Raw genomic sequence first — 70,547 nt, 5'->3', positions numbered from 1 at the left:
TCACTTACACCAATGGACAGATCATCCAGACAGAAAATTAATAAGGAAACACAAGCTTTAAGTGACAGTGTAGACCAGAGAGATTTAATTGATATTTATAGGACATTCCATCCCCAAACAGCAGATTACACTTTCTTCTCAAGTGCACATGGAACATTCTCCAGGATAGATCACATTTTGGGTCACAAATCAAGCCTCGGTAAATTTAAGAAAATTGAAATCATATCAAGCATCCTGTCTGACCACAATGCTATGAGATTAGAAATCAATCACAGGGAAAAAATCGTAAAAAACACAAACACATGGAGGCTAAACAGTACGTTACTAAATAACCAAGAGATCACTGAAAAAATCAAAGAGGAAATAAAAAAATACCTAGAGATAAATTACAATGAAAACACGACGACCCAAAACCTGTGGGATGCAGCAAAAGCAGTTCTAAGAGGGAAGTTTATAGCAATACAATCCTACCTCAAGAAACAAGAAAAATCTCAAATAAACAATCTAACCTTACACCTAAAGGAAATAGAGAAAGAAAAACAAACTAAACCTAAAGTTAGTAGAAGAAAAGAAATCATACAGATCAGAGCAGAAATAAATGAAATAGAAACAAAGAAAACAATAACAAAGATCAATAAAACTAAAAGCTGGTTCTTTGAGAAGATAAACAAAATTGATAAACCTTTAGCTAGACTCATCAAGAAAAAGAGGGAGAGGACTCAAATCAATAAAATTAGAAATGAAAAAGGAGACATTACAACGGACACCGCAGAAATACAAAGCATCCTAAGAGACTACTACAAGCAACTCCATGCCAATAAAATGGACAACCTGGAAGAAATGGACAAATGCCTAGAAAGGTATAACCTTCCAAGACTGAACCAGGAAGAAATAGAAAATATGAACAGACCGATCACAAGTAATGAAATTGAAACTATGATTAAAAATCTTCTAACAAACAAAAGTCCAGGACCAGATGGATTCACAGGTGAATTCTATCAAACATTTAGAGAAGAGCTAACACGCATCCTTCTCAAACTCTTCCAAAAAATTGCAGAGGAAGGAACACTCCCAAACTCATTCTATGAAGCCACCACCATCACCCTGATACCAAAACCAGACAAAGATACTACAAAAAAAAGAAAATTACAAATCACTGATGAATATAGATGCAAAAATCCTCAACAAAATACTAGCAAACAAAATCCAACAGCACATTAAAAGGATCATACACCATGATCGAATGGGATTTATCCAAGGGATGCAAGGATTCTTCAATATACACAAACCAATCCATGTGATACACCATATTAACAAACTGAAGATAAAAAACCATATGATCATCTCAATAGATACAGAAAAAGCTTTTGACAAAATTCAACACCAATTTATGATAAAAACTCTCCAGAATGTGGGCATAGAGGGAACCTATCTCAACATAATAAAGGTCATATACGACAAACCCACAGCAAACATCATTCTCAGTGGTGAAAAACTGAAAGCATTTCCTCTAAGATCAGGAACAAGACAAGGATGTCCACTCTTGCCAGTATTATTCAAAAGAGTTTTGGAAGTCCTAGCCATGGCAATCAGAGAAGAAAAAGAAATAAAAGGAATGCAAATTGGAAAAGAAGCAGTAAAACTGTCACTGTTTGCAGATGACATGATACTATACATAGAGAATCTTAAAGATGCCACCAGAAAACTACTAGAGCTAAACAATGAATTTGGTAAAGATGCAGGATACAAAATTAATGCAGAGAAATCTCTTGCATTCTTATACACTAACAATGAAAGATCAGAAAGAGAAATTAAGGAAACAATCCCATTCACCACTGCAACAAAAAGAATAAAATACCTAGGAATAAGCCTACCTAAGGAGGTAAAAGACCTGTACTCAGAAAACTCTAAGACACTGATGAAAGAAATCAAAGATGACACAAACAGATGGAGAGATATACCATGTTCTTGGATTGGAAGAATCAATATTGTGAAAATGACTATACTACCCAAAGCAATCTACAGATTCAATGCAATCCCTATCAAATTACCAGTGGCATTTTTTACAGAACTAGAACCAAAAATCTTAAAATTTGTATGGAGACACAAAAGACTCCGAATAGACAAAGCAGTCTTGAGGGAAAAAAATGGAGCTGGAGGAATCAGACTCCCTGACTTCAGACTATACTACAAAGCTACAGTAATCAAGACAATATGGTACTGGCACAAAAACAGAAATATAGATCAATGGAACAGGATAGAAAGCCCAGAGATAAACCCCCATACCTATGGTCAACTAATCTATGACAAAGGAGGCAAGGATATACAATGGAGAAAAGATCTTCTCTTCAATAAGTGGTGCTGGGAAAACTGGACAGCTACATGTAAAAGAATGAAATTAGAACACTCCCTAACACCATACACAAAAATAAACTCAAAATCGATTCGAGACCTAAATGTAAGACCGGACACTATAAAACTCTTAGAGGAAAACATAAGAAGAGCACTCTTTGACATAAATCACAGCAAGATTTTTTCTGATCCACCTCCTAGAGTAAAGGAAATAAAAACAAAAATAAACAAATGGGATCTAATGAAACTTAAAAGCTTTTGCAAAGCAAAGGAAACTACAAACAAGAAGAAAAGACAACCCAACCCTCAGAATGGGAGAAAATATTTACAAATGAATCAACAGACAAAGGATTACTCTCCAAAATATATGAACAGCTCAAGCAGTTCAATATTAAAAAATTTGTTTAACAAACAACCCAATAAAAAATGGGCAGAAGACCTAAATAGACATCTCTCCAAAGGAGACATACAGATGGCCAAGAAGCACATGAAAAGCTGCTCAGCATCAGTAATTATTAGAGAAATGCAAATCAAAACTACAATGAGGTATCACCTCACACCAGTTAGAATGGGCATCATCAGAAAATCTACAAACAACAAATGCTGGAGAGGGTGTGGAGAAAAGGGAACCCTCTTGCACTGTTGGTGGGAATGTAAATAGATACAGCCACTATGGAGAACAGTATGGAGGTTCCTGTAAAAACTAAAAATAGGGGCTTCCCTGGTGGCGCAGTGGTTGAGAGTCCGCCTGCCGATGCAGGGGACACGGGTTCGTGCCCCGGTCCGGGAGGATCCCACATTCCGTGGAGTGGCTGGGCCCGTGAGCCATGGCCGCTGGGCCTGCGCGTCCGGAGCCTGTGCTCTGCGGCGGGGGAGGCCGCAGCAGTGAGAGGCCCACGTACCACAAAATAAATAAATAAATATTAAAAAAAAAACTAAAAATAGTATTACCACATGACCCAGCAATCCCACTACTGGGCATATACCCAGAGAAAACCATAATTCAAATTCAATGTTTATTGCAGCACTATTTACAATAGCCAGGTCATGGAAGCAACCTAAATGCCCATTGACACATGAACAGGTAAAGAAGACGTGGTACATATATACAATGGGATATTACTCAGCCAAAAAGAAAGGAACGAAATTGGGTCATTTGTAGAGATGTGGATGGATTTGGAGACTGTCATACAGAGTGAAGTAAGTCAGAAAGAGAAAAACAAATATCGTATATTAACGCATATATGTGGAACCTAGAAAAATGGTATAGATGAACCGGTTGGCAGGGCAGAAATAGAGAAACAGATGTAAAGAACAAATGTATGGACGCCAAGGGAGGAAAGCGGCGGGGGTGGTGGTGGTGGTGTGATGAATTGGGAGATTGGGATTGATATATATACACTAATATGTATAAAATAGATAACTAATAAGAACCTGCTGTATAAAAAATAAATAAAATAAAATTCAAAAAAATTTTATTGCTAAAAAATGCTGTCATCTGAGCCTTCAGCAAGTTGTAGTAGTAACATCAAAGATCACTGATCACAGATCACTATAACAAATATAATAATAATAGAAAAATATGAAATATTGTGAGAATTAGTAAAGTGTGACACAGAGACACAAAGTGAATAAATGCTGTTGGAAAAAATGGTGCTGGCAGACTTGCTTGACGTGGGGTTGCCACAAATTTTCAATTTGTAAAAAACTGCAATAAAGCAAAGCACGATAAAACAAGGTATGCCTGTACTTCTAAAAGCGAGTCCCTCAAAATTTGCCATTGTATTAGGTGTAGGACAGAAAATGGTATAATATTGGGAATGAAATCATTAACATCTAAAATAAATTTTATATTCATATTTCTTTTTAAGTCTTTTAAGCTTACACCATTTTGAAGAAATCATTAACTATGCATTGCTAGCATGGTTCATGCAAGAAAGTCATCTTGGAATCCAACCAGCAAACCCAGAGGCCTGGCCTTACATCAAAAGATTGACCTATACACATACTTCTAGCTATTTTAAGTTGAAATGTTTAAAGTAAATATGTACTGTTTTTTAATGATTTCTTGCTTTAACTGAGTTTTTGAGATAAACTACTTTCCACTAGTCCCAATCAATCCCACTGAATGAGAGGGCTTCCAGTGTTCAACCATTTTTCAAATGAGAAAACTGAGGTTCAGGAGGTAAGGTGACTTCACAAATCTCCAAAGCAAGTGGCAGAGCTAGAATCCACCTCCAGACTCCCAAACTCTCCACTGTTACTCCATGTGGTGGCTCTCCTTCCTCTTGGGAGCTCTGACACTGCTGAGCCAGACACAGGCCACCATCTCGTATCTGATGGAGAAGCCAGTGTGGCTTTCAGAGGCTTACTACAAACAAACAATGAGTTGCAAATGTTCCCATGGAAGTTGATCATTTGGCAAATGCTTTCGTTTACGGAGGTATTTAACTGCATGAAAGATGGAGCCAAGCCGCACAGCCCTGGCTGCATGTCAGTCCTGCCCAGAGCCCTTAGCAGAGACTCCCCCTCAGTGCCGCTGGTGTCCCGTGCCTGCAGGGCTGTGGCTGCCAGACCTTGGGAGATGCTCTTGAGTCTCCGGCTCCCTCTCACTGACACAGAGCTTTCTTTAGAGTTTACAAACAGATTTCTGACATGTTACTTTTTTTTTTGTGTGCGGCTTGCAGGATATCAGTTCAGTTCCCAGACCAGGGATTGAACCCAGGGCCACAGCAGTGAAAGCCCAGAATCCTAACCACTAGGCCACCACGGAACTCTGCCTGACGTGTTATCTTGGTTGAGCCTCTCAACCATCTTTAAGGTCAGTGGGACAGATTTTACCTCCTTTTACAGAAAATTGAGCTGAGAGAGGTTAAGTAATTTCCCTAAGTCCCATGGCTACTGTGTGTCAGGGATAGAGCTGAGATATAAACCCAGGTGTGTGCTTTCAGCTCCGTGTTCCTTTTGCCACACCACATGACCTTCTCCTGCTGCCCTGCCAAATCCCGTCACCCCAAAGCCTGGTGTCTCCTTAGTGGAACAGCTTGGTGTCCCAGTGAGAAAACACCTTTGAAGGAGAGCAGCCTCAGTTTGAGTCAGGGCTCTGACTCTTATCAGCCTGAGCTGCAGTCTTCTCATCTTTTGCATGGGAAAGCATAATCATACCAACTCACACCGGAGTGGTGAGGATTGTGCGTGCATTTGGTGAAAGCCACGATCACGGTGTCTGGCTCACAGTAGGGCTTCATTCCCCCTCATTGTCTGTACCTGAGTGTTGATGTCTGTGCTCTGCACCGGTGCCTTTCATTCCATCCTCGCAATGGGCTATGTGTAGGGCCTTCCAGCCTGGCTGGGAATTTCCCAAGAGCAGGGACCATGTCCCTTTTATGAAAAATACTTGGAAGTGGCTCCTGCCCTTGACCAGAAGACCTGAATTTTAGTCTTTTGTCACTTTCTTCCTCTGATCTTCAATTTTCCCATTTGTAAACTGAAGGAGTTTGACTAGATGATCTCTAAGGTCCTTCTGAATGATGATATTCTATGGTTTTCCTCACCAAGACTGGACCCTGAAGACGGAGGAACTGTGGCCACTTTTGCCCTGGATACTTCCTACTCCTAGCCCAGTGCCTGGGAGAGGGCTCTGCACATTCACAAATGTTTAGGTGCACAGCATTGTGTGCTGAGTATGATGCTACCGTCTCTGGGGAGACACAAGGAAGAGAAAGCAGTCCTATCCCCCAGGACTCCTACCCACCAAGAGTCCACCTCTGGTCTCATTGAGGAGACAGCAACAGCACACATGAAAACACCAAGGGTACTTAGTTCAGGCCCTGGGCATCTCTCCCTTGGAGGAATGCAAACAACCCCCTAACAGACTTCCTCACTTCTAGTATCTCCCCTTGCTCATTCATACCCATGCAGCTGCCAGATACACAAAGGCCAGATCTGATCAGATCTCTTACTGGCTTTGAAGCCTTCAATGCTCCTTCTCTCTTTCTGGTGAAAATCTGAACTCATTAGCATGGCACCAAACCCTTTGCTGTCCAATCCCAGCCTGCCCCGAGGGCTCCAGTCATCATCACTGCTCATTGGCACCCAGACGCTGATCATTTGGAACTTCCTGCTCTCATTCCCATCCCAGCCCCAGTCTTCCAGCATGCTTGAAAGCCTCTGCAACCCCCATGATTTGCTTGACCTGTTTAGGTACAATCCCATCACATTTCATTGACTTATTTCATCTCAACATTTCAGCCTGAAGTGCCCTTATCACCAGGAATTCCAGAATCTTCCTTTCCTCTCTCATTCCCTGCTATTCCACTGCACACAATTGCCTAGCAACCTGGGCGCTACTCAGTCCAAAGAGATTAGAGTGTGAGAAAAGTCAATGTATGAGAAAGATCAGAGTCATGCAAGATAAACCAGGATGGGTTGCCTGGAAACAGAGAACTTTCATCAGGATTTAGAATGTACGAGAACTTCGGCAGGTAGATGTGCTGGCAATGGGGAAGGGAGGACCCCTGAAGTATGGGATCAGTAGCTAAGGGGTGGAAAAAAGCAGCGCCTCAGGCTCAGAATGCAATGACGTCACTTGATAAATTCCAGTCTGGTAAGACTTTCAGAAACTGGGTGAGCTCATTCAATGCTGATATCGTTCCAAATTGGTATAGTCCTTGAGAGCCATAAAATATGTTCATGTCTTTGACAAGTAATCCTGCCCATGAAAATTTATGCTTTAAGGAAATAATTCACTGGAACACCAAATGCTCTTTGAACAATAGTGTTCATAGAGACATTCTATATAGTAGAGAACATGTGGAAGAAATCAACAGTTCAACAACAGGAGCTGGTTAAACAAAATATGAAATGTCTAGATAATGAAGTGTTAGGAAGATATTAAAACTGATAATTAAAGTTTGTACTATTCAATTCTGGATTAACAAGTCAGCAAATATGGATGGAGGGTGCTGTATCAGTTTGTTAGGGCTGCTGTAACAAAGTACCACGGAGTGGGTTGCTTAAAGACCAGAAATTTATCTTCCCACAGTTCTGGAGGCTGGAAGTCTGAGATCAAGGTGCAGCAGGTTGGTTTCTTCTGAGGCCTCTCTCCTTGGCTTGTAGATGTGTCTTCTCCCTTTGTCTGCGCAGGGTCTTCCCTGTGTGTGTGTCTGCGTCCTAATTTCCTCTTATAAGGACACCAGTCCTATTGGATTAGGCCCTCCCGCCGCGGAGCACAGGCTGTGGACGCGCAGGCCCAGCGGCCATGGCTCACGGGCCCAGCCGCTCCGCAGCACGCGGGATCCCCCCAGACCGGGGCATGAACCCGCGTCCCCTGCATCGGCAGGCGGACTCTCAACCACTGCGCCACTAGGGAAGCCCATGACTTCTCTTTAACTTAATTAATTATCTCTTTAAATATCCTATCTCCATATACAGTCACATTCTGAGGTATAGTGAATTAAGACTTCAACATATGAATACTGGGGGGACATGATGGCCTTTTCTGCATCTGAGACTGCACCATGGGTTTGGGGGACTGATATGAAAAAGACACAGTCACTGGTTACCAAACATCTATAGACAAGAAAAAGTCTGGCTTTGATGGAAGGATAGAACTCTGACAAGGTAAGAGGGTGGGGTGGGCAGGGAACAATTAGGGCAAAGGCCGGGAAGCAGAGCACAGATCGCACTTGACCTCTGTGAAGTTATTCTTGGGTGTTGTACACACAGGACTCAAAGGCTATAAGCACAAAGTGATTTTATTTTGTCTCCTACTTCCCTTTAAAATTTATTCAGCTGGGAAATTTCCTCCTCTGCTCCTGCACAAAAACTTACACAGTCTTATGACTTTCTGGTCACTCTTAGGTAATAAGACTTTTGGGTCACGTTAAGTTGTTATACTCTGTCCCAGTTTAGAAATTAATAATTTAAATAATCAAATTGATTAAATCAAAGCTTCCAACTTAAGCTACAGCCCCTCGTCTGGCTGGGCCACTTGCTGCAGATGGGCTATCTGGGGCAGGGAGCTGGGTGATGTTAACCTTTTCCCCCTATTCATCCTCCTTCTCTCTGCCTCTGTTTCTGGCCCCTTCTGGATTGGGGTTGAGGGAGGGAGAAGAAGATAGACTATTCCTATACGCATATTATCTCCATGACTAGAACAGGATCCTCTTGGCTGGGGAGGATTTTTGCCAGGTGTGGACTGGTCAGCCAACAGCAGGGAGAATAGGACCCAAGACCTCTCGGCTGCCAAAGGGGTGATGCAGCCCAGTTTGTGGTTTCTCAAATCTTAACTTCAATCAACTCCGATCATTAATGATCTTATGACTGCAGCTGGCTCTTTTGAGAACGTCTCAGGCCAAGAAGCAAAGTCAACTCCAACGGAAACTCAATGCAAATTGAGCTTCTGGGACCATATTTAACTTTACATTCTCCATGGAAGTGGTAGGAGAGATCAGAGGCAGTGAACCTCACGGAAGAGAAGCAAGGTCAGAGCTTGTCTGGGGTCTCACAGTGGAGAGGCACTGTGTCCTGGATCTGCAGACCTCTGGCCCTAGAGGTGTTGCATTACTTTCTTGAAAGAGGCAGTGTGATGTTCCAAACATAGGCTTTGGGGCCACACAGCTGATTCTATCTCTATATTAATGAGCTCTGTGGCCTTGAATAAGTCACTTAGCTTCTCAGTTTTATCTAGTTTTCAGAGTTGTCATGAGGAGGACAACATATAAAATATACAAAAGCATCTACCCGGTACCTGATATATGAAAGGTCGTAAATTAATTTTATTTGTTTCCCCTCCCCTCATCAATGCTGAAATGCAGCATTTTCCTGAGTCAATGAAAGACTACAGTCATGAGATGTGGTTGGGCTGATTCCCCAGGATGTGGGACCTTGTTGAGAGTTTCCAGGACCTGAGGGTAACCCAGGTAACAACATGGGGAAGGATATAGTTAGTTAGAGCTGTCCAGGCAGCAAGGATACTGGGACAATCTGTTTCCCTTCCTGAATCTCGAGCTACTCCTAGTGCCCTGATCTCATCCAGCCCCAGGCCCAGAAGGCTCACTCTCTAGGCAAATGGATTCCTAATAGCCATTGGCCGAGGCTTCAGGGTTGTGGTCCTCATGGCCTCACTGGGAGAGGTCCACTTCCTGCCTTTCTCCATTGGCCACCAGCCAAGTGGCCAGTTTCCCATCAGGCTGTGGCTGTTCCTCCTGTGGGCCCAGTTCAGTAGGGACACAGTCTCTACTCTTCCTGTGTCCATGAGCAAGGGCTTGTCTGGGGTATCACTCCTGGTTTCTCTCATTCCACCCGAGGAACAAGGGATCAACTTACTCGATTAATGATTTTGAGGAAGGAACTGAATATAAGTAGGGAGTCCTCCAGGATTCTGTCCTGAGATCTGCACTCTGAACTGTTCTGTCTACTCTGTGTGAGCTTAGAGAGCATGATCTGCATCTTCAGAACAGGCTTATTGCTGGGTGGGGAGTGGGATGTGGTGGGGGGATGGAGAGTGGGTAAAGGTATAATTTTCAAAAACGTCAAAAAACATTACTTCTATACAGATATGGAAGAATATATGCCAAAACTCTGTTTAACTCGTTAATAAGAAAATGTTAAAGCTGGGTCTTAAAAGCATTTGATGAAGAAATTTATATAGTTAGAAAAGGAATGCTGAAATGAGTTTATTAAATTAGATGCAAAATATCCTCCCATGCAATAAAATGATAGCCTTTGCAGTCATCTTCTCTATCAAACAGATATCGCTTGGGTCTCTGTCAGACAAAAATCTACATATTAACATGTAATATTAATGAATGTTAACAAATCTGGGTCCTAATACATAGTCAATAAAAGTCAAGCAAAGACTAATTTCTCCTGGAGGATTAAATAAATCTTGGCGGGACTGTTAGACAGTGATCCAGTATAATATTGAGACAAGTAGTCATGTTTTTTCATTATTTCCAAGATTTTGATAATTCTGGGTAATTCTTTTTTTTTTTTTTAATTTGTTTATTTTTGGCTGTGTTGGGTCTTCATTGCTGCGCACGGGCTTTCTCTAGTTGCAGCCAGCCGGGGCTACTCTTCATTACAGTGCGTGGGCTTCTCATTGCAGTGGTTTCTCTTGTTGCAGAGCATGGGCTCTAGGTGCATGGACTTCAGTAGTTGTGACTCGTGGGCTCTAGAGCTCAAGCTCAGTAGTTGTGGCACATGGGCTTAGTTGCTCCGGGGCATGTGGGATCTTCCCAGACCAGGGCTTGAACCCGTGTCCCCTGCATTGGCAGGTGGATTCTTAACCACTGCACCACCAAGGAAGTCCTGGGTAATTCTTAATAAGGGATAAATTCAGTACTGGAGAGGGGATATTAGCAAGCACAGCACATCTGAATATTTTGTTAAAATATTTTTTTTTACTATCTCCATCTTTGTGATTACTGGGTCTATCTCTCCTTTGCTTTTTTTGTTTTTGTTTTTGAATATTTATTTATTTAGTCTGTGCCGGGTCTTAGTTGCGGCACTTGGGATATTTGTTGTGGCGTGCAGGATCTTTACTTGTGGCATGTGGGATCTAGTTCCCTGACCAGGAATCGAGCCACCAGGGAAGTCCCCTCTCCTTTGGTTTTGTTTTTGTTTTGTTTTTCCACTTGGGTAGAGAAAAGAGGGGTGTTATTTATTGAGCCTCCCAAACTCCAGTGGGCATCCTCTCCCTTTGGTGAATCCCATCTCTGCCGTAGGAGCTGCTCCAGGCTAACTCTGGTTGGCTGATGGCCCAGCTCTCTTTGTTGCTTCCAACTCTCAGGCTAGGAGGCACCATCAATTCAACTCTCATACTGTGAAAGCACAGGAGGAAACAGACTTATTCATTTTTCTGCTATAATTTGCCAAGATGTCAGTTTAATAAACAAAATAAATATCTCTTGTCAGTGTTTTCTCCCATTATGAATATGTATGAGCTCTTAGAACTTTGGGAAGAGGCAGGCTTCTGAGGATAACTCCTGGATTTACAGCCCCCTAGATGAGAATTGCAGAGGGCCTGTGTGCCCTAATCTTTAACACCCCCACCCTTCCACCCTTATACTAGGCCTCTGAATATGTTTAGGAGGAAATGAGATTCGGTGAATAGCCATATCAATAAATACTCAGTGAATGCCTATTATCTGACAATCACAAAGATAGGACCAAGATGTATAGACTAAAATGACCAAAATGTATAGTCTCAGTCCTTCACAAGTCCATGGTCTTCTAGGAGAAAAATGTATAGACAAATTGCAAATGCAATGTGGTAAACATGGCAATGGAAGCGTGTGTGTGGTGTAGGCTTTTGCTAGGGTAGATAAAAAATATAGAATGTGCAAGAAGATACACCTAGGTTCCAATTTCCGCTCCACCATTTAGTTGAATGTCTTGGACAACTTATTTATAAAATGAGGTCAGTGCCCTCCTTACTGGTTTTGTGAGTTTTGGAAATAATAGGTTTAAATCGCTAAATGTAGTAAGTAGCACCTAGTTGGCACTCAATAAATTATAACTATTAATAAGGGGCATTTTAAAAATTCTTTCTTTCTGTCTTTCTTTCTTTCTTTCTTTCCTTCTTTCTTTTTTCCTTCCTACCTTCCTTCCTTGCTTTTTCTTGCTTCCTTTCTTTCTTCCTTCCTTCCTTTCTTTCTTTGTTTCTTTCTTTCTTTCTTCTTAGCTACAAAAAATAACTCATGATAGAATTGCCCTTTGTAATGTATAAGGCACTTTCATTTTTTTAAAAAGATCAATCTCAATTACTCTTTTAAAAGATTTTTCTTAATTTAATTTTTTAAGTTTTATTTTTACTTTAGGTTGTGTTCAGTCTTCATTGCTGCGCATGGGCTTTCTCTAGTTGTGGCAAGCGGGGGCTACCCTTTGTTGAGGTACACTAGCTTCTCTCATTCAGTGGCTTCTCTTGTTCCATATGTGATGGAGGGGCTCAGTGGCAGAAGACCACTGGGAGCTTTCAGAGAAGTTCTGAGAAAGGTCGAATAGTTGGACATTGGCTGGATCTGCTGCTGGACTAAGAGAGGAGGAAAGCTGGGGAAGATGGCCTAGAGGTTGTCCAGCTCGAAGGCTCCCTGAGGCATGTGCAGAAACCCTCTCAGGCAGCAAGATTGGGAAAGTGCCGCATTGTGGGGAGTGGCCTGAGTCCTGGCCCCGGCACTGCCACTAATCTATGCTACTCATTCATACAACTTCTGGTGCCGCAATGTCTTCACTTGTAAAATGGGGACAAATAATTCCAGCCCTAACCATTTCATAGTATTCTGAACAAGGAACAAGAACCAACTGCAGTTAACAGATATAAAAGAACACTGAAAATTGTAACAAATTCTGAAGGACTAGGAGAGAATTTTGTGTGTTTTTGTTTTTAATTAATTAATTAATTTTTAGAACACTAACCCACTAGTGTGGCAATATGTCATTTATTGTGGACTTGGAGCTCTCTGATCCTGGGTGCTCCAGGTGTATGTCCCCATCTAGACTGCATGGTGGCAGAGAAGCCTAAAAATCATACTTTTCCATTTTTCTCCCACCCCGTCCCCCCCCTCATTCCCCCATCTCCCACCTCCAGCGGCTCAGCAGGGCAGCTGTGCCACAGCATCTGCTGAGAGGCTGACTGGTTGATAGCTTGGAAGCATGTATGTGGTCATATCCAGTTTTTCTACAGATTCATAGTCACTGCCTCTTTTTTGGGGGGCCTGGGGCGGGGGTTGGGTACAGGTGAGCAGCCAGTTTCCATGACAGCGAAAGTTAGAACACAATGGTACATGCTTCATTTGCAACAACATGGATTTAGCCTAGACTTTAGATAGATTCGGTTAGCTGGAAGGCCCAAGGAAAGAAAAGGGAGAGACTGTGTGAGGTTTTGAGAATTATCTTCTATGATATTTTTTTTGATCTTTTTTTTCTGAAGCATTTTACAGTAGATTACAGATATTATGATTTTTCATCCTTAGTTACTTCAGTTTGCATCTCTAAACATTTAGGGCAATTTTGATGATGAAGGTGGGGGGTGTGTGTGCAAGTACAGGCAGCTCATTTTGAGAGGATTTGGACACCGCTCTACCCAGAGTCAGGAGAATGGACCATATATATTCTCCTCACATCCCTCCTGGATTTCGGTGGCTGCCACCTCAAGCTCAGCCTGGGTTTCCCCAAGCTCTCAGGGACGGGAGGCACCTGGAGCTGGAGACGGGAGCAGACAGGGAAAGCTGACTCAAGGGAAAGTCCCCTGTTTCTCTGTCTCCCATCACAGCTTTTCCCTGAGGCACTAAGTATCCATCTCCAGTGACTCCATAATAATCTCTCACTGAGAAACCTGAACAAAATCGAGTGCCGAGTGTGGTACCCAAATTGCAAACCAATGAATTCTGAATTAAATATTGATTTCCCCCATTTTCTTTCAGGCAAGATTCTTTAGAGTAATTGCCTTGCTGGTTTTGTTTTTTTACCTTTAAATTATCATTCTGATCTTTAAACACTCTAGTGCTGAAAGACTAATAATCCTGTAAGGCAGAGCCCCATCCTCCCCACTCCCATCCCACCCTCCTCCCTCCCCCTCTGGTAACTTTCCTCTCCAAAATGGAATGTCAGGAAGTGGGAGATGTGGCTCATTACGAAGGACTGTGCACATCAGCCCACAAGGCTGTGCTGGGCAAAGGGCAGCCGCCCCAACCCCCAGGGGCCCCTGGCATGGACGTCTAGTCCCAGAAGAAAGAGCAAGGCATCATCCCTGTAATGTTTAAGATGTAGTATATAAACTCTAAAATCCTTTAGGATAACTGCCAGTATATATCAAAAACATAAATATGTTTAAACTATTTTTTCCCTGGTAATTCTCTATTTTGACAATCAAACCCAAGGCAATAATCCTAAATACACACGCACAAAAGCTTGTTGCAAGAGCAAGGCCAAATAAGAGATGCAAACTAAGCCTCAAGGGGGCTTAACTTCAGTGAGATCCCCCTAGACTGCTCTCTTCACACTCCTTCAGGAAGTCTTTCTTGATCTGCCCCTCCTAAATCTCAGGGTTCTCATCCTTAGATGTGGACCTGCCAGAGCTGGAGGAAAATACTTAGGAAGTTCTGAGCCTTAAAAAGATTATGGTGCTTTCTCAACTGCCCCGACATCCTGATATAGCAGAAAATGAAACATGAAGTAAGGCAAGAAACTCCAAAGAGTTCTGACTTTCCCATAATGCTGACTAGAATGTCAAGCATAAAGTCACTCGAACTGTTTTTCCTGTGTCTGCTTTACTGGGTGTCCCGTAAGCGTTGGAGCACTGGGTACGGTGAGAGGGCCAGCTTGTTTCTGAGCAGAGGCTGGAATCCCTGCACCCTTGCCCGGTGGCCTGCGATCCTGGGGGCTTCCGCAGCCTCCCTGGAGAAGCTGTCAGTCCCAGGCTCTAGGCAACAGGGAGAGCTCCCCCACCTCCAGATCCACTTTCTCTCCCCGTGTGTGTCAGCAGCTTCCTGGGCCTCCAGCACTTCCGGTCAGCCACTGGCTCTGGCTGCAGAAAAAGAAAACAGCCAGGTCTCTATTCCTAGAGGACCAGTCTGGAGGCGAGGCTGTTCCAGGATGAGCATGTTAGCAGAGGAATTTAATTACTGCCCTCTCACCAGGCCGAAGGTTCTGTATTTCCACAGTGCTTTCCTCTTGAGCACTCCAATGTTGGTTACAAGCAGGTCTGAGTGTCAAGGTGCAGGTGTGGAGAATGGGAAGATGGTGCCAGCCCAGGGGATTTCAAAGTTCCCCCAGGAGGAGAATCCAGCCTATGTGTTTCCTCCTGCCCTGTTTCATTCACCTTTGCTGGAAATTCCTCAGACTTCAGAATGGGCCAAATCTGGGTTTGCATGGCAGAGAATGCATTCATTCACTAAACTCTTATTGAGTACCAGGACTCAGGTAAAGGAATATGGAGATAAAATAACACAGCCTGTGATCTTAGACACCTGGCTAGGGAGGCAGACACATATGCAATTACAATATAGCGTGGTAAGTGCTGTGATAGGTTTATCCACTGACGCTTATAAGAGGGACACAAAACCCCATGTGGGGTCAGGTGGGGTGGAGGTACTGGGGGTCAGGGCTGATTCTGAGCTGATTCTTATCAATGGGTTAGACAAACAGAAAAGGTTGGAGGATGTGGATGGGTGTTCCAAGGTTCCAAGAAGAGGAAATGGCATGGAGTGAAAAAAGGGAGATTTTCGGGAGCTATGCCTTGTCTGGAATGGGGTGCCTGGCGCTGAGAGATGACGGGACATGCAGGTAGGCCTGGGGGGTGGGTCACACTGTAGGACCAGGCATCCAGGTTCTGTGATCTTAGGAAATCTATTAAATGGGACCAAGTGGGACCAGCTTTATGGGGATTTGGGAAGGTAATGAATAAATGAGCACTATTTAAAGCACTATACAGATTGCCAACAAACACATGAAAGGATGCTCAACATCGCTAATCATTAGAGAAATGCAAATCAAATCTACAATGAGGTATCACCTCACACCAGTCAGAATGGCCATCATCAAAAAATCTATAAACAACAAATGCTGGAGAGGGTGTGGAGAAAAGGGAGCCCTCTTGCACTGTTGGTGGGAATGTAAATTGATAGAGCCACTATGGAGAACAGTATGGAGGTTCCTTAAAAAACTAAAAATAGAATTACCATACGACCCTGCAATCCCACTCCTGGGCATATACCCTGAGAAAACCATAATTCAAAAAGAGTCATGTACCACAATATTCATTGCAGCACTATTTACAATAGCCAGGACATGGAAGCAACCTAAGTTTTCCATCGACAGATGAATGGATAAAGAAGATGTGGCACATATATACAATGGAGTATTACTCAGCCATAAAAAGAAACGAAATTGAGTTATTTGTAGTGAGGTGGATGGACCTAGAGTCTGTCATACAGAGTGAAGTCAGTCAGAAAGAGAAAAACCGCATGCTAACACACATATATGGAATCTAAAGAAAAAAAAAGAAGAAAAAGTGGTTCTGAAGAACCTAGGGGCAGGAAAGGAATAAAGACGCAGACGTAGAGAATGGAGTTAAGGACACGGAGAGTGGGAAGGGGAAGCTGGGACAAAGTGAGAGAGTGGCATGGACATATATACACTCCCAAATCTAAAATAGATAGCTAGTGGGAAGCAGCTGCATAGCACAAGGAGATCAGCTCAGTGCTTTGTGACCACCTAGAGGGCTGGGATAGGGAGGGAGGGAGGGAGACGCAAGAGGAAGGAGATATGGGGATATATGTATACGTATAGCTGATTCACTTTGTTATAAAGCAGAAACTAACACACCATTGTAAAGCAATTATACTGCAATAAAGTTGTTAAAAAAAAACTATATAAAGTGCTTAACACAGTGTCTAGTATGTGGTTAGCCATCTATACATTTTAGTTGCCATTATTACTGATGAGTTGTATGACCTTGCAGAAGTTATTTTAACAGCTAACTCTCATCTTTAGTTTTCACTTCTGTAAAATGGAATTTAAAAATTCTATTCAGTTGTGAGCAGATGGAGAGACTGTCTTCTTGACTTGGACCCCCAGGTGCTACAGCAGTGCCCGGTATACAGATGCTGGTTTCTCTTCCTGATGCTGGTTTCTCTTCCTTCCCTTGCTTTTCCTTCTGCCAGCCCCACTTAGGGCCTAAACACTTGAAAACGGTGGCAGCTCTTCGTTTTCCTTTCAGTTCAGTGTACATTTTGCTTTATACTCACCTTCCAAAAATAGATCTCATTCTCAGTTCATCCATCTTTCCACTAAACTCCAGTTGCCATGACATATTTTTAGTCTAACAATGACGTATAGGTCTTTGCCTAACAAATTAGCAATGCATTTTAAAAAAATCCAGTGGAGGTAGGAATACAGAGAAATGGGCACATTTTTATGTTGCTGGTGTAATGTTTAAGATGGAATATATTAACTCTAAAATCCTTTAGGATAAGCTGACAATATATATCAAAAACAAAAATATGTTTAAGCTATTTTTTTCTCAGTAATTCTTGATTTTGACAATCAAACCCAAAGTAATAATCCTAAATATACACACACAAAAGCTAGTTGCACAAATATTCAATATACTTGTTGCTGCATTATTGTAAGGGAAAGACTGGAATCAATCTGTATGATCAATCCTAAGGGAATGCTTAACTAAATTATGACACAGCCATCTACCCAAACTTGTGCAATTATGAGGGCCCTAGAGCAGTAAAATTCACGGAGGCTGAAATTAGAATGGCGGTTACTAGGAGCTGTGAGGGCGAGGGAATAGGGAGTTATTGTTGAATAGGTATGGAGTTTTAGTTTGGGAAGTTGAAAAGAATCTGGAGATGAATGGTGTTGATGATTGTACGACAATGTGAATGTCCACAATGCTATTGAACTATACACTTAAAATGGTTAAAACAGTCAATTTTATGTTATGTATACCTTACACAATAAAAAAAATGTGCATTGAAGAAAACTAAAAAGACATTAAAAATTCTCTTTCCTAAAACCCAATTCATTTAAGTAGAGCTTGTTTGGAGTTTGGAATATGAAATAGTGAATGAGAACAAGGAGAAAACTTGTTCATTCATTTGTTCTTTCGTATCATGAAACACACACCTATGCACCAGGCACCGTGCTCCGAACAGGGCGCACAGTGGGACAAACATGACAGACCTGGATGCTGACCTATTTTCTCCTCAATAATGACCATAACTAGGGGAATTGCAGTTCTAGGGGAGCCAGTTAAACTATCGGAGATAATATAAACTGTGATATCTCATGTGCCCTGATTTTGCATGTTGGGGCTGGAGAGGTGGCTAGGTCCCAGGTGGACGAGGTGGGCATGGACATTTCCAACAAACCCCTCTGTATTGTCCCATGTCCAAGAAAACTCTGCCTCTGGAAGACGGCAGCTTCCAGCTCACTTAGCTTTAGGTTTTGAGCGCAGGTGAGATACATGAATGTAACTCTAGAGGGTTTCTGGATTGGTGTCGTGGTCCCACAGCCATGAGGAGGGCATGGTCAGTGTTCATGACTTAGCCAGAGTTGGGGAGAAGGGATGATGCGGTGCTCCCCCACAGGCCTCGCTCCCGTTCACCAATGCTGCTAGAAAATATTTTAGAACATGCCCAGACTCTGGGATGGGGTTACATACAATAAAAGCACGGGGCAAGTAGTGTTAATATCACAATTGGGAGGGACTGGGGGCAGCTTAATGCTCCAGACAGTCAATGAGTTTGGTGTCTACTACGTGTCAGGCACAGGGGTTACAGAGGCCACATAGAAAAAGGGTTCAGGGCACAGAGAGTAGAGCTGGGCCACCTAGTTCAAGTCCTGGATCTGCCACTTCAGGCTTAGTCACCCTGGGCAAATTATGTAACCAACTCTGTGACTCAGTTTCCTCATCTGCAAAGTAAGGACAATAAGAACATCTACTCTGTGGGATGTTATGAGGATTAAGTGAGTTTACATTTGCAAAATGCTTAAACTAATGTGTGGTGCATGGTAAGCACTGTGCAAGTTTCTATTAAATGAGATTCAATAAATTATCAGTCCCGTGGAGCTCATGGAGCAAGAAATTCTTGAAGCCTGAACAGACTCACACCTATTAGCAGTCCTGGCCTCTAAGTGAGGAGCTCTCCATGTCTTCTCTTTCCCTCCCCTCCCCGCTGAGGTTCACTTTGCCTCCTCCCATCCAGGCAGGGAGCTTTTCTCCAGATCAGTGAATGAAGTGGGTGCTGGGGGCTGCGGCGCCCCCAGAGGCTGGGAACAGGGTGAAGCCAGGCTGCCTGCTTGGGCTGGCATCCCTTGCCCCTCCTGACTGGCTCCTGGCAGGGGCAGGCCAACAGCAGGAGGATGCAGAGGGGGGTGGAGTCAGATTACTGTAATCGCTGTATTACCAGCCCCACTCACTCCCCCACTCTTTCCCTTAATGGTGATTGTTATACTTATTAGAGGCGCAGCTGCCAATGGTTATTGATTCTCCCTGCTGCAGCATTTTAATCAGGGATTTGCAGCTATTGTTAGTAGTACGAGCCTCTGTGGATCCCAGGACAGAGGCAGAGCTGGGCATTGGGACCTTTTCAGTCAGGCAGGCAGGGTCCCCAGGGTTCCAGAGTCATACAGAGCACTTAACCCAGAAACATCCTGACTCAGTCTGGTGAGAGGGAAGTGGGGGATGGAACGAGGGATGGGGCCACCCTGGGCTTCCAGTCATAGATGCTTGTAGGCAGTTCTTTCCAGCTGGGGCCCGGCTGTGCCTGGCTCTGCTGGATATACCACCAGCCCCCTCCCCTAATCCTCTCTTCCCTGCCTCCCTCCATGGCCATGCAGCTTCCTCACCCACACTCCTCCCAGATGGTGTGGGGGGTGAACTGAATAGTGTCTGGGTGTCTGCAGAGCCAGTAAGAAGCAGTGATGGGGGTGAGGGGTGTGTGGCCACGACACCCTGACCATTTCCCAGGGTTAGGGGTGAGGGTGAGAGTGAATGAACGTTTGTTGTACTCCCACTGTGTGTCAGGCATAGCATTAGGAGCTTTGCCCGTGGTATTCCCTTTAAACCTCACATCAGCCTTTCCAATAGCACATTATTAAAACCATTTTATAGAGGAAACTAAGCTCGGAGAATCAGAGTGACTTGCCAAAGGTCACTCAGCTAGGAAGGGGCAGAGCTGGGATTAGACTCAGGTCTTGTACTTTGTAGGTGAGGAAAACTCCGCTTCAGAGAGAGGTGGTGGCAGAATCTTCTAGACCTTTGATGATGTCAGTCCTGCACAGCCCGACCCTGTCCTGTCCAGGCACTGAGGATGCTCAATGAGCTTCAGGCTTATCATACACTTGAGCCCAGGAGAGTGAAACCTGTCCCATGTGAGAGCCACCTGCCTAGGCTCGGAGGTTGGGCAACAGCCCTGAGTGGCCGGGAAGAGCCCCCATGGCCCCTGCCCTGGGCTTCAGCTCTGGCTCCTGCTGTGCACCCGAGTTCCCCGCCCCCATTGGTGTGCTGAGGGGAAGGCCATTCTGGTTGGCTGAAGCCTTTGTCCATTACTGCCCTGAGAGCCCTCATGGTACCAGGGTCCTGCTGCAGGCTGGCACCTGGCACTCTCTCACTACCCAGGATGCCATCCTCTCTCCCGGCTGAATTTGTGCAAACAATTACCCTGCTCTGTGAAGCTCTTGTAGCAAGTGCAGTGGGGGAGAGTGGCCAATAAAAGTCAAGTGAAAATCCAATAAATCAAAAAATATTAAACATTATGAAAATGGATGTCCTACACCTGCAAACAATGGATGTCTAACGTGAATGTTTTTCAGTTCTACTGCAAACATTAAGCAGCTTAGGTGTTAGCAGTTAAAAATGATTGCAGGCCTTTGTGGTTGACACTGGTGAAATCTGAGTTCTTCTGGTGGCCCACCCATTGGCCTGCTTGTAGCAGAGGGGCCGGGAGGACAGTGTCCTAGACACACTGCTGCTGAGTGTCTGTACTAGAAATGTCATAGAAATCCTATAATGGGGATTTGTCCCTCCACAGAGTTATGCTCTAGTGATCTTTTGACACCCAGGCTCCTCTACTTTCAGAGAGGACAGGATGGGGGGAGGCAACATAAATGCCTCCAGGGGCACTCCCTCCACCCTGACCCAGGAGGGGTTCCCTTTCCTCCTCAGGGTGCAGGAGAGTTCCAGCTCTCCTCTCTGTTTCCGTAGCTTTCCTTTCCCTTCCCCTTTCCCTGTGTCCTCTGAGTTGCCTCAGGGCCTAGTGCAAGGCTGGTTATGCTGTCATCCCTGAGGTCACACTGGGAGAGCTACAGGGGGGGCTCCAGTGCTTTCAGCAGGATGGCCCACATCCCTGTTGCTGCGGCTCCCTCTCCAGCAGGGGCGGCCCCGGCCACAGCCAGCCTTCCCAGCCCCAGACCCCAAGGCTGGGTCTCTTTTGGCATTGGAGCCAGCCCTATTTATTTATTTATTTTTGGCTGCGTTGGGTCTTCGTTGCTCTGCACGGGCTTTCCCTAGCTGTGGCGAACTGGGGGCTACTCTTCATTGCGGTGCGCAGGCTTCTCATTGTGGTGGCTTCTCTTGTTGCAGGGCATGGGCTGTAGGTGTGCGGGGTTCAGTAGTTGCAGCATGTGGGCTCAGTAGTTGCAGCGCACGGGCTCAGTAGCTGCAGCACACGGGCCCTAGAGGGCAGGCTCAGTAGTTGTGACGCAGGGGCTCAGTTGCTCTGTGGCATGTTGGATCTTCCTGGAGCAGGGCTCAAACCTGTTGAGCAGGCAGATTCTTAACCACTGCGCCAACAGGGAAGTCCCTTTTATTTTTTTTAAATTGGTTGAGCTTTTTTCTCTGCCACTCCCACCACCCCCATCTTTCAGAGAAGCACATGGCGCTCTGGGCCCAGCTCCCTACCCAAGATTGTCCCCAGCCCCCAGCCCCCAACCTGTGTGCTGCTCAGGGCCCCTGCCATTCAGGCCCAGCCACCACCAGCCCCAGCAGCTCACCAAGCTTCACCGTGCTCTTGCCCCCTGACCTCCATCACTCTCTGCTTGAGCCCGCAGATGCAGCCACCCAGCCGCCCAACATGCTCTTGGTGAGGAAGTATTCCTCCCTAGGAGGATGCAGCTTGGGCAAGTGGAGGAGTAGGGCTGGAACCCCGCTGATTAGCGTCTGTCATGTAGCAAACACATCACCCTTCTGAGCCTTAGATTTTCCTTATCTGTAAAATGGAGTTACAGCTGATTGAAGGTATGGGTCAAATTAGATAGTGGGTATACAGTGCCTAACCCAACATCTAGCACACAGGGGGAGTTCATCGGCCTTTTTTAAGCTTATTTGTGCCCTTCTAGCATCTGGTTGGAGTGGGGATGCCATAGGCTTGGAGTCAGTCGGCACCTGCGAGGCCGATGCTGGCTGGAGCTGCCGTCACCTTGGCCTCATCTATGTCACCTGAGGCTTCAGGCCTCCTTTCCTGCTTCTCACTTCCAAGATGTGATATATCTGGATCCACATAGCCTCAGTGGCTCCTAATGCACCCTGGGACTTGGAGAATGAGTCACAGAAGTTGATAGCATGGAAATGAGAGAAGCTCATTTGAGCTACGATCTCAGTATGATAACGAGCCTCATGAAACTTGGAATGAGTCAGAGAGGCAGGCTGCCCTGATCCTTGCCTTTACCAGCTGGGATTCCAATACAAAGGGTCTCTATAACCCCTCCCCCCACTGACATGCTGCTCCTAGGCTGTTCCTGTGGCATCAGAGAGAAGTAGGAGGTCTCCTGGGAAGGTAACCTTTCAAGAAAGGGGAGTCTGAGACCCACCCTACAAGAATTGTCCTGCAGTCTCTCAGAGGCCCCAAAATAGCCCAATGTCTTGGTCGCCATGACTGCTTGATGGGCCCCAAAGGGAGTTCAAAGAGGGAGGATTTAGGGCTCGTCATATTTCTCTTAAAGCATAATAACAATCTCTTCTGTTTGTCAAGCTCTATGTGCCAAATAATGGTAAGCACTATGTGTGTGTACATGGCTTAACTTAACCCTCATAACAACCCCGAGAGGGAGTGGTATTCCCGTTTCCCAGATGAAAAAAGTGAAACAGAAGAAAAATAACTTACCTTGTAGTAGAACTAAGTTTCAAACCGAGAGTCATCTCTAAGTTAACCAAACTGGGCCTTGTTCTGGGGCAGCGTTCTAAGGCATCTTTTCTCCCTATTTCCCACTGGTGAGGAGAGCAGGGGCAAAGTATGCATTAGAGGGGCTCCAGCAGGAAAGAGGTGGCATATACACCCCGGCAGGGCTGCGGGACACCGGCAAGGGAAAGTGAAACACCCTGAAGGAATGGGGGAGGGCCTTCCCTGGGACCTGGAGAGAGCTGCAGCGGCAGGAGGAGCCTGCCAGACAGAGGAGGGCTGAGGGCCGGGGAGTAAACGAGGGGACGAGGACGGTACAGTCTCCTCCTGCTCCAGGTCTCCAACAGCTGATCCCACTGGAGGCTGGAGGTCTAGGGAGCCTGGCTGGTGCAGGCTTAGAAATCAGTCTTCCAGATACAGGGCTCAGAGCAGGGCAGAGGAGGGTGGCGAGTGTGGGAGCGGGGGCGGAGGGGCGAATGGAGGCTGTTCAATGCAAGGTGCCTCTGGAACTTTCTGAGAAACTGGCACTTCCTTGATGCTCCAGGAGCCTGATAAGGGTCGGGCTGGGAAGCACGCAGTTGTATTTTGCCTGCACCCAGGGCAGCATCTTCTACCTGATGTCCTGGGTGTGAGAGCGAGGCGGGGAGTCTCCCGTTCCTCCCCTCAGGGACACAGGGGATTTGAACAGGGGCCTACCTGGAGACGGGGAGGGAACCAAGTAGAGATGGAGAGGAGTCAGGGAGAAGATGCCCCCCCCCCCCCCGCCCCACGAAGGAAGGCGTGCAAGAGAGGGACTGGCGAAGGCCAGCTACCCAGGAGGGCCCCTTCACGCGGCTTACCTTCAGAAACATACTTTCGCTGCCAGCAGCCTCTTATTCTTTCCATAAATAGGTACTGTGCTGTGTGTAAGGCCTGTCCCTGCCACGTAGAAGTTGTACTAAACAGCTGCCTCTGCGGGAGTGAGGAGGGGCCATGGCAGTTCACACACTGCCTCCCCGACTCAGGCTTCCAGCTGACTTCAGCCCACGGCACCCTCCTCCCTTGAGCTTCCACGTCTTACACTGTTAGCATTACTGCCTCAGCTATGGCCTCCAGAGTAAACTCTCCAGCACAGGCTCATGTTTGACTTGTCAGCATAACCCTATACCTAGGAGTAAGGGAAGCACAAAGCATGCGGCACTCAGGTTAGAGAAGCTCTGTTACCCTACTTCTCTGTGCTCACCTCTAGAAAAGAGAGTTCAATTACCCAACCAATAATGCAGTCATTTTTGTCTGTTGGGCAGGCGAGACCGATAATGCCAGCTGGCCCAGCCCCAGGCCCCCTCCCCCTGTGCCCAGCTTCCTTTCACTTCAGCTGCTTGCAAGGGTGGCTCCCACGAGTTTCTGTTTCTTTGATTCCCCTCTTATCCAGCAGCTGCTGGGGAGTGAGAGGACAGTGGCATCCCTATCGTCCTGTGTGTACATGGGAGGGATGCAGTACATTCCAGAGGCCTGGACAAATGGAATGCAAAGGCTGGAGAAGAGTAGGCTGAGGCCTTACTCGTCCCATCTATGGGCGGTGGAGCCTGCCAGTCAGTTTAAATGGCAGCCTCAGTTCCCGGAGGGATTGGCTGCCATTCTATTGTACCTTGGACCCTGGGATGGAGTCCTGATTGGATTGATTCCAAGGAGATGTGTCTTTCCCTCTGCTAGCTGCTGGCGCCAGCATCTCCTATGCCTGAGGGAGTGAGGTTGAATGGGAGCTTGAATCTCTGCCAGGAGAATCTGGGGCTGGGCCCATTTCTGGGGCACTGGGGCACTGGAACAGGGACCAGGTCTCGGCTGCCAGGTGAGCTACTCCTGGGTACACCCAAGAGCTTTCCATAACCCATGACCTTGAAGGGAATAGATGATCCTTTGGAACCTTGATCTTTCACCTTCCCCTCTCAGCTGTCCCTCTGTGTCATTTGTGTCATAGAACTTAGGGCCTGGTTCGAGAGGCAGACAGGTGAAGTGGAGATGGCTGAGAGAAGGGCCTAGCTCCCCGCCACTCCCATCCAGCCCCTGAGTGCTTCTCCTGTTTCTCAGTTGCTCTGCCATAATATTTCTCTCCCTGCTCAGCCCCACTGGTCTCAGCCGCCCTGAGCAGCTCTCTTGCCTCCTCATCCATCATCCTGGCTGCGGGGCACCAGAGTACATCTCACAGAGAAACCTTCCTGCCCTAGGCCTCCGAGGAGAAGAGCTCAGCTGTCAGAGAAGAGAGCAGTTTCCAAAGGGGTCAGAGCACTGGGCCCTCCAGGACTGATCGGCTATGAATTACAGACTTCATGTCCCAGTCGGTCCTGGTGCTGCAGAACCAGTTGGGGTGTCCCTGCCTTCCTTCTGGAGTCAGCCTCTTCTCTTGGGCATCCCTTTAGCATGCATTCATTGACTTTAGGTTCATTCCTGATTGATATTACTTGTCGGTTGCTTTTTTCTTTTTTTCTTTTGGCTGCCTTGGGTCTTCGTTGCTACACGCAGACTTTCTCTAGTTTTGGCGAGCAGGGGCTACTCTTCGTTGCGGTGCGTGGGCTTCTCATTGCGGTGGTTTCTCTTGTTGCGGAGCATGGGTTCTAGGCACGCGGGCTTCAGTAGTTGTGGTGCACAGGCTCGGTAGTTGTGGCTCGCAGGCTCTAGAGGGCAGGCTCAGTAGTTGTGGCGCACAGGCTTAGTTGCTCCGTGGCATGTGGGATCTTCCAGGACCAGGGCTCGAACCCGTGTCCCCTGCATTGACAGGCAGATTCTTAACTGCTGCACCACCAGGGAAGTCCCTTGTTGGCTGCTTTTTTAATGGATGGAGATTTTGTGCACATGCTCCTGCAATAGACTGGGAGCTCTCTGAGCATGAGGGCTGTGCTTCTCCTATACGCTACATAGCCCGTGGAAGGGTAGACTGCCAGTTGGTGCTCAATACCAGCAGTCACTGTGATGGATAATGGGGTGGCAGAATGAAGAGTGGTTGTCTCCAGGAAGACCCCAGAGGTGAGGGGAGAGGCAGCAGTGAGCCCAGACTGCTCACACAGGGGTCACCAGGGCCAACGTCACTTCCACACTGAACAGGGTGTTAGCTGTTAGTGACACTCTGCTCTGAGTGAAGCCTGACCCGACTACCTCCCACTTTACCCTCTACCCCTTTTCTTCCCTTCTGGGTTGCCAGCCTCTCCTGCTGCTTTCACCTCTCTGGCTTCTCTTTTGCCTGCACACCCACCCGGCCTGGGTCTCCTCCCATTGGGCAGTGCTCTCTGCCCCCTGGCTGCCTTTCTCACAGCTCATGTGCTTAGTAATCCATCACATACCCTCTCCTGGATTCAGCTGCCCCTCTGCTGGAGAGTCCCACTCCCCAAAACTATTGCAGGCTCTTCCTTTAATGGCTCCTGGGACTTCTCCTGTCCCACCACTGTTCTCAACTCAGAACTCACTTCATTTTATTTTTTTATCCTATTCTATTCTATTCTATTCTATTCGGTTGTGCTGGGTCTTAGTTGCGGTAGGAGGCCTCCTTAGTTGTGGCATGTAGCCTCCTTAGTTGTGGCACCTAGGCTCCTTAGTTGTGGCATGTGAACTCTTGGTTGCAGCATGCATGTGGGATCAAGTTCCCATGCCCAGGGATCGAGCCCGGGCCCCCTGCACTGGGAGCCCAGAGTCTTATCCACTGCATCACCAGGGAAGTCCCAGAACTCACTTCTGATTCTCATGGCATTGGCCTCCTAACCAGTCTCCCTCCCCCAGACTCCAGGCTTGTCCCCCTCAAAACTGCCTTTCACAGAACTTCTGAGATACCAGCCTGACCCTTCTGATCCCCCACGTGCCACCCAGCAGGGGCTCCTTTCATAAGCCTCTCCTGCCCCTGCTTCCTCTGCTCACAACGTCTGCTCCAGAATCACCCTGCTCAGCACCACTGCGTGCCCTGGGTACAGGCCTGTAGCGCATCACCCCCCATCCCCCCGCCAGCCCTTGATCCCATGATCCCACTTGGCCTCAGGCTTCCTCTGGCATCACTATCTTCTCCTTCAGTACACCTTCCGCCTTCCATGGTCTCTGCCCCACCTTGGTGCCGTGTGCCACCACTGCTGCCACGGTTACTGCTTTGTACTTTAATGGTTTATTCGTGTATCCATGCACCCACCCACCCACCCCCCGTATCTCATATCCACAGCACCTGGAGTCCCTAGCACATAAAAGCAATGACTCTAAATTGCTGAATGAGTGAAATGACCTGAATGAAGGAATGGTTAGGAGTGGATGGGTCCTGTGGGCAAAGGCTCACAGGTGAGGATTAAGAGAATGGGGGACCCAAGAGGCAGGTCAGAGGAGCAGCCTTTGAGGAAAATGAGAAAACAGTGCCAGATTCAGCCATGGGGGTGGGGGTGAGGGGGTGTGGGGGACGGACAGATGGAGGCTTTGAATATACAAAACACCCTTTACCTAGCTGCTCCTGTCAGCACCTTCGCAAAGTGAGGAAAATAAACCTGTTTTCCTTATGACAAAGCCTGATTTGATGATAAACGCTCTCAGTTTCCCAGGAGGTGGCAGTGGCTCTGAGGGGTGGGGAGGAAGTGGGAGAAGGTAAAGGAAGGGGGTGGGGGAGAGACACAGAGAGAGAGAGAGAGAGAGAGAGAGAGAAAGGAGGAAAGAGGCAGGAGGCGGGGGAGGAGGGGAGGGGAGGAGGGGAAGAGCGCTGGGTACGTGTGCTGCTTACTAAGGTGGTAGAAAGCGCTGCAGGTTCTGCAGGAAGGACTTGCTGTGCTGAAGAAAGCAGGCAGCCTGCTAAAGCAGCTATGCCCCGGTTCCTGCAGCCAAGCTAGAAGGAAGGAGCCAGGAAGGAGAGGGCTGACCAGGGCCTGGACACTCTGCTTGGCCCCGAAGCAGCAGGGTAAGGAGGAGAGAGGACCTGAACTCTTGGCTCTGCCAGGGTCACAGGTCACCCCAGACCCTCTCCAGAAGGTGAAGAGGCTCTTCTGCTCCCCAGGGGGTATCTCACCACTGAGGTCGTAGCCGCCTTCCTTGAGGAGTTGTTTACATGGTCTACCTTGCTCGGGGCTGCACCCAACCCAGTCCTGGCATCGAAAGACAGACGCTGATGAAAGCTTCCAGGAGTCCCTTGTCCCTGAGGGAGGTCAGTTCTTTGGAGAAGGCTGGGCCTGAGCAGTGTGTGGCGGTCAGGGAGCAGGTGTGCCCCTAAAACTGTCCCCTCTCGGCACTAAGGGCAGCAGGACAGCCTGCTGCAGGGGTGAGACAACCTTCTCTGGAGGTCAGGAGGATCTAAGCCTTATCTTCTCAAGTCTCTGTTAAGGAAACGAAAGGACATGTGGCATCTCGGAGCCCCAGACTGCTTGCACCTTAGAGATCATCTAAGTCAGTCCTCTCATGGCCAGAGGAAGGGAGCAGAGAAGTGACTGGACTGAGGCTACACAGCAGGCGAGTGTCCCAGCAGGAGCCCTTTTCACCTGTGTTCCAATCTCAACAGTGCACTGAGCACTGGGGCTCTCCTGAGGCCCACTTCGTCTCTAGACTTGTCTAAAAGGAGCTGACATCAGACTCTAAAAGCTTTGGGACATAGTGAGGCTCTTAACACAAGGTCTTCTTGAGAGGATAACCAAGGGGAAATTACACTGTGTGAAAGCCAAACAAACGTCCTTAAAATACTCTGTTCCCCTCTATTCAAAGCGCCACGGCTCCTGGGAGCCGCTCAGGCCTCCTTCACTCTTTAAGCTCCAGCCCAGAGAGATTTCCTGCTCTCAGCCCTCCCCTAGACACCCTCTCCTGGTGTCTCTCTTTTTGCTCCACTTCTGTTGCCCATTTCCACCCATGACCCTCCCCAGGCCTGGTAGCCAAGCAACAGATCCTTCCTCCCTAAAAGGTTATACTGGCTCTGGTCAATGTCATCGCCAGTGAATCACGCTTCCTTCCCCTCCTTCCCTGTGTTTTTAGCATCACTAACAGAGAGACAAGCAGGTAAGGGTGTTTGAGTTCCTCGGAAAAGGACCCATCTCATTTCCAGTAAAATCCTGCAAGACCTTGATGTTCAGGGCCGGCTGCTTCCCCCTCCCTCACACCCTGGTAGGGGGAAGCAGCTCTGGCTGCTTGCATGGATCTCCTCTCTCCTCTTTGAATCTGTTTGTTTCTGCACAGGGCCTTTGCTTCTTCTCTCCCTTCTGCCTGGAGAGCATTCGCCTCGTATTTGGAAAGGCTGCTGCCTTCTTGTCATGAAAGTCCAAGCTCAACCGTCACCACCTCCCAGAGGCTTTCCTTAATCCTCTTTCTAATGTTGCGGGTGCTATCACCAGTCTCTGTCACATCACCCTCATTTTGCTGCATGTGTCTGAATTACATTGTTGATCTGGTTGTTTGCTTATTCCATTACTGCCTGCCTCCCCCACTGAGAACAGGGACCTTGTCTGTCTATTTATTATAATGTCCCTGATGCTTGGTACTTAATAAAGACTTGTTCAAAGAATCAATGGAGGACACTGGAGATGGTTAAGGTTGAGGGAGGGCCTAGTTCTATGTGAATCTCTTGGTTGATGGGCCCTTGCAGACTCATGCTCCTTCTCCAGCCTGCTCAGAAAACTGAGGCTCAGGATCCGTGTGAGTCAAGAATTAGGGGATCCCCATCATTCCCTGTGATGGAGGAGTTGTGGCCGCCTGCTCTCTTCAGGTGGTTGTGTCTCCCTTCTCCGGTGTTGTCTCTGCCATGTTTATTGCTGCTTCTTCGCCGGCTGTCATGGAGGTTACTTGGAAAACACCATTCCCCCACCCACCAGATCTCAGCCTGGGTGTGGGGTGGTAGGAACTTGCTTGGTGATGGCTACAAACAAACGAACACTTCCCCCTTCCCATCCCTCTTCCAGTATTCTAGGCAGGAGCTGAGAGAGCAATTCCTGGGCTCTGAGGAAAAATAGAGGCAGTACGTTTGGCGCTGTACCACTTGTCCCCTAAGCTGCAATGTGCAAGAATGGCAGGGACAGAGAGGCAGGGCATGGGCCAGGCCAGGCCACCTCTCTAGGATGTTCTGTCCCCATCAGGAAGAGACTGTGGCATGAGGGGCTCCTTGAGGAGCTGAAACCTGGTCTGGAACACACCGCCCTCGGAATGTTGTGATTCTGTTTACCAACACACACAGGAAGGAGCCTATTGTATTCAGGGTGAAAGAAGCGGGAAGACATCGGTGAATAGAATATCAGGGGCCAAGAAGTTGGGCTCAGAGACAATGGGTAGGAAGGGAGGGGGTGTGGGAAGGGAGATCTAGACTGGAAAGTCTTGAAGGAGAAATCCAGGTGTGCGGGTGCCACCACTGGGGTAGGGAGGGGGCAGAAAAGGAGCTATTTAAGGTCAGATTTCTGCAGAAGTCTGCCTCCCTCCCCATGCCATGTGTGGTGCTCCAAGGACAATGGTGCTTCAAGGACAAAGGACGACCCTGCCTGAAAAAGTGTCAGCGTCACACCCCCTACCGGACTCTTAATTGCCCTCCCCACCATGTTGCGATGGTTATGAAATTCCTGAGCCCACCTGGGCAACGCCCACCTGGGCAACGGGACCTGTCCCAAATAAGGAAAGGCATCTGCCCTGTCCCACTCCCACCCTATAGAAGGAAGGTATATGTGCCTCGACAGATCAGTAAAGGAAATTTTCACCTCGGACCATTCCTTTGTTTTCAGGCTATAAAAACTGATCAATAGCACATGTTCGGGGCTCAACTCTCCCAGACTACCAGGAAGTCGGCCTGCTGTTCTGGCAGTGACCTTCCCTCTAATAAATTCTATCTTCTTTACGTTCTGCCTCATGTCTGGCAGTTCTCTTCCAGCCTGCGTTCGGACCACAACGCCATGGAGCTGGCCGCATGGTGTTTACTGGGTGTGTTCCATACGCAAGGCTCCTATGGGAAGCGTGAGGTGACCCATGATTTACCAGGAATGTCAGACACCCAGCACCAATCCAAGAGGGATAGAGGGTTTTGCAGTCAGGCCAAGTTTGAATTTCCATTCAAACTTGCCTCTTACTTGCTGCATAACTTGGACAAGGAACTCCTTGACCTTGGACAAGGAACTTAACCTCTCGGGGTTCTTCTATAAAATTGGGGCAGTGCTCACTTCATCAAGCTACTACGGGGATTAAATGTAACCATGCGTGCAATGCAAAGGGCTCGCCAAGGCCAGGCAACGGTGTCCTGCAAATGGCGGCTGGGTAGCTTTCTGCAGCTTGGACCTCTGGCTCTTACTTAAAACCAGGGGAGGTTTTACCTGCACTAGATAAAGACCTGCCTGGACACAGGAGCTTGGACTGAAGGTCTGTGAGCCATCTCAAGGCCTTTGGAATACTGAATTTCTTCCCATCTTTCGTTACCTCCCATAATCTCTGTAGGGATAATGTTCTGATCTGCTGACTTTAAAATGGAGCCTATTTTCAGACTGACTTGTTCAAAGGGGTACCAGCATCTGCCTGGGCAAGGTGACTTTAACCGAACTATACAGATGATCTGGAGGACTTGAATCCCTAAAGACTACATTTTGGTTTTTTTTTTCTCCTCTGCAGGGTGCTTTAGCTTGAAACATCTGTGTAACTGCTTAACACCTTCCTACTTTGCAGAGCGTTCTGGGCATGGGGCCTGTGGGCATCTCTCTAGCCTGGCATTTTTCATGCATGGCTAGGGTCCCACCTTTCCTCTGCCCATGCCAATCCCCACCTCCCCATCCCCCAGCACTTTCCCCAAGGTCACAGTCTCACCTGCTATCACTTGTCCCCAAGGTTCAAATCTGCCATCATGCCTGTCTCCCAGGACGTGGCTCCATGGGGATTTCTTAGATCCCCAAGAGACGTGCTGCTCTTCTTGCAGGCACTGGGCTCCAGGAGCCTGTCCTCGGATGCAGGGTCCCCTCTGGGGGAGAGAAACACCTCTCCTGAGACTGCGTTTCGGTTACCCTTTGGTGACTGGTCATCCTTAGGTGGGTGAACACTGATCATGGGCAACGTGTGATTCAAGAGCTGTTGCCTCTGATGTCAAGAGGGGTCAGGATGGATGTCCCTGTCCCAGGTTCCTTGGCCTAAGTGGGAGGAGAGCTTGGGTTGTTTCCTGTTCTGCAGGACCAGAGAGGGGCTCAGGAAGGCCTGCAGCTAAGCCAGTTTTTGGGTCAAAGTGCAGTTGATCTGGGATCAGAAACCTTGAGTTGGGGGCTAGACACATTCTGTGTGGTGTGTATTTTCTGTCCTTATTCCCCTTTGTTTTCCTTCGTTCTCCTTTACCATTAGGTGTCTCTGTCAACGTTGGCCTGTGCTACTGGGAATAGTGAGGGAGGGTCTGGTCTTTGTTCTTAGACTAGAAAAGTAATGGGGGTGGGGAGATACACCACGCCCACCAGGCTTCTTTATGCTTTGAGCCACAGAAGTAGGCTGAGGGGCCCCAAGTGGAAGGCAGGCAGACTGTGGTGCTGGCATGACTTTTGCCGCATGTTGCACAGCGAGTCAGGGCCTCAGGTGGTCAGACTCAGGGCTCTGGACGCTCATTCCAGTTGCTCGCTCCCTGAACCATGGTTCCTTCGCAGGTGGCTGCAGCAGAGAACACTTGGCGTTTCCTCCTTTGTGTGAACTGTGTGTTAGATACACACCAGAGACGGGGATTCAGGGCAATGGGGCTGGGACCAGCAGTGCCAGGAAAAGGCTAAGAACTGTTTGCTCCGGTGCCTGGGGCACAGCAGTGGGTATGGGAAGGGAACCAGATTGCAGAGGGGAGGAAAGAAGAGAGCAGATGTAGCGCGTTCTGCATGCACGTACTGGACAGTGTGCACATGCATGTCCCGGCCACAGGTTTTTTCCACGCCTGGGAGGGATGAACAGGCTGGTCTGAAGATAAGAAGGAGGTCTGAGTTTGGGGGGCTGTGCAGTGAGACAGGAAGGAGGTGGTCCCCTGGCTGCCTTGTCACTCTTGGAGGAGAAGGGAGACATGGGAGCCGTGGGGAAAGAAGCCAGCATCCCCCCTCCTTATGGAGACCCTCCTTTAAGCTGCCAGCAACCACAGGAGGGAGGTCTGTGAGATGGGGAGATGTTGGCTGCTGGGAGATGTGAAGCTGGCCCAGCTGAGAGAGATGACCTTGAAAGAGAGGAGAGGCCAAACTGAGTTGGTGTCTAGTGTGGGGGAGAGGGGAGGGGCAGGCAGGAGGAAGGAGAAAGCTGAGAGATCCAGACAGTGGAGGGGGCAGGGCAGAGCCTCGTGCACCTCCTGTCTGTCTGCCTCCCTCCTTCTGGCCGGAAGCAAGAAGGACACAGATGGGGGCGTGTGGGTGCTGGGCTGTCCATGCGCCTGTTGGGGTGGGGGCAGAGATGGGGGGCAGTGTGTCCTTGAGTCCTGGGGTTTTCCTGAGCTGAGATTCACAGAAGCTGCCTTCTCCTCACTACCTCCTGTGCACCATCAGGATGCAGGCCCACAGCCCTGTGGGTGGCACGCATTTTGCCAGTCTGAGAGAGGCTCTCTCTGTTCCTTGCTTTTCAAAGAGCTCTTGGGGAGTGGGGAGGGGGATACTAATCCATTGCTCCAGCAGCTGGTGATGGGATTTCCATTTCTCTTGCAGGAATTCCCAAGAAATGATGGCTGTCTCCCCCCATCTCCCTTGTGCTTCTATACATTAAGTCAACTTTCCCTTGAACAAATCACTTAGCCTCCCATTTTCTATCTGTAAAGTAGAGATAATACTACCATCTGCAGAGTTATTGGGACCATAAATTCAATCCCATATATCAAAGAGGTCTATCTGTAAAGTGAAAATTTACAGCATAAGCATAAGAGATTGTTATTCAGGGAGGAAATTCAAGGGGAAAGGAAGCAGCAAGGCAAGGTCAGGGTGAGGAAACACTCCCTGGCTCCTGAATGGATTTAGCTCCAGCCCCTCCAGCAGCCCCTCCCTCCCTCCATTCCCTACCAGCCTCTTCCTGCCCTGGGCCTGGCTGTGGAGTTGCGGACCGGCAGGTGGACGGGCAATCACTGCAAACTTACCCTGGCCTCTTTGCCTCCTCCCACAACAGTCACAGAACTGGTCAGGGCACCTGCCTGGAGCTAGAACCACCCTGAGGCCATGGGGTGCAACGGGGTGTGGGGGAGGTGCTCCCCTTTGCTCAGGGCTGGCGGGAGGGCCACCAGGGAGCCACCCAAGAGCAAGGGTCCTCACCAAGGTTGCCAAGGTGGAGCACAGGTGCTGAGTGCCATTAAGGACCTGGATGAGTGAGGCCAGAAAAGACTGGCTCTTTGAAGAGATGGATTTAAATTCCCCCTAGCACTGCCCACTGCATCAGCAGTGAGGCCCCTTCCCCACCTGACTGGACCCCCACAGCCCATTCCTCTCTGCTCTCCCTTTTTTCCTCAGGGCTGGTTCACACCCGTCTTTACCATTCCGCCGGACAGGAGACCCTCAGTCTGGATAAAGAGGTGCTCTCTCTTTCCCCTGCCAGGTGTCCGACCCTAACTTCGTTAGGTCCCTGAGAAGAGCCCCAGCTCCTTCAGTCAAGATATAAGAGCTGCTGGGAGCCACTTGGATTTCTCTTCCCTCCCCACTCCCTGGATCATGGGAGGGGCCGAGGGACAGATGCACTATTTATAATTTCTTCAGGGAGGCGGCCAACAAGGGCGTTCTTTCTATTCCTTGGGTTTCCCTAGCCAAAAATGGGGCATTAGTTAGGAGACAGCTGCAAAGGCAGCAGGCCCTTGGGGAAATCCTACCCAGCACAGCAGCTGTGGCCTCAGGAAAGGAGCCTGTCTACTTTGGCTGGCCTTGAAAGTAGTGCCTACATTGAAGAGTGCTGTGAGAGCAGGACTCCGTAACCTGTGCTTAGAGGGACCTGAGTTTGAATCCTGGCTCTGCCACTTATTAGCTGTGTGAATTTGGGTACCACACTTTCACAAACTTGTTTCCTCATCCACAATGTGGAGATAAACATCTCTACTATCTAAAGTGGTGGTTGGGATTAAGTGAGTTGATGTGCATAAAAACTTCTAATACAGTGTCTGGCAAATTCCAGGAGTCCAGAAATTGTGAGTCCCCTTCTCCCACAGTAGAACAGGGGTCAGATGACTTTCTGTATTTAGCACATATTAACCTTGGGGCATATGGGTATGATGTGGCTTCTAGCACACGGGAGCCCCAGTTCTGGAAAATTTCTTCTGTTTTTTCCATTGGATTGTTTCAAATCAGGGTTTCTTGCACTTGCGGATCCTGAGGTTTCCAACTGTTGCATGCCTAGGCCTGGTCATAATCAAATACAGTGGGATATGGAAGAGGATGGGACTAGGGGATGAGAGAGAGCGTGCATGTGAGAGAGATAGAGAGAGAGAGCAAGAGAGAAACAGAGACAGAGAGAGAGAGAGACAGACAGAGAGAGACAGGGAGCCTGCTGGGTCCTGGAATCCTTGGGTCCTTGGGGAGAGGGAGGGTGAACACAGCAGCAACTGTACCAGGCCGCTCTCACCGCCTTTGAGACTTCCCACTCCTAGTTTGCAGCCTGTGTGTGGAGTCTTCTCTAGTTCTCAAATTCTTCATCTGAAGAATGTGAATAATGATCCCTGACTGGTCTGCTTACAGGACTGTCCGGAGCACCCACAGTACTTGGAGAGGTCTAGACAGAGGTGGGGGAGGCGGATGAATGGGTTCCCTTCCAGGTGGGCCCCAAGACACACCTGTTCCTCCAGACTTGGGGACCACCTGGGGCCTTGAGTGGTTGCCTTAGCTAACTCCTATTCCTTCAGCTTTCAGCTTAGACATTGATTCTTCAAGGTCTCCTGGACCCTTAAACTGTGTCCCCCTCCTGTAAGTTCTCATAGTGTTTTGAATATTCCTTTTACAGTATTTATCATGAGTTGAATAGTGTGGTTATTTGTGTGATTATTTGTTTCACACATGTCTTCCACACTCGACTTTAAGCTCCATGAAGAAAAGGAGTATGTCTATTGCATACCATCTGCACATAGCAGGTAGGTGCTCAATAAAATCCTTGCTGAATGAATACATGAACTTCTGGCCTCACCCTTCTTCTATGCCCCAGTCAATACCTGATGCCAAGCACCGATCTATAACACCACCCCCCCTTGCCCAACATGTCCTTATAAGAAGGAGAAAGATGACATCTCTCTTCCCATTATAATTCAAGGGGCAAGTTGGCTAGATCATAGCTGCCCTTCTTCCCATTCGCCCAGTACAGCAGGCCCAGCCCAGGATCCAAGAAGGTTGCAAGAAGGTGAGTAATTGCTATATTTATTTATTTATCTTTGCACAAGGCTGCCCTCTGGTGGTTAAACATCAAGAGAGCATGGCTAGGAACCAGCTGGCTGAGCCACCCGTGCTCAGAAGCTGGTCACTGAACCAGGAACAGGTAAGTGCTACAAGGAGGCATCCGGATGAAGATTCATGTCAGTTCTCCATCCTTATGAATGGCTCCCTCCAAATCTAACAGGAAGCCCTGGCACAGGAAAAGTAAGAAAATTTTAAAAGCCCCACAGAAACCCCACCCTACCCCCAGTGGGGTGGCCTGGAAGTACGGGGAGGGGTAGTTTAAATAGCTCTTCTTTTTCCTCAGTGGTGTGCTAGCAAATGCTTAACAACAGGCTCTCTCTCTTTCTCAAAAAAATCCTAATGTGTAGTGTTTACCGATGTGCGTGGTGTAAATACTCCCATCATGGCCAATTTCAAACTACCAATGTGATGTCACTGAAAGCAGAGCTGGGAAGAGATGGGCAGCAGTCGCCTGTCATTATATAGTAGTTCCACCACACAGGTACCGTGGACGTAAGTAAGTTCAAGAACATGATTAATAGTAAAACATAGTAAAGTAATTGGGAAGTGATGAGTTTGAGTATTTATTACATTTGTTTTCAACATATCTAATTGTGAGTTTATATAATTTAGTTTTTAATAATGGCTGTATTTAACAACTGGTTTGCAAAATTCTGGAAAATTTTAATGATCAGTTATTGCGAGCCTAGTAGTAAGAGCTGGCTCCAGCACGCCACTGCTTCTCCCCACTTCCTCCTTCTCTTTCTGTTCCTCCTCTTCCTCTTACATGATTTTCTTGGCATTCTGTATGGGTAGGAGGGATGGGGGATATGGGAAAGAGTTTTGCTGCAGACGTCGCTATTCTCTGAGCCAGGCGCCATAAGGTGTTCAGGAAAGAGGATGGAGAAATACAAATCTGGCTCCTGGAGGACATTTCCGTGTGTGCCTTGGGGGAGGGGTGTGTGTGGAGTTTTGCAATTGCATCCTGAGGATGATTAGTGCCGGGATGAAACACCACTGACAGGGATCGGGCCCTGTGGCCCAGGAGGCCCGTGCCCTTGGTGGTCCTCCAAGGGCTCTTACTTGGGAGCAGTGGAAGGGGTGAGCTAGGTGAAGCGGCCTGTGGGGAGCCGAGGCAGGCAGAAGTAGGCACTGGGGAAGAGGTTCAGGTTGATGGGATTGCCGTCCAGGCGGATGTCTTCCAGCTGCCTCCGCGTGTGCTTGTGCCTCTCAGGGTCACAGAAGGTGTCCCTCTGCATGGTCTCTATCATGTTATTCTGGAAAGAACACACTGACAGCTGCAAGCCTGCTCCACCGGGAGATTCTGCCCTCAGGCCGCACTGAAGGCAGGCTCAGTGTGTTCTCCCTACCAGCTTGCCTCCCCTTTACAACTGGAGAAGCTGAGGCACAGAAAGCCAACGCCCCATGCAAGGAAAGAGGAGAGGAGACCATTGAGGACGGATGGAGAGAGAGGGGAGATTGAGAGGGAGGAAGGGAAGACGGGAGACAGAGGGTAAGGGAAGGGGGAGAAGGAACAAGCAATTGGGTGAGATGGGATAAGGACATGGAGGGGAAGTGTTTCAAAGAGCAGGAAGGGGAAGAAATCAAACTGAGTCTGTGGACAGTGGTCTGAACAACACCTACCAATCCTTGTCTCCCACGAGCTCTCAGTGACGTAGACCCACCGCTGCCTAAGGGGGCAGGCTCCCTGCAATCTGACCTCCGCTTTCTGTGCTGTTCAATGCCCTTGCTCTGGGGAGGCCGCTCACCTGCAGGTGTAGTGAGCGCAGGCTTAGGGGCAGGGACCTGGGGATGGAGTCCAGCAGGTTATCGGCCAGGTAGAGGAACTGCAGCTTCTCCAGCGCCTGGGGAGGAGGCAAAGGGTGCGTGAGGCTGGTGGGTGCTGTGGGGCCCTGGCAGTGATGGGTGGCTGATGTGATCCCATTCACTCACTCAGGGTCTCCCGGGCCTCAGCCAGGTGCCAGGTTCCGCGCTGGGTGCTGTGGGGGAGGCCCATTTCCTCCCACTGGATGCAGAAGGAAAAGCTGCTGCCACTGAGGCACCGGCAGCTGGGGGAGTGTGAAGGCACTCGGCAGTGTCAGTGGCGACTCTGGGAAGAGCAGGCAAGGGGCAGGGATGGGTGGGAGGCAGGACGCAGGACATTTCGGCCCAGCCTCAGCATCTCTGCTATCAGAAGGGACTTTCCCAAATGAAAAGTCTCCAGATGCTACATCTGGAGCAGCTGTGGAGAGCATGGTCGGGAAACACTCGGACCAGCGTAATGAGAGCCATAGGCACAATGGAAGCAGATTGCATATGTGAGTGTGACAGAGCTGGGGTGTCAATCTCATCCACACCCCTCTTCACTTCCTCACTGGAACTGTCCCCAGGACTCTTCCTGGCCCTGCTGAGTGGGCAGCCCAGGGGGCCATATTTGTGCCATGTGTTGAGCCCTTCCCATCAAAACTGGCCAGCCAGTGACCAGATTTTCTCTCTTGAGAATTTGCTCCTAGAAAGACAGTGATCAGTCAGTTAGTGATGGGTTTTGGAAATAAAAGAATATGTAGAGTGAGAACTGGAGCCAGTACCACTGCAAGTCCAGTCACATGTAAGTCAAAGTTTTAGGGGAGCAGAAACTGAGTGTGCGAGGATGTTGGTGCACAGAGAGGTGACTGGGCAGTTGCACAAAAAGAAGCCAAGAGACCAGGTGCCCCACAGAGGGAGAGGGGGAGCTGCTGATGGTTTAGATGAGGAAAATTGGGTTTGATTTTCATGCCCCAGAACAGGGTTGGAGCAGAGATATCCTGTGAGGGCCGTGTGTGTGTGTGTGTGTGTGTGTGTGTGTGGTTGTAGGCATGGGTGGCATGTGGTAGATGGGGGACTTAAGGCCCTGGCTCACCCTGAAGGCTTCAGGCTGTATCCCTGAGCTCTGGAGCTGGTTCAGGCGGATGTCCAGGACCTCAATGCCAGTGGGCAGCACAGGTAGTGCTGCCAGCTTGTTCTCAGGGAGGATCAGATCCTGCAGAGCAGGCAGCAGGAGGAGGGCATCGTCATCGATGGAGGAGATGAAATTGCTAGAGAGGTCAATCCTCTTCAGTTTTGCTAAGAGGTGCAGGGCAGAACACAGAGAGATGAGGGACATACCATCTTCCCTTGCTCCTGCTGGAGCTGCCTGTGCCCTGCTCCCTGCCTCTCAGGATAGGGGATGCTAGCCAGCTCTCCACCTGCACCAGGTCCAAACCAGAAGGAATAACTTTATAAACCTGGAAAAGCCCTCAGATTCTGTGATACCTTTCCCTGGAGTTCTGTCCTACGTGGATTGGCTTGGAAGAAGCTTTTTGAGGGTAAGACCCAACAGGCTCAGGAATCCCTGGATCCATCCCACTTCTACCTGTTAGTTTACACAAAAGAACAATGAGGCCCAGGAAGGCTGTCAGTAATTAGTGGAAGAATCTGGATTAGAGACAAGAGTTAACATGGCCTTGTCCAGAGGCCAGGACGGCAGAGAGCTACAGTTGCTGGGACAGCCTGAAAACGTAGGCTTGATCATAGCTTCTCCTCCCCTGCTTCCCATAGCTTCGGGGAGAACATACAAGAACAGGTCACTTTTGCCATCTAAAAATCTTCAAGCAAAGGAATTAAAGAGACTGGGGCTATTTCTGTTTGATAGCTGGAGAGACTGAAAGCCAACAGGGAAAGGCACTTGGGCTGGTGACTGTTCAATGTGGCTGGGTGGCAAGGGAAAGAACCCTGGGGGTTCCCTCTGCCCACCCACTCTTTTCTGTTGCCAGGACATTACATACTCAGCCCTTTGAAGTCTCCAGCCCGAATATGACGGATGCGGTTGAAGCGGGCGTACAGGTAAGCGGTTGTCTGGGGAAGAGGAGGGATGTTCTCTAGGTCAGCATCATCACAGTACACAGAGGAACCAAGGCACACGCAGATCAGACAGGTTGGCAGGCCTGGCCCAGGTGGAAGACAGAACAAAGGGAGACCCCCCTCCTCAGTCAGACTCCCTTCAGCCTCTGGGACCAATAGCCCCGGCCCCAGGGAGTGTCTGAGCCGTGGTTGTCTGTGTCTTCTTGGGTTGCTGCCCAGACCAACTGTCACAATGTACCCAGGAGTGCTGTTGGCCGCTGCCAGCCTGGCACTCAGCCCTTGACCTAAGAGAAGCAGATCCACCCTCAGTTATTACCCATTACAATCCAAGCCCATTAGTGCCTTTATCAGACCCTGGTCCTGTGTAGGTTTTTCTGGGCCTATGTGGGCATTTCTAGGACATCTATCAGTCTCTTTTCCATAGGGCTCCTCTCTGGTCCTAAAAGGTGCAATGAAGATGAAATAAAGCCAGATTCAGTGGAATGGCCAATGGCTGCCGGCTCTGCCATCTGCCTGGTGGGCGAGGAGTTAGACATGTTCTGTGTGGCTCTGAAAAGCATAATAGAGCCAAGGTGGAGTGTACACTGCCTGCCCAGGATTCATTTCCCCTTCTCATCGTTATCAGCATCTCAGTTTTCTATTGGAAAACATCCCTCCCCTGTTCTCAGTCCATGACCAGTGGTCATGAGACTTAGGCCAGACCACTGAGCTCAGACTGGCCTTACAAAGTTGGGAAGGTTTTACTGAATACTGCAGGAGGTTTCCATCCCTTGTTATTAGAAAGAACAGAGGTTACTGGAGATCACTGCTCGTCCAACTCAAGGCGGAACTCTGTTGGTAGTGACACAGACCCAAGATTAAGAGATAGCTCTTCTTCACCAGTCGTGACCAGACAGTGTACTTATCCCCAGGCCTTGAACGGCAGGTCCAGCTGAGGCTCTTTATGGTCTCTTTAAGCCTGGGACGTCATGGATTCCTGACAGAAGTGTTTTCTCTACAGGTGCCCCATTACCCTATACCCATCCAAGGCAAACATCTCAAGAAGAGAACAGGAACCGAGAGCAAGCAAGTCAGGAATTAACTGCATCCTCCTCTGCCTCAGTTCTGATCCCCAGCAGAGTGCCAACCCCCTACTGGCGGATATGCCAGCATCCCAGAGTCTCCAGGAGGGCCTCAAGGAGAGGGAAAAGCTGCTAACGAGGGAACTCAAGCTGAAAAGCAGTATGACTACTTCATTTGCCCCCATGCCAAATGACGGCCACAAAGTTATTTATTCTTCTCTACAGGCCTTTAATTGTCTCTAATCTAATTATCACTCAACCTGCTCCCCCAGCGACGCTATTAATTAAGGTAGGTGGCTTTTCTAGGCACAGCGGAGTTCTTGCATTTCTTTGCTTCCTATCCAGTTTGTGCACTCAGGAAGAAGCATTAGGAACAGCCGGCCTCTCCCTTTGTTTTCTTTTTTCCTCCCCTGCAGCTGTTTCCCCTTCTCTCCCTGATCCTCCACTCCATATAGCTCTGACTGCACTCCTCTTTGGCACCCCTGGTGCTGGGTTATGGCTGCCGGCCCATGACCTGTGGCTATTGAGACCTGTGCCTGTGAACTTACCATGGCTGGTCAGGGAAACCAGCAGGCCCCGCGTCGTAGGCCTGGCCATTGTGGGGTTTGAAGGGGGTGTCCTTGGAGCCCTTGTGCTCTGAGTGAAACTTGTCCTGGTTGGAGAAGCCAGGCTGGTCCCTTTAACCTGGAGACACAGTATACAGTAAGCCAGCTTTGAGGGGCTGAGAGGGACTTCACTTTGGATTCTGGGAACTTCAGCGACCAATTTCAAGCTTGCAAAGAGTCACTGTGGAAAACGAGGGAGGGACGGCAGGAAGAGTGAACAAGGCAAGGGCCTTCTGAGCATCTGGTCCCTCATCATGACGTGGATGAGGAAACTGAGGTCCAGATGGGGAGGGACTGAGCTCAAGGGGCCATCTGGTGGCAGAGCCAGAACCCCATCTCCAGACCCCCCAGACTGGGCTTTTCCCTTGCCCGCACAGACCAAGGTCAGACAGCAGATGAGTGCAGACTTCAGATCAGTCCCTGCAAAGGCCAGAAAGGGCTGAAAAATGAACTTCAGAACTGAAGATAGTCTAAGAAAAGACAGGTTGTAGCATTCCTTTTTCCAAGGGAGAATGTGAGGACTGTTGTCCCAGTGAGATACACCTTATGGTCTTGAAGGCAGAGGGAAGGAGGGATGTATGACTTCTAAGGGAAGTCCCACAAAATTTGCTACAAACAGACAAAGAACTTGAAGTTTTGTGTCCTCTTTCTTAGTATTATCTAAACGACAAGTTCCTGTGGAGGGACAAGAATTTCCACCTCCTAGAGAAAGTTGGAGGCTTGAGATACCTGCATTATGGAACAGGTAGAGAGGGACCAGGCCTCAGGCTCCCAGTTTCTTGCAGGGAATGCAATGGGTCTGCTGCATGCCCCTCACCTTGGGGAGCTGGTCCCTGTAGTCTGTGAGTTCATCATAGTTGCTCAGGTCAATGACTTGATCGTAGTTGTCTAGGCTCAGGACATAGTCCCCCAGTTGCAGAACTGCATAAGAATCGCCTTCTCCGTGCGGCTGGTCTCCTTCCCTCTCCCTCTCCGTCTTTGGGAGAGATGCTGTCCTTGCTTCCTGCAGCATCAGGGCCAGCAGGCTGAGTAAGGCCAGGAGCTTCATGGAAGTCCTGGCAGGTGGGGGATGGGATGAGAATGGGGCCGAATCACTTAGGTATCCAGTCCTGGGGGAACAGCTCACAAACTCACCCCACTTCCCACCCCCACACTTGCAGACTCTTAAGCCATTTGTCACACACTTAGTGCCTTCATTGCATGTGCAGGCTCCTTCAAGGCTGGGGCTACATCTAGGGGGATATCTCCTGCCAGCCCCCCTCACTGCTCGCCACTTCAGTCTCTTCACATGCTCATCCACACACTGATATTCACTCACGCAGGAATGTGCAGGCACCTGGCAAAGGCTCATTTACTTAACACACACACACTCATGCATGTCCCCTTGTCTACATACCTCCCTACTAACTAGGCACACACTTGTGAATTTACACAGATGTTCTCTCTTATACAGCCACCCACTCAGAGTACAACCATTAGCCACTAAACTAGATTCAGAGAAACTTCACCATTAAGGAATCCTGTGGTTTTTAAAAAGATCATTCATTCATTCATGCCTTTGCTTGACAAACATTTATGAGATATCTTAATAGTCCCAGGCACTGGATTTGTCTCTGGGGGCACAGAAATAAATAAGGCATGCCTAGTTCCAGGAATGACTAGTCCATTTAGAGAACATAGGCTTAAAAATGGATTACAGTGTAAAAAAGCATGTTAGTTTTAAAATCTATTTATAAATGCAGCTTTTTAGAAACAAATGATTATGGAAACAAAAGAGCTCTTTGTGTTTGGTTGTACACACTCGGAAAGTTCCTTAGGTTTCTGTGTACAGGTGAATTCAAATGTTCATCCACATATGCACAGATGGGTCAAGGAATGTGTGCAGTGTGGATGTGAGGTACCCAGTGTATTTCTGATAATGCAGCTCTCCCCAAAGCTGGCTACACAAGTCTCTAGTAGACTCTCCCTCTTTTTTTCTTCATTTTTAAAAACTGAAGTATAGTTGATTTACAATGTTGTGCCAATCTCTGCTGTACAGCAAAGTGACTCAATTATAAAAAATATGGGGCTCCCCTGGTGGCACAGTGGTTAAGAATCCGCCTGCCGGGCTTCCCTGGTGGCGCAGTGGTTGGGAATCTGCCTGCCGATGCAGGAGACGCGGGTTCGTGCCCCGGTCCAGGAGGATCCCACATACCGCGGAGTGGCTAGGCCCGTGAGCCATGGCCGCTGAGCCTGCGCGTCCGGAGCCTGTTGCTCCGCAGCGGGAGAGGCCACAACAGTGAGAGGCCCGCGTACCGCAAAATAAATAAATAAATAAAAATCCGCCTGCCAAAGCAGGGGACACGGGTTCGAGCCCTGGTCCCGGAAGATCACACATGCCGCGGAGCAACTAGGCCCGTGTGCCACAACTGCTGAGCCAGCGTGCTGCAACTACTGAAGCCCGCACACCTAGAGCCCATGCTCCGCAACAAGAGAAGCCACCACAATGAGAAGCCCACGCACCTCAACGAAGAGCAGCCCCTGCTCACCGCAACTAGAGAAAGCCTGTGAGCAGCAACAAAGACTCAATGCAGCAAAAAATATATATATATATATATATATATGGAAAGCTTCACGAATTTGCGTGTCACCCTTGTGCACGGGCCATGCTAATCTTCTCTGTAGCGTTCCAATTTTAGTATGTGTGCTGCCAAAGCGAGCACGCTCCCTTTCTTAGTTTTTGCTGGGCAATGGGGTAAGCCCCCATCCTAGCAAGAGGTGTCTCTTCATCTTACCTCCCATACGTTACTCCAAACCAAATTATATAATCAAAAAAATCTTAAAGCAAAAGCCCTAAGACAGTTTACTGCCTCCCTCCAACCTCAATCCCCTGTCTCAACCCAGACACCCCACCTCACTGCACCCCTGTGCTCTCCTCCCCACGAGCACTCTCCCTCATTTGCATACCAATGGGCCTAACCCCTCAAAGCCTTGAACCTTACCCCTGGAGACTCTTTTGGTTCCAAACGGAGGCTCACAGCTTCCAGAGAGGTGGGGACTCTGATGGAGAAGTCATGACCCACGGAGGGGTCTGGGTAGACTGTCGCCTGGGGAAGGCAGGGGAGCCAGCCAAGGCAGGCGTGTAGCCAATCAGACTTCTCTTTTTCCTGATGTCCAGCTGTTTCTTCTCCTCCTTCCTCAGCGGGTCCCTCATCCCACTCCTTTGCTTGGTTTGAAAGATTTTTTTTCTCCCTCCCTCCACCTCTTCTACTCTCAGCCCCCTATACGTACCCCTCCCCACCTCCCCTCATCTTTTTCTCTCTTTCTCTGTCTGCTACATCTCTCTCTTTCTGGCCCACCGTCTTTGAGGGGGCAGGTGGTTCCCACCTCCTGAGGGGAGAGCAACCCCTCAGATTCTGTACTCTCCAAGAAGAGAAGGCAGCAGTGGGGGTATGTGGAGGGATGGGGCTTGGCTTTCCAGTTTTTTTCTCCAGCCAGCGAGTGATAAGGCTTTGGTTTCATAGATGCAATCCAAAGATTAAAAGAGGCTCAGCTGAGGTACTCCGACCAGCACCACTACCCGCCACCTGGACCTCTAATACAGGACCATAAAGATCACCACAGGGAAAGAGATTCAAAGAGAAGGTGAATGGGGGAAGGAGCAGGATTTGATAGCCAACTTCAAGCTCTCTGACGATGATGGGGAGGAAGATACAGGAAATTCTCCCAAATCTATAAGATTGAGCCCTAGAAAAAACCTTCCTGATCATAAACACCAGGAGGCATTGTGTGGGGTCCTCAGGGGGCCGAGGAGACTCCCCCCCACTCCATGGTCCCCTACCAAAGATGCATGTGTCAGGAGAGACTCCTTTCCCTGGTGCCTTAGGTTGCTGCAGGGCAAGTCCTTGCTGAAGGCACGGGTAAGGGGCTAAGACATTGTCCCCAGGAATCTGCCAGCCTGCATACATGTTTGCCCAGGTTCATAGGTGAGGCTCCTCCATCCTTCCTCCCACTAACCAGATACCGAATCCCAGCTGCATAGTTCTCCTTAGGATCATTTAATCCAAACCTTTCATAGTGCATGTGGGGAAACCGAGGCCCAGCAAGGTGAGGTGACTTGCCCAAGGTCACACAGAGCCAGGGCCAGGTCCTAGATTTCCTGATTCTCAGGCCAGAGAGTTCTCCTTTATTCATATGACCCTCCCCTTCTTTGCCTCACCCCTGAGGTCCTGAGGCCATGTATCTCCGTGCCCTCAGAAGAGATGGCCTTGGCAGAACTCATCTCTGCCCTGGCACAACAGGTGAAGGGTCAGAGCTAACAGCCTGGCCCCAGGGGCAGTGCTCAGCCTGCAGTGCTCCTGGGCACCAGCTGGTGTGGAGGGGGCTTCCCCAGCTCAAGAACCTTGTCACCAGAGCAACACTTGTTCCTGTGCCCCAGACAGCCCCCCGCGTGTGGAGAGACACGCAGGGCTCTGCTGGTGGAGGGAGGGAGCCCCTGGAGCCAGGAAGGTGCCCGGGAAGCAGAATGCATATGTGGTGGGCTGTCCTCTACTTTCTCTCTACAGCCTAGGCTCTGCAGCCAGAAACCCGAGCCCCCGCCCCGCCCCCCAGTCAGCCTGGGCGTCACCCGTCCCCACCCCCCACCATTTATTCCCCGCGAAGAATGCAGATGTGACTGTTCATTCATTCCCCCCTGCAGTCTGCTCCCACTCTCCTTCCCCGCTTTCTCGGTGACGCACACCCGCCAGCCCTCCTGCTCTCTGGGCTCTTATCGCTGTGCCCCCTGCAATCGGTATTCTCCCACGCACTCGGCCAGCTTGGCCAGATTTGCGGTCACGCCACGCATGCGCCGGCTCCCCCACCCCGGACCGCCCCCCCACCCCCGCCCCTGGCCCCCGGCCCCCAGTGGAGCAGCTTCTGATTTAGGCTGCACGTCTTAGACCCTCTCCCAGCTTCTGCTCTCGGTTTCACAAACACACCGGCACACATTCTGGTTACCATGGATTTCAGGGAGGGTCCATGGGGTGTGTGTGTGTGTGTGTGTGTGTGTGTGTGTGTGTGTGTGTGAGACCTACGTGGGAACCGTCTAACGATCATGCTGTTGTTCCAGGCAGCTCAGCCCCCAGAGAGCCCGGAAAAGGTGGCGGGAGGTGCCGGAGCTGGTCTAATCCGAATCTCATTAGGAGAAGCAGGAGGGCATGATGATGGAACGGAGGTGGCAGGCCCTGGGGACAGAAGTCTGGCCAGCTGACCCTGTTGCTTCCCTGTTCGTGGGCAGAGAGAGAGGCAGGGGTGGACGTTTCAGGAACCCTCCTGCTTTTTGGACAGCAAGGGTAGATTCCCTGCTGAGGGCTTGTAGCTACATAACTGCACGGCTGGAACTCATTTCTCTTCCTCTCTCAGGCACACACACACACACACCCCTCATACAGGGTAGACTCCATGTCTTCCAATCTTTTTCTCATGCTGCTTCCCTTCTTTCCTGTTTATGTGCTTTTTCCTCCTTCTCCCACCTGGCAAAATCTGATTCAAACCTTAAGATCCAGCTTAAATGATAGGAGCCATTCTGGTTTCTCCCAGGCAGAAGCAGAGGCCCTCTCCACTATGCTTTCTGTACCCAACATTATTGCAAACACTTAAGACATGCAATTACTAATTCATGGATTTTTCCCTTTATGAATTCCTCAGTGGCGTGGCGTATATATTACTTATCCTTGAATTCTTAGCTGGGAACCTTGCACGTGGTTGATATATGCTGAAAACTTGCTGAATTGAACTGAAGCAGGAAATTAGGGGGCAGGGTGGGAGGGGTGGGACAGCATCCGGCAGTTTTCATTCAAAAGAAGATGGTGTAGTCCGGGAGGATCACGGGGTTGGCTCTGGAACAAACCTTCCACCTGAAGAGAGATTCCAGGGTACCCTGTTTTAGCCCTTCTGTGAACATCTGCATAGCATGTAGACCATTCCAGATGATGTGGCTGGCCCTTTGCTCACTGCCCTTGATACACCTCTGCCATTGTTTTGTGTATCTTACACTACCTGTCCTCAACTAGTCTGTTAGCTTTTCCTGGTCAGGAATGGTGTCTGTTTTGTGTCTTTCAGTACTGAGCATTTGGGAGACCTCAACAATTTGGTATGTGTGGGTTAAAAAGAACTTGGAGATTTGGGCTTCAAATGTAGCTGTCAGATTACTTGTCTGACTTTAGGGATTATTTTTGTAACGATTGTGAGTTTGGGGGAAATTCACCAGAAAAACTTTTGGAATCATTTTCCTAGAGCTTCTTAAGGATAGGATCCTTTCTCCACCAGTCTTCTCAGAGCAAGAAAAGTGGGAGGCCTGGGGAGAGGGGTGGCAAAGTGACTTTAAGGTACTATTCTCATCTGTTTACATTGTCAAATTCAAGCAGGGTATTTTTCATATAACTTTATTTTCTCTGCTGTGAAGCGTGCTGGAATGTCAAAGTTGTTGCACAAAGTTAATACGGTCTTCAAGAAAGAACAGATATATGTACAGAGTACACATACATACACACCTTCCTACACACCTGTATGTGCATATGTCAGCAGCACTGAGAGAATTAACTTGTATATGGAGGAGGGGGGCTTCCTTAAGCCCAAGGGAAAACAGCACATTGTATGTGGGAGGGTGGTGCTGTAAAGCCAATTTAATTTCCTCTGGTTTACAGATACAGGGAGCAATGGAGAAAGCAGAAATATGCTAGATGCGGCAATAGGATGATGGTGATTTTGTTGCTGCTGAATCAAAACACTTCAGCTTGGCAGGAGCTGGGGAATGACCCCTCCTCCCCGGGGAGCCCCAGGAGCTGGGCTCCCCTGAGGGCCTCATCAGAGGGGCTGAGGGCGCAAGGTGGGGATAAGGTGCAGAAGGGGCTTATCCAGGCCATAGCAACAGGTTGCTTACAGACACAATAATATCTTGATGCTAAGCAGAAGTCTTGGAGAAACCAGCTGCAGCCTCGAAGAATGAAGCAGTTGTATGCAAGCATGGGGGATGGAGGCTGTAATGAAATGGGCCCATATTCTGTACATTAGCAAAAGGGAAAAATGAGTATAATGGGAATTTCTTGAAGTTAGGGACCTAGCTTAATCCAATTTCTTAAACATCTCTGGAACTTTTTTCAACCTAACTTGGGAGTGGGCACTGTATCCTAATCATTTCTAGGACATACGCCCCCACCCCCACCAACATACACTCAGAGGCTGTAGAGGGGCAGCATCCCCTAGAGGGAGTTAAGGGGAAGATGAAGTTGAGTCAGCCCTGTGGAACCCAGGCTTCCCTTAGAGGCCTGACACACTGCTCACCTGGGCCAGACAGAGTGGGGTGGGAACTCTGGGGGAAGGAGAGTCCATACAGGGAATAAATTATTGCAAGGGAAAGGGATAATATTTAGGACTCGTCCTGCATTAGAACACGGTCTAAAGGATGGAGCTGCATACAGGAACATGAGCGCCAGAGGGTCCTTGGAGGGGGATCTTATCCACCTCCTTGGTGTACCACATGAAAGCTGAGAGCAGAGGGGACCCATAAGGTAAGAGAGCAGATCGGAACAAACTGTATCCTCAACTGGCTTCCTGAAGGTTCTCACTTGTGTTCACTCATGATGGGAATCAGATTCCCCACCCTGGGGCCTCTGTACCTTTGTGCCCTTTAGACCCCAGAGGAGACAGAGACCATGCACATCGCCCATGGCTCTCCAAGTTGGAACCTGAGGCCAACTCCTTGATCTTGGAAAATCACACCAGAGAGAGGAGCAGGAACACGGGAGCCGGATGTGGCCAGGACAAGCCACCAGGTGTCACTGCTGTGTCTGTCTTAGAAGGGGAGGCCGATCTGCATAAGTGGAAGAGGCTTCTGGGAGATTTCCAGGTGCTCCACCCCTTCTTGAGCAGTTTCTCAGGAACTGCTTCCCGGGAGTGGAAAGAACTGGGCCATCCTCACTGATAGAGAACAGATGGCGGGGTGGGGTTGGTGGCTCTGTACACTCCACCGTGGATGCCGTGTTCCCCAGGGCATCAGGCCTCTTATCCAGAGTGGCCAAGGGGGCAGCAGGATCCATCTGCACCCACACGGGGCCCAGCCTGGGTCTATGACTCCCACCCCTCTCCCACCAGCTGATTCCTAGTTTTTTGAGCCATTCTTCTCCTGGAATGTTCCTCCCTGCTCTTACTCTTGGAACAGAGAGGACCAGCCAGGAGGCTGTGTGCTGAGAAGGAGGGCCCCATCTCATCCCTATGCAGAGACAGCCTGATGCAGGCCCTTGTGTGAATCTCTGACCCTCTGCCCTCCCTCAGCCGTTCCCTTGCACTTCCTTTCCGGAGAACACAGGCTGGCACAGAGCTGGTGCACTGTCTGGTGCCAGTGAATGGGGTGGTGGAGCAGCAGTTTTGGAAGATGGGATCCTCGGCCAGGGAGACACGGGTTTCTCAGCCTCTTTGGGCCAGAGCTGCCCACCATGCAGGAGTTTCCAGCAGGACTTTCCAAACCTCACCTCTAGGCTTCCCCTGACCATCTTCTGCTTGCTTTGGCCAGGACAAGATCCAGATGTCAGTTCATAGCCCAGACTTACCCAGGAGTGATGAGGGGAGGAGGGGAGAGAAGAGAATATGAAGTCTTTAGACACACTTCTGTGCTTCTGGGGCCAGAAGTTTGGATGTGCAGTGGGTGTCTTTGAGCTGCGTGGACCAAATCAAGCCTTTGGAAGTCTTGCTCTAGAAGCTGCAGGGGCAGCAGAGTACGTGGCTTGTCCTTGCATCAGGAGGGTGGGTTAAGAAAGGCAAAGCTGAGAGCAAGAAAAGGAGACAGAGAAAACAAATGGTGGGCACAGGCACCTGGGCCACTGCATTCAAGTGTGGCCAGAGGATCTCCAGGGGCAGAGTAAGGCCTAGATGATCACAGATTGCAGCAGGCGGAAGCACATCATGAGGTCCAGCGGGATGGGTGGCTTCAGGTAGTTTCCATCCAGCCGCAGGTAGCGGAGGTGTGGCACGTTCTCCAGATCCGAGGAGAAGTCGTGGAAGGCAACTAGATCTTTGGGGCAAATCTGGGTCCCATTGATTTCTATGGAGAAAAAGGGGAGAAGTCAGCAGGAGAGATGGGCAGGGGATCAGGCCTGACAGGGCTGGAGTAAAAGACAAAGAGGAAGAAGAGGGTAGACAGGGGCAAGGACTCTAGAGTTTTCCTCTCTGGAACTGGCTGACCAGTTCTTGGGAACGTGTGACCGTGAATGAGTCGACCGTAACCTCCAGGCTCCACTTACCCATTTGTGAAACAAATTAAGTTGGAATTGATCAACAATTGTTATTGAAAATTTACTCAGAAGAGTCATAGAGGAAGTAAACTTTCAGCTGAACCTTCAAAGATAGGATTACAGCAGGTAGAGACCTGGGGATTGTGTTCTGATGCTGTGACCTATTTGAATGATACTGTGGAGGCCAAGAAGCTCATGGCAGAGTTTGGGACCAGTAAACAGTGCAATGTGATGTACTAGGAAGACTAAGCTGGAGAGGTAAGTTGTGGCCACCAGTTACGGTAGGCCTTCAAATATTTCACTAAGGATGGGCTCTTTGATTTCAGTCTGAGGAATGGCACTGAGCAGGACTGTTGTTATGAGATGGATGGTGGGATATATGAACCATAGTGTCCTGGAGCGCTTAACCTGGAAGTGTCCTATGATCACGTTTGTACTATAGAAAGTTGAATCTGGCTACAGTGTGGAGAAACAATAGGGGGAAGCAAGATCTGAAGCCAGCCGGTGGATGGGTTACTCTGGAGGTTTTCCTGAGAACAGAATGTGAGGCACGAGGATGAGCAGAAGGTGGTTACATTAACTGAAATAGGGATGACAGGAAGAGGAAAGGGGGCCTGGGAAGGGCATGGAGCCCTAGGACATGATGAATCTGTTGATTCTGAAGTTGATTACCGATTCTGGGGAAGGTAAGCTGGAAAGGTAAGTTATGGCCAAATTGTGGTAGGCTTTCAAATGGAAAATGAGTTTCCATTTTCTCCTTCCCCTCTTATTAGATGACAGGAGGTATGGCATCTTCTAAATGGAGCTTTTGATTCTCCCGAAGCCTTGCTTCTTTTATCTTCTGTCGGTTGTTGTTGTGGTTGCTCTTCATCTCCTTCTTCCACTTCCTCGTCTTCCCTCTCTCCCCTTTCTTCTCTCTTCAACACTGGAGTAGCAGAAAGAGCCCTGACATAGATGGATTTTCTTCCTATGACCTTTGTGACTTTGGACTTTACCACCCTGATGCTCAGTTCTCAAATCTGTGAAATGGTGCGACCTTTCTGTCTTCAACCTCAGAAGGCTGGATAATACACTGCCCCCCCCTCCGCCACCCCTGCAGCCTGTTCTTCCACAGTGTGGTAGAAACTTGTCAGCCATGGATTAATCAAGGTATCATTTCTGTCTAGATCTGTGGCCTATACAGCCTCCTGGGGGTAATGTGTTCCATTAGTTTGCTACCTGCAGGGTAAAATTAGACAGTAGTTTTCCCTTTTCCTGAATTTGTTTCTTACAAGATTTTAAGAAGCCTTCCCCTACTTTTGTGTAATTATCTCAGATGAGTGAATAAGCCTGTTCTCCCACCTGCTTGTTTCACTATTATAGAAATTCAAAAATCCCCCTCTCATCCTTCGGCTTGAAAACTAAAGATTCCTAATATTATTTTAGGACTGCTTCTCTTTCCTCGTGGTGTCCTTTATCTGCACAGCTGCTGCATTCCTTGTGTGAACGTAGCCTGATTTTGTCCACGGACCAGATAATATTTTCTCTTTTGTTTTCAAACTGTTCTGCTGATGCTCTACTCAGACCTGACATTTTTGATTGAAGTAAAACTGTGACTTCGAGCCTCTTTTCTGGCCTGCAATCTTTTATCCCAAGCCCGGGACCCTGTAAATGTAGCTTAGGCAAATTCTGCCTTAAGTGTACTATCTTATATGCGTAAATCTTCCAGCCTTCCAGATAGATTCAGAAAGCACCTGCATACGGACATGTCCTTCTGGCTGCACGTGTTTACCAGTTGTATATACGCTGAGTATATAGTTGCCTCTCTGTGTATGCTTTTTACAGACTCTTTAAAATCTAGGCTTAGGCTTGGGAAGAAGCCTCTTTCCTCACAGCTGCCAGTTTCTGCAGTGGACAGGCCCAGGGCATTTCAGAGTCAACATTTAAATGTCACCATTCTGCTTTTAGGAGAATGTCCAGGCCTATATTCCATGTCTACCTTACCTATAGATCTGGAGGGCAACGGAGCTGGGGCTGATGGGAAGGGGTGGAGGGAGAAAAGCTATTACCCTCCAAGCATGGTATTCTGGGCACTTTATCCATATTAAACTATTAAATCTTCACGTCAACTCTGTGCCATTCTCATTTTACAAATGAGGAAACTTCCCAGAGAGGTCGGATATCCTTTTAAGGTCACAAAGATAGTAAGTGGAAAGACCAAGGTTTGAAGACCAGGGCCCCATTGGGTGCGTTTTGCACCCCCCACCGTGAGGCTCATGAGAAAGTGTTGAGGCAGAAGAGACTCCAGCTTCCCTCCCAGTGGCTGCACCCCAGCCCTGCCCCCACTCACGCTCGATGCTGTTGTTGTTGAGGTACAGGTGCTCCAGCTTGTTGCTGATGGCAGGCACATTGCTGATCTTGTTGTGCGACAGGTGGAGCACGAGGAGGTTGGAGATGTTAAAGGAGTTCCTGGGGAGGCCCCTGTCTGAGAGCTTGTTGTAGTTGAGGCGAATGAAGGCCAGGTTGGGGAAGCCCTTGAAGTATCCACTGGGGATGGTCTCGATTTTGTTGCTGTCCAGGTAGAGCTGGTGAATGGCCACAGGGATCTTGGGTGGCATCTTTCTCAAGATGTTGTGAGCCAGGTTGAGCTGCATGAGGTTTTTAAGGCCCTGGAAGGTGTCGGGCTTGAAGACGCCGTCGCTTAGCCTGTTGTGTTGGAGATCCAGGAGCACCAGTTTCTCCAGCTTGCTGAAGACGCCGGGTGGGATTCTGGAGATATGGTTCTGGCTTAGCCTCAGCTGCTCTAAGTTCTGGGGCAGAGCCGAGGGCACCTCTTCAAGGTGGTTCTTTTCCATGTAGAGGAACACCAGGCTGGGTAGTTTCTCTAGCACTTTCTGGTCCACCTTGCGAATTCGGTTGTTGTCCAGGTTGATCCACCTCAGGCCCGTGGCGTTCTTGAAGGACTCCACTGGGAGCTCGGTTATGAAGTTGTTCTGGAGATAGAGGTAATGGATGCGGGATGGGATGAGAGGGACCTTTCGAAGATTGCGGCTGTCACAGTAGAGGGCAGACGGGAAATCAGGGGGGCAATAGCACTCCTGGGGACAGTCAGGAAAGATAGATGGAGGGCCTGGTGGGAGGGGAGGAGGCAGGTCTGTAGGCTCCAATGGCTCATGGGGCTGAGGAAAGCTGGGTGTGGGCCTGAGTCTGGGTCTGGGCTGGAGCCTTGGTCTGGGTCTTGGTCGTCTTGTTGGCTGGCCTTGGACCTCTGAGGCCAAGATGAGGAGAAGTGGGAGGAGCCAGCAGAGGGATGACCTCATGATCCAGGTGACGCCCCTGTGGGGAGGAATACAGGAAGTCATCAGCCTGCTGGACCTCAGTAATGAGAGGACATGTCTTTGCAGCTAGAGTTGGTCAGGATGGGCTCCAGGGGCAGCTGTGGGAGGGACCTGTGGAAGCATCTCCTTGTTTGCCTGTATCCAGCAGGTGAGAAAGTAACAAGGGCTGGAGGGTCTGGACCCTCTCCCAGAGGCCTAGCCACTGAATGTGTTAAGCCTGCTCTGGAGGGTGTGAGCCATCCTGGCAGAAAGCACATTGGGCTGTGAATCAGGAGTCCCGGGGTTTCCTGGAGAAGACCCTTAACCTCTCTAGCCCTCGGTGTCCCCATTTGCACCATGAGAAAATCATCCCTCCACTTATACTCCCCTTATAGGACGGATGTTAGAATATGTGAGCCATAGAGTCCTGGGGTGTTACATCTGCAGGCTCCTTACGGATCCCATAACTCGGTGGTTTTCAAACTGTGCCCCCATTTCTGTGGAGTCCTCCTGAGAGAGGGAGACCAAGGGGGTGGCCCTGGGGTACCCCCAACCCACCCTGTGCCAACCTGAGCAGCTCTGTGTTTTTTTAATCTGTTATGTATAAGGGGGTTTAGCCAAAGCATTCATTTGAAAAAAAAGTTGCATTGCTAAAAATGTTTTGAAATCCACCAATCAAGTCCAGACTTGACTAGTTATAAAAATTGAGTACTGGAGGAAAGAAGTAGCTTGTGAAGGCCAGGAAGCTATGTAACAGCAGACCCAGGACAAACCCCCAGGTCTCCATGGGCTCACAGCGCTCTTGGGAAGGAAGTGCTGCAGATACCCTTGTGTCTGACCTTGATCACCCCTCACCCCCAGCACTCAGCTCAGAGAATGCTGGTCTTTGCCAGCAGGATACACACCAAGAATTTCTCCCCAGATGTGGAGGCTCCTGGGGAAATAAACAAGGAAGGAACTGAAAGCTATGGGGAATACAACAAACTAGTGAATATAACAAAAAGGAAGCAGACTCATAGGTATATAGAACAAACTAGTGGTTACTAGTGGGGAGAGAGAAGCAGGAAGGGGCAATACAGAGGTAGGGGATTAAGAGGTATAAACTATTATGTATAAAATAAACTAGGATATATTGTACAACACGCAGAATATAGCCAATATTTTATAATAACTAGAAATGGAGTATAACCTTTAAAAATTGTGAATCACTGTATTGTACACCTGTAACTTACATAATATTGTACATCAACTATACTTCAATTTAAAAAAAGGCTGTGGGGGTCATTTCTTCTGACCTGGTATTGCTGCTTTCCATATCCATTGGAGTTGGTGGGATTGAGGTGGGATATAAAGAAGAAATTCCTGCCTCAGAGACATAGTGGAATAGGTTGCTAAAGGGTGTTTTCGGGTTGCCCTTCCCCTTGGTCCTGATGACACCTCAGACAGGGCCATGTACTTTGAGTTGAATTAAGCTGGGGAAATTGCAGTAGACCCAAGTCTGCAGATGGAAATTGGCTTCTCCCATAGACTTGCTCCCCTGGCCTGGCTGGGCTACCTGTACTTTCCCCTCCCAGGGCCATCATCCCTGTGACAGCCCCTCTGGTCTCCTCTGGGGTCTCTGTTTCCTCATTGCTCCCAATGGCCCTCCTTGCTGCTGCTTCACAGTTGTGGTGGTCTGTCCCTCTCCTTCCTGGGGTCTGGGACACATTGGAGATGCAGGTTTCTTGGGGTGCCCTGCAAGAGAGTGGGCTGGAGTGTATCCCCAGCTGCATCTGGACCCTGTGAAGCCTCTGTTCCAGGCTTCCCCTCTCTTTCCTTGGAGCCCACATCTTTCCTTGTGTGACCCAGTGCCGGCTTCCTGCTGGCTTTGCTCAAAGGAAGACGATAGAAGCCCTTCACCAGCTGCTTAGTCCTGAGTCCGATGCTCGGGAGGAGCTGAATGCGACAAGAAACAGGAAAGAGGGCAGAGCCCACCCTGGAGGGGCAGAGGGCATCTCCCCACACCTTTCACACATACCCCCTGGACACCCAGCCTGCACACTCTCACACACACACCACTCCTCTCCCCGTACCACACACATAAGCAAACGCACGCTCCCCTGTCGTCTGTGTGCATGAGTGAATCCTCATAGAGGATACTGAGTATGGGAAGGAAGGAGAGGAAGAAGGCGGAAGGCAGATGAGGACGGAGGAGGGAGGAGACTGCCCTGCAGCTTCTGTTGCTTCTTCACCTCCCTCTAAGGTGGTCTCTTCCCAGGCAGACCTCTCCAAGGGGTCCCGGAGTACCATGTCCCCTGGGCCTCCCATCACAAAGGACCTTGCAGTTAGATTCTTGTCTTTATCTCCAGTTGAGGATGTAACAGTTTTGGGGATACACCAAAAGGACTGAGAAGAAAAGACATTCATTGTAAAACCAAACTTGAGTCTTGTTGCCGGACCCCACACCACTTGTAACTGGTGAACCATGAATTAATATGTTACAAGTCCTGTAATTTTCTTGAAAATAGCACAACCATATTGCACATAGATTTTAAACAGGTGGTTAAAACATTAGTGTACTAAAATCAAACATTTTTAAGAGCCCCAATTTTTGTGACCTTGAATTTTTTTGCTTTGGCGTTTTTTATTTCCTGATCGCCCAGAAGCCTGACAATAAGCAAGAGATCTCTCATGGTGTGAGAAGCCCTGCCCTGGGGAGGCTTCCCAGGCTGGCTGGGCCCTCTATCCCTTCATTGCCTTTGTCACCAAGAGCATCTACCTGGTGCTGGGCCCTGAGGGAAGCAAGAAAAGCTCGTCCAGAGTGGAAGCCTGCTCTGTGAGGCACTGTGACTCAGGCAGCTGGCCCTCGCTCAGGGGTGTTTCTTGGTGGTTCAGGGCCTGGGCAGCACTTGGCCTCATTGTCAGGGGTGACAGAATCACGGGTTAGTCACAGCTCCACCTGGCAGGCCTGCCCTCCACTCCTTCCATCCACGTGAACACAGGACTTCCTCATCCCCACCTCCTATGCCAGACCTTTTGGGAACTTCTCTTATCTTCCCATGGGTCCTCTGACCCTTCTACACTCTAGACCTCTGGGGCTGGCCAAGCTCCTCTCAGAGATGAGAGGAGGTTCCCACGGAGAAGCTCCTGGGCCTGTTCCGTGGAGAAACTGGATCTGTTCAATTCTCCTTCTCTTAGCCTGTGGCTGAACCATTCTGCGTGTGTCTGTGTGTGTGTGTGTGTGTGTGTGTGTGTGTTTGCACGCGCACACACTTCCTTCTTTAGGAAATAGTGCTCATTTCTAAGGCTTTTCTCATCAGGCAGTGCCCCGTCCTGCTGGAGTCTGGGCAGCCCCCAGAGTCTAAGTCTCCAAACCAGAATTTGTGACAGACTGGAGGTCCTTGGACTCCAAGGGGAGCCACAGTCTTCCTCACAAAGCCCAGAGTCACACCTTCTTATGTTCCTGTCTTCCAGAACCTTCTGTCCGGTCATAACAGTGCCTTAGGCTGGGTCGTAAGTGTGTGTGAGTTTTAAATTTTGTATGCCTTTGCAAGCACGCCTCCCAGCTTTCTGCCAGGCTGTGCTCACTGCTTGCTCAGTGAACACATGTGGACCACCTAGAACCACTCACCTCCTCCTGCAGCCTGTTCACCAGCATCGGTTCTCAAAAAGCTGCTCGTTTGTGGGGGGAAAGCAATTGCTTTGACTGACCCAAAATTCACTCCCTCATTTAAGAACATTTTCTTTTTTTCTTTTTAATAAATTTATTTATTTATCTTTTGGCTGTGTTGGTCTTCATTGCTGCACGCAGGCTTTTTCTAGTTGCGGCGCGTGGGGGCTGCTCTTCTTTGCGGTGCGCGGGCTTCTCATTGCGGTGGCTTCTCTTGTTGCGGAGCACGGGCTCTAGGCACGCGGGCTCAGTAGTTGTGGCTCACGGGCTTAGTTGCTCCGCGGCATGTGGGATCTTCCCGGACCAGGGCTCGAACCCATGTCCCCTGCACTGGCAGGTGGATTCTTAACCACTGTGCCACCAGGGAAGCCCTAAGAACATTTTCTAAGAGAGTTTTAAATTCAAATTTCAGTTCCAAGTATTAGAGATTTGGGCTTGAATCCTGGCTCTGACCCTCTTCCTCAGGCCCCAGGCTCCTCAACTGTGTGAGGATCACACACGTTAAGGCATGTTGTAGAGCATAAAATCTCTACAGATGGCAGTGATTTCGTTTATTCATTTATTTGTTTATAAAAGGGCATATTCTCTAGAGAGACTCTGACCTATTTGTTTATTTTTTTTAGGCCGTGCTGTGTGGCATGTGGGATCTTAGTTCCCCAACCAGGGATTGAGCCCATGCCCTCTGCACTGGAAGCACAGAGTCTCAACCTCTGGACCACCAGGGAAGTCCGAGAGACTCTGATTTTTAAAGTGAGATAGCCCTGTCCCTGCTTAGCTCATAAATTCATTCATTTAAGGTTCAAACTCCCAGGATCCTTGCAGTGTTTAGCCTCAGGACTGGGGGCAGGGTTGAGGTCCACATGGGTTTGCCAAGTCATTAGGGCAGGTTTACGGGTAATTGGCTTTGTATGGAGAGAGTCTAGGGTTGGGGCTGGGCTGGGAGTGATGTTGGGTGTGTCTCCCCGGGTTAAAGAAGGATGACTCCACGCTACTTCCTGGTGTTCTTCTTTCTTGTCAGATCTCCCATCTAGCTTGTCACCCCTGAGCCTCCATGGCTTAACACAGCCAGTGACCCTACCACGGAGGATGGGGTTGCCCCTGGACACACCCATGGACATTGGGATGACCCTCTTTCTTTATTCCCTTCCTTCTGTCCTAAACTCAGACTTCTGAAAGCTATCCTGTTCCCTTTACCTCTTCCTGAAGCCCAGAAGAGAGTTGGAAGCTAGGTGAATCAGGTGGTCTCTGACCAGCTGTTAGCAGAGGAGAGAGGCAGGCCCAGCCAGGCTGCCTGAGACTCTTCCAAGGCCTCCAAGTAGGGCTTGTGGGGTTCTGAGGTAAGGAAAGGGTTGACATGGAGGCATGGTAAATTCAGCATATCACTGATGCACTGTCCCTTTCCTGGGGAGTGAAATCAGAGTAAGGGTGAGCCTGACTGGGGCAGAGGCAGGGAGTGCATCATGGTGCGTATTAGACAGGGGACGTGGGGTCACAGCCCGTCTACCTCGACCTAGTGACGTGACCCTGTTCTCGCCTCAGTTTCCTTATCTGTAAAATGGAGATAACGAAGTTTTCCCTATCCCAATCTTCCTCATCCAGTTGTTTTCAGAAGTGTGATAAGCAACTTTAAAATGTGCTACAGATCAGAAAGTGCTAAAAATCAATATAACACTATTATGGAGAGACAATCTGTCTCCCCAGTGTCTACCGCCAGGCAAAGTGTAAACACAGTGTTTTTTTGGCCTCAGGCCACTAGTCCAGAAGAGCAAGTTTTCCGTTCCAAGGGCCTGGGGAAGAAACAAGCGTGAGAATGGCTCTAGTCCTCTGACAGCCTGTCACCTCACCGTATCCTTCTCTCTGCCTCCATCCCCTAACATCTCCAAGCCCTGAAAAAAGAATAAAAGAATCTGTCTGATGCACTGGGTGCTTGTAGATGTGGGTCTCAACCCTGCAACTCATCAGCTGTTTAGCTGGGTACGCTTGAGAAATCTCTTACCTCTACTAAGCTTCAGTTTCCTCATCTGTAAAATGGGCATACTAACATCTTCTTATCAGATTATTTTGAAGGTTAAGTGAGGAAATGTGTGAAAAGTGAGGCTCAGTGAATGTTAAGCTATTATTGACATTATTTCAAAGTAATGTGGTCTCTTTCCCTCCAGCTTGGCCAGAGGACAGCCCTGCCCTCCACCGAAAGGCTGATCTATGCAGGTGGGCACATGGATTTCTCCCAACCTTCCTACATAGAGCAATTTCCTCCTCTTTGGGGCCTGTGAGGCCACACTTGGGTCTCAGAACCAACAAATTAGAGAGAACAGAGATGCCCCCGGCCATTCGGGGAATGTTTACTCTGTCCCTCCAATTCAGTAACCCCCACCCCTAGCATTTCTGAAGCAGGTGAGGGGATGCTGACCTCCTGTCCTCAGCAGGATGTGGAGTCCCACTGTGACCCATGACTTCCCATCCCAACCTGTTGCACCTGGCCTTTCTGCCCCTTCCAGCTTCTCCCACAGGCCCAATAAATAGGGCTGCCACCCCCTCTCCCAGGAAGGCGAAGGGGGAGTGTTCAGCCCATCCTCTGTGTGAGCCCGTCAGAACAGACAGCTGTTGGGCAGGGGAGGGGGGCATCTAGAAGGGATGGAGGTGAGCCCCACGCATGCCCCTGGGGGCCCAGGGAAGGCAGATTAGCAGGTAAGAGGAAACATAAACTCTTTGGAGCTACCTTGGGGGAACTTTCTTTCTGGAATGTACCCCCACGACATACCTGTCAGTGCTTACAAGGAGAAGGAGGGTGAGAGTTCACAGGAGGTCTTCCCTGTTCCCTCAGGTGCTTTTTCTACTCTGCAAAAGAGGGTGGCCCACTTGGGACCCTCGGGAGCTCCTCCATCAGACAGTCCTTGTCCAGGAAGCCACACAGCCCTTCTGCGCAGCTAACTGCCTGGGCTCTTCAATTCCACACAGGTCTCCTCAGGCCCCTGGTTCAGGTTCTCAAGCCCTAGCTGACCCTCAAGTCCTGAGACAACAATAGATTCCTGGGTCTTGATCCAGTGGGTCTGGAGCAAGGGGTCCAGACATCTACATTTTTAGTAAGCACCGCTCTCCCCCTCCCCTGCACGCAGGGCGTTTGGAAGAGCACCCATATTTGGAGACCCTGCTCTTGCCCATGCCCTGCCTGCCTTGGGATAGCACTCTGTGTCGTCACAGAGGAATGAGTTGGGGAGATGGAGAGGGACCACCCTATTTGGAAACAAGCCCCATTCGGTTGGCCACTTCAGTTTTCCCCTCCCTGACTGATTAAGGAACTACTGTCTTGTTTCCTCTCCCACAGGGACCCCTTACCAATGTGGGATAATTTTGAAGTGGCTTTAAAGAGAAATCTTTTCTAGCTGCCTGCAGAAAAAAGAAATGAATTGCCCCCAGAGCTGGGAATTAGTACCTCCAAAGTCAGAGCTACTAGGAAGACACTGTGCAGGTTGGAAACCTGCTTTTCTCTCTCCCACTCAATTATGTCCTGAAGAAAGAAGAAATCCTTCCAGCTCCTGCAGTTGTTCATGCCCTTCCTACTCCGCCTGGACTCAGGACACATGATTTCTTTTGGCTCTGCCATCTCAGTGGGGAAACACACTTTCTCTTTTCTCTTACAGCTGGGGAGGCGTGTGAGAGGGCAAGAGACAAGATGCAGCGTGTGTGCACGTGCCTGTGTGTGTCCCTGCCAGTGTCTCATCACTATGTGCTCTAGCCCTGCATGTCAAATGCAGAAGAGTGGAGGTGAATGGACAGGATGCCTTCATGTTGTGTGCATGTGGAGTGAGAGTGCAGCCTCTGTGTGACACGTGTGTGTGCCTGTGACAGTGTGTGACAAAATGTGAAAGGTGCAGAGAAATGGGTTCTAGAGTAGGGTTTCTATGGGAACTTGATCTGTAGAAATACTGTGTGCAGCATAACTCTGCGCTACAACAAACATCTGTACCAAGAAAGTTCAGCTTTTGCAACAAGCAAATACATGGGTACAGAATGATGCAGAGAAGGAAGAGGGTGGAGAAGAAATGAGGAAGACTAATTTGAGCTCCTTCGAAAGGAGAAAAATTTGGTGGAAGGAAGGAAAGAAGGATGGAAGGAAGGAAGGGAGGGAGGGAGGGAGGAAGGAAGGAAGGAAGGAGAGGATACAGACTAGATCAATAAACTAGCTTGGATAGAGCAGGAAGAAACTGGCTGGAGGCAGGAGCCTTCCTCCCCATCTCCAGACTGGACTTACCTGCACCACCTGCCTCTCCTCTCAGCTCTGGGTTTAGTCGGCAAGGCTCCCTCGTCTCCCCCCGCCCTTTGGTGGAGCTGTGGCAGCAGAGAGCCAGCTAGAAGTTCTGATCTCTCAGTGGTGTGTGCCTGCTTGTGTTTGCCTGGCTTTTCTTCCACCGGATCCTATTGGGGTGGGGAGGTTAGGTTGGGGGAGGGCCGGGCAAATTGTAAGGAGGGAGGGGAGGAGTAAGGAAGGGAGGGGAGAAGGGAGGGAGGAGAGACGAGAGGGAGGGAGCTTGGGAAAGGAGGAATGACAACAATAAAGTCTTTATTTAGCAGCCAAGACTCCCAAAGACTTCATCCACACACCATGCCCACTAACGGACCCGTTTTTAATAACATTTCCTTCTGCTGCTGCTGCTTCTGGGAGGGAGATTGTTTGACCCATGTTTGGAAAACAGGCCAAATTAACAGAGGAAAAGGAATGAAAAGCGTCAGACTCTTTCATTCCTCCTCCTAACAATTGCCTTTCTTCTAATGCCCCTCACTCCCCTGCTGTTACGTTCCCAAATGTGAGGGGTGTGGGATGTGTCCTGTGAGCAGTGACAGTCCTTCCCTGGGTCATCTTGTCTAGGAGGTTGCTAAGGGAATGGAGTCTTGCTGCGTGTGAGTTAGCACAAGAGACAGCCTTGGTTTGGCTGCCAGGATGCTCTGAGGGAGAGGGAAAAGTCTGGCCTGGGATCACACTGCAAAGGTAAGGCAGAATAAAGATTTTATGTAAGACCTAAAGTCACTGTCCGTGTGAACAACGTCAGTGTCTTTTTTCAGCTTCTCCATGTATATCACACTCAGGAGAGAGTTGGAGGCTGTATGGTCATCACACAAAGTACATGAGGAAACCCAAATGTCCCCTGTCCATGTCATCCCAGAAGACCCACTCAAGTAAGACCATCACCTCTAACAATTCTCCTCAGTTAAAAAACTGCAACACACTTGTAGCTAAGTGTTAAGTAACAGTCCATCGAAAGTGCCTGCCGCCTCAGCTGATTACTTAGAAAACTTGATGATGTTTACTTTTTCTATCATCAGGTCCCTGGAGAGCTGCTTCATTGGAAGCATTGGCTGGGAGAGCATTTTGCGATTCACTGGCTTCATATAGCCAGACCCTTAGCCTCCTCCAGAAAGAGCTTCCCTTCTTGGAGTCTCGGGGACACCAATTGTCGAAGCTTCACCCCAAGGGAGGTATTTATCTCTTTTTCGTGTGTCAAGGACAATATGAGGTGAAGGCTAGGAAAAGTGGTGGGAAGTTAAGATACCTGGGTTGCTGCTGCAGTTGCCGACTCCTAGGATGGAGCTAGGAGGCGGAATGTGGGGACAGAAAAGTGCAGGGAAGGTGAGGCAGTGGGGAGGTGGCTCTCCAATGTGGTGGATTACAGCTACATTTCCGGAGAGTCAGGACCTGCTCACACTTCCCACCCAGGTTGAAATCCCATCTTGGGGGCTCACTGCTTATTTGATCTGCACAGTAAGTGCTTAAAGCAAGAGAAGAAAGGGCACGATTGTCTATGATCCTTTCCACAGGGAGGCAGCTCAGGCTCCCCACCTCCCCACTGCCCTGTCTGGAGACTCTGCCAGGAAGGAGAGGTGTGGCCCTGAGCAGTTTGGGCTCAACTGCCCTGTGGTCATCAGGCCCACAGGGGCTGGATCTGGGTCAGACCCTCACCCCTCACAAACTGAGGCTCACAGCCTTGGGTGGCTGGGAGTCCGGGCAAATACGCAACAGGGAGGAGCTGTGGGAGTCTTGTGGTAGCGTACCCCTCAGCCAGCCTGGGGGTCTGGGTCGCCTGGGGTGAGTGGCTCCTGGTGGGTAGAGGCAGCATCCTGCCCATCATGGTATAACCCGCAGCACCCACCTGAGGCTTGGCACAGCCTGGGTGCTCCGTAGCAGTCTGTTTCATCACATTTTAAGAGGGTTGAACAAGGAAATTCTCTGTCGATCTCTTTTTTTTTTTGCGGTACGTGGGTCTCTCACCATTGTGGCCTCTCCCGCTGCGGAGCACAGGCTCCGGACGCGCAGGCTCAGCGGCCATGGCTCACGGGCCCAGCCGCTCCGCAGCATGTGGGATCTTCCCGGACCGGGGCACGAACCCGCGTCCCCTGCATCGGCAGGCAGACTCTCAATCACTGCGCCACCAGGGAAGCCCTTTTTTTTAATTAATTAATTTATGGCTGTGTTGGGTCTTCGTTTCTGTGCGAGGGCTTTCTCTAGTTGTGGCAAGCGGGGGCCACTCTTCATCGCGGTGTGGGGGCCTCTCACTGTCGCGGCCTCCCTTGTTGCGGAGCACAGGCTCCAGACACGCAGGCTCAGTAGTTGTGGTTCACGAGCCTAGTTGCTCCGCAGCATATGTGGGATCTTCCCAGACCAGGGCTCGAACCCGTGTCCCCTGCATTGGCAGACAGATTCTTAACCACTGCGCCACCAGGGAAGCCCCTCGATCTCTGTTTTAAAAATGTTATTGCTGTAAAAATACGAAAAACTAATACCTTCTCTTGATTCAAAATCCAAAAGGTACGAAAGATTGCACCGGGGAAAAGTCTTCTCCCCCTGCCTGTTTCCCCGTAACCCAGTTTCCTTCAGGACACAACCAGCATACCAGTTTCTTGCGTGCTGCCAGATTTAACTTAACGCACATACCAGCGATAGGTTCAAGCAACTAAGCCTTTTATTTTTACTCAGTAGGATATCTTGATGATCACTCCATATTGACGCATAAGGCTCTCTCTCACTCTCTGCCCCGTATTTGTCTGAGCAGCCCCTCCTGATGGACATTTGGGCTTGCTGCCACCTCCTGACCCATTTTTAAGGTAAGCAGTGCTGGGCTTGGAGTCTCACAACCTTGGGTCCAGTTCTGGCTCTACCTCCTTTCCATGCTAACTGTGGCCTTTAACCTGAATGAGGGCTACTCATTTGCCCTCTCTGAGCCTCAGTTTTCTCATCTGTGTGTGGCAGGTATCAATTGCAGTCTACTGACTAAGTAGTTAAATTATTTTACAATTTAAACTTTCTTCTATAATTTAACTTAGTTTCTGAATCTGAGCACTCTTGTCACTGGGACAGTGGAAAACTCCACCTCAGTCCTGGGTGTCCCTCCCCTTGGGGTTGTCCAGCTGCTGAGGCAGTTAACGTTTTACCTCCAGTGCTACAGGACACGTCCTTCATCCTGGGAGGCCCCTCTGGCCTGGCAGCCCTCTGACGCTTTCTAAGGCTGTGTACTGAGGACAGAAACCTTCTGCAAGCTGTCATTTCCTTTCTGCAGACATGCTGGCTCCTGGCACTCTGCCAGGGGCTCAACCCCTCCCCCCCCCCACCAGACCCCACATTCTACCCTGGCCTGGCCCAACCAGGGACCATTTCTTCTCGGGGAAGAAGCTTCCTTATCCTCTTTACTTCTGGCCAAGACATTGCATGTATACTCGGAAACCCCCAAGGGCTCTGGTTGTCAACCAAAGGGAGGGGAAAGACAGGGAGGGGAGAAATGAACCATGTCTGCAGCCAGGGAGTGCAGTTGTACTGGGGGACCCTGAAATCCCTTTCTGGTCACTGTTCATGATCCTGTCCAGAGGTTGTCAATTTGTGGGCCAGCTGAGCAGTCCTGCTACACCATCAGCTGGCGTGACCAGACAATACTGGTCAGGGGGCTGCTTAGTCAGCATTGCTTCCAGAGTTCCTCAGGTCCTCGAGAAGCCAGGCTCAGGGGAGTGGTAATGGCATTTTGCCTTCCAAGGTGAGGTCCTCCAAGGTTCTGGGATGCCTCTTCCACCCTCCAATTACATCATCCTGGAACTCCAGTCTAACTTAATATTTATGTTGTAAAAATTGCCTTTTGCAAGTCACAACACCTAGATCTAATATCCAAGTTCCAGATATAATTCTGATAAGTCACAGATGGCAACCTGCTCCATGCAATGGAATATTGGGTAATGACACTGCCTTACATAGGCACAGTCACACTGCCGCCATGTGATGATGACACGTGGACATATGTAGTTAATTATGCCCCATGTTGCAAAGTTCAGGAGGGCAGGAGCAACTCAGGCCGACCTGGGGCCACCACACATGACCTTGGTCATCCTCACATCCACACATGCACCAAGCATCATCTTTAACCTGAATAAAAATTATAGTAATAGCTAAAGCTCATTGAAGTTTACCATACCTCAAGCCTTCTTCTCAGCCCTCTACACGAACAACTCTTCAATCCTAGTACAACTCCATGATGCGGTACTGCTGAAACACCCATCTGACAGGTGAGGGACGGAGGCACAGATAGTTCATGTGCCCAAGGTCACACGTCTAGTAATGGTAGAGATAAGACTGGAATCCAGGTTGTTCTGCTTCCAATGTTCTTGTTCATGTATATATCTATGCTGTTGTGATGAATAAAATGCAAGTTCTTTAAAATGATCTAGAGATCATTTTAGAAATCCATGTAGCTGGTGTCCTTAGGTATTTTCTATTAATGCAAGTTTAACTATCATCACATTTTTTTTTTATGTTGAAGAGAAATCCTCACACTCAAAACTGTTGAGAACCACTGATCCAGGCCTCAGTTTCTCATCCCTAAAATACAGATTTACCCTCAGCTCCTCTCTTTCTCCCCCCGCCAACCGTATGGACTCCCTAAGTTCTGTCAGTCGTATTTCCTTAGTGGTTTTGGCAGCTTCCCCTCTCACCTGCCATGGTACTACACCACTACTGGGGCTCCCGAACGAGTGTCCCTGCCTCACCCCTCCCTCTGGCCTCCACCTTCCACCTGGATCTTCCTAAGGCGTGGATCTGACCAGGTCACCTTTCAGTGACTTCCTGTCCCCATAACCGTGGTTCTTAGCCTATGGTGCAGGTCAGATTCACCAGAGAGCTCTTAAAAATGTCTGAGCCCCCCCCCCCCCGCCCCCCACCTTAGAGATGCTGATTCAAATAGATCTGTATTTTTTTTCTTTTTTGCGGTACACGGGCCTCTCACTGTTGTGGCCTCTCCCGTTGTGGAACACGGGCTCCGGACGCGCAGGCTCAGCGGCCATGGCTCACGGGCCCAGCCGCTCCGCGGCATGTGGGATCTTCCCGGACCGGGGCACGAACCTATATCCCCTGTATCGGCAGGTGGACTCTCAACCACTGCGCCACCAGGGAAGCCCTAGATCTGTATTTTTAAAGGCTGCCACTGTGAGAGATTGGGATCCACACCTTTGACTGAGCTCTGACTCCTCCTTACTTCTCCAGCCCCATTTCTCAAACTCTAGACCCTAACCATGTGACTGTCTCACAGCAACCAGAATCCTCCAGGCTATTTCACATCTCCACATCTTTGCTCTCTGACCCTTCTGTCCGCCAGCTGTTGCATCCTCTAGGATGATCTCCTGACAGCACTTTCCTCTCCAACCCTATGGGTAGCCATAAGCACTCTGTCTATGTGTTCCAGCATCCCCCTAGTGTGTGTCCAGCCCAGGACCTGTGCCACTTCCCTGCCCTCCTCTGTTCTCCTCTCTGCCTGCTCTACAAACTCCCCAGTGGCCTGTGTCAAATCTGATTCTTGGAGCCCTGGGACCTGGCACAGTTCTGACACACAGTAGGTGTCAGTACCCTGAACCCTGGCCTCAGTGTAATCTGCCAGCCAGTCCAGAAGCACTAGAATACTTTCTCCTCCTTTGTGTTTGCCCGAGCCATTGCAAAATCCTCCTGTGTGTGTTTTTCTGCAGTCTTCTCACTTTCTAATCTATTTTTCATGACCCACAAGTGTGTTATTTCCCAAAACACAAACTTGATCATGCGATCTCCTTGCTTAAAATTCCGTAGTGAGTCTCAGTTTTTTACAGAACAAAATTCAAATGCCTTAGCATGACACGAGGCCCTGCAGTCTGACCTGGTTTTCCTGCCATTCTCATTTCCTTCTATAATTCCTACAGAACTTGAGAGCCAGATTCACAGGGTCACGTATCCCAGGTTTTCATGTCTCTAAGCTTTTGCCCAATCTAGGTTCAGATGTCCTTCTTCCCTTATTCGTCATTTGGGGAACTCCTATTCACCCTGCAGGACCCAAATCAAATATTATCTCCTGTATGAAGCTCTCCCTGATTTCCACAGGCAGAGTGAGCTTGCTCTTGTCCGTGCTCCCCTGGGCCACAGCTCTCTTACTGCACTTACCGCATGGTGCAGTTACTGCTTGTACCTCCTTTGTATGATCGGAGGGTCTCCAGGGCAGAAACCCAGCTCCTGGCAAAGGACCTGGCAGAGGAGTAATAATGGTCAGAATAGCTAACATTTCCAAGAGCTTACTATGTACCATGCATCTACTTTACAGTGCATTAGCTCATTTAATCCTCATAACAACCAGAGGACTAGGTACTATTATTATTATCCCCATTTTACAGAGTGTTATACAGTCTCTAAGTGTCAAAGCCAGGCAGCCTGGCTCCAGGGTCCATGCTACACTATACTGATAATGTTTGCTGAACGAATGGTAATCCACAGTGAGTTATGTGTGTGTGGGAGTGTGGGGGGCGGTGTTAGTTAATAAAACATGATATGACCTGACCCCTACCCACACTACTCGCGGTGTCAGGCTGCATTGGAACCCTGGTCTCCCGAGAGCTGGTCTGTGGCTTTTACGGAGATAACAGAGCTGTCATCTCTTTTCCAGGAGCCGACACAATGCTCGTCCACTCCTCTCATTATCCCCATAAGCATCAGCCTCCTTTCTTTTTATTTTTCTTGTGTTCTGCTCTGCTTGCCCAGTCAGGAAAAACGACTGGTTGGCCTGCAGCTCAGGGAACGGTGCCCCATCTCCCTCTTGCCTCCTGGCCCTCCTCCGCCTACCTCCTGTGCACACCCCTGGCCTCACTCAGAGCCAGATCACAGGGCTCAGGGGCTGAGCCACGTGGCTGCCCACCCTTAGCTCCCTCCTGATTCCGGCCCCACCAGAGGGAAAGGATCCAGACAGAGGCAAAGACGGAAGCCAATGTTCTCGGCTCCAGTTTTCTCCTTTCTCAGCCTGCAGCGTTCAGAAGTGCTACTGTAGGATGTCACAGCACTGTACGCATGCACTCCCACCCGCTGCCTGAGACTTCTGTTGCCTCCAGGGGCTCTCCCTCTGTAGGCTGAAGCAGAGGGAGAGAGAGAACGCCCTCTGGTAGTGGTCTGTGGGCCCCAGCTCGGTTCTCCGGAGTGGAGTCACCATCCTGCCCTGGAAATTGTGTCAAAGCATCTTCCGGAAGGGAGGGCGGCCCACCCGAGCAGATTCCTGGAACCCCTCTGTTCCTACAGTCACCCTGCCTTCTGTTCACGTTTGCGTGCCTGTGGCTTGTTCCTGGATCTCCTTTCTCTTTTCTTCACATGGTGTGGTTCTGCCCCTGACAGAGGCTGCGTCTCCCCATCAGCCTGGCATTGGCATTTCCCAAGAGCAGTGTGAGAAGGGATTCTCCCAGCTGATGGTGTGGGAAAGAGGAGCCATGATTGGCTTCATCCTTGTTCTCCCTCCCCAGTCAGTGCCCAGGGAGGGTAGCAGGGGAACTTAGGGCTTATTTGAAGTATTCCATTGACTCTCAGTCTAAAATGGGCAATACACACACAGACAGGACAATCGGGGCAACAAGACCCATAACGACTGTCTGAACCCAAAGATTCACAGTAAAGGATAAATACTTTTTATTTTTTAATAAATACTTTTTATGGCCGTAGCTCATGAAACAGCATCATGGAAGAATCCCGAGCTTTGTTATGAAGTGTCCTTGCCAAGAGACACTGTGTTTCCTTTGTAGTGTTTACACTGGCCTTGGCGGCCATAGACAGAGGATTTAGCCAAGGGAGCTCTGGGCCGAGGGCTGCAGCTGGGAAGAAATTTACTGGGCACAAATGATGCCCCTTCGATCCAGTCACCTCTTGGCAGTGAGCTGATGGGGCCACTCCAGCCAGGTCTTAGAAGCCCACCGTAGATGCTCTTTCTTGGGAGGCACTCTGGGGGTGGCACTAGGGGCTGTGCAGCAAGACCCCAGAGACTCTGAACCATGGCCTCTTGATGCCCCTCCCCCCACGTGGCCCTGGAAGATGCCCCTCGCTGCTTTTGGGGACTGAAGACCTGCTGTCCCACCCCATAAGGCTGTTCTGAGGACAGAGCAGGGCGTTCAGCCTGGAAACAGTGATGTTAATGGTGGAGCATCCCATCTTGGCCTACCCCAGGTGTGGGGAATTTTCAGGCCCAGTTGAGCCAAGCCACAGAATGAAGGCAAAAAGGCAAAACATGTTTTGGAAGGTGGCTGGCAGCCCCAA

General features: G+C 49.3%; 2 protein-coding genes and 1 non-coding gene across 3 annotated transcripts; all 3 read right to left on the bottom strand.

Moving 5' to 3' along the window:
- Positions 1 to 37,359: 37,359 nt before the first annotated feature.
- Positions 37,360 to 42,846, bottom strand: OPTC (opticin). The gene is made up of 6 exons (XM_060285381.1): positions 42,616 to 42,846; positions 41,742 to 41,877; positions 40,057 to 40,215; positions 39,153 to 39,355; positions 38,023 to 38,118; positions 37,360 to 37,530 (listed from the first exon to the last, which is right to left on the bottom strand). The coding sequence occupies exons 1-6, from the start codon at positions 42,844 to 42,846 to the stop codon at positions 37,360 to 37,362; spliced, it is 996 nt and encodes a 331-aa protein (XP_060141364.1).
- A 1,547-nt stretch (positions 42,847 to 44,393) lies between these two features.
- On the bottom strand, positions 44,394 to 44,500 carry LOC115861886 (U6 spliceosomal RNA). The gene has a single exon (XR_004042923.1). It is a non-coding gene; the product is annotated as a U6 spliceosomal RNA (small nuclear RNA).
- Positions 44,501 to 48,186: 3,686 nt separating this feature from the next.
- Positions 48,187 to 62,422, bottom strand: PRELP (proline and arginine rich end leucine rich repeat protein). The gene is made up of 3 exons (XM_030872700.2): positions 62,244 to 62,422; positions 53,376 to 54,361; positions 48,187 to 50,856 (listed from the first exon to the last, which is right to left on the bottom strand). The coding sequence occupies exons 2-3, from the start codon at positions 54,343 to 54,345 to the stop codon at positions 50,681 to 50,683; spliced, it is 1,146 nt and encodes a 381-aa protein (XP_030728560.2). The 5' UTR covers positions 54,346 to 54,361; positions 62,244 to 62,422; the 3' UTR covers positions 48,187 to 50,680.
- Between the last annotated feature and the right edge of the window lie 8,125 nt (positions 62,423 to 70,547).

Source organism: Globicephala melas, chromosome 1, assembly GCF_963455315.2.
Source record: "Globicephala melas chromosome 1, mGloMel1.2, whole genome shotgun sequence".
NCBI classification, from domain to species: Eukaryota; Metazoa; Chordata; class Mammalia; order Artiodactyla; family Delphinidae; genus Globicephala; species Globicephala melas.
This window is presented reverse-complemented; position numbering and strand designations above follow the sequence as displayed.

Coding starts and splice junctions, on each gene's coding strand:
- PRELP (XM_030872700.2), bottom strand. CDS start 54,345: ATGAGGTCATCCCTCTGCTGGCTCCTCCCACTTCTCCTCATCTTGGCC. Junction 50,857..53,375: donor CAACAACAACAGCATCGAGC/GTGAGTGGGGGC, acceptor TTTTCTCCATAG/AAATCAATGGGACCCAGATT.
- OPTC (XM_060285381.1), bottom strand. CDS start 42,846: ATGAAGCTCCTGGCCTTACTCAGCCTGCTGGCCCTGATGCTGCAGGAA. Junction 41,878..42,615: donor ACAGGGACCAGCTCCCCAAG/GTGAGGGGCATG, acceptor CTGTGTCTCCAG/GTTAAAGGGACCAGCCTGGC. Junction 40,216..41,741: donor GGTTTCCCTGACCAGCCATG/GTAAGTTCACAG, acceptor CACCTGGGCCAG/GCCTGCCAACCTGTCTGATC.